Below are 58055 nucleotides of genomic sequence, written 5' to 3'. Positions count from 1 at the left end.
CACCTGCAACTTAAAATATATTCTATATTTTTAAGAAGTTTTTTTTTTAAAAAAAATCTGCAATTCTGGTTTCTGTAACTTTTACATTATTCACATTAAAAGGCAAGTTCCTCTGTTGCATCACAGAAGACAAACCAGAGGAAAAATTTGTGATGTAAGAAGACAGTCTTTTTAGCCAATACAGTCAAATGCACAAAACACTCCGTGCTAAGTCATTGTTAACAGCCTCCTGCATCACTGCTTTTACGTGAGGCTTGTTTTAACATTCAGTATCCATTTACATCCATGGAGCAACTTTTGTCTCAAACAGATGTCTTAAACAGATAAATAGCGTCCCACCAAATGTCTCTCATTCCACCATTAAAAAGGGACTAGTTACAAAAATGACGTTTTGGCTCCCTAGACCTGCTAGCATTTCCTCGTGGTGCATTGTTAAGACTGCTGGCTGCATGGCTGAAAAAGGTCCAATGGTGCTTTGCTGAGGACTGTTCCACTATCATCTGTATGTTCTTATATAAAACTGTTGATTTTTATAGTCTATGCATGCTGCATAGAGTTGTATTTATCTTAGTGGTTTGTAGTATATTTTCCTTCTTGCAAATCCAGAACAGATGGTTATATCCTCAGAACAAGCAATTCCTTTAGGTGAAGGAAGAACTCCCCATGCTATAGGCAGCATGATGTGTTTAGCTGCAGCCTTTCCCATCCGAGGAGGTCAAATAAATACTTATGCCTTTGTGCATAGTTTGGAATTGATACTCCCTAATAACTTTGTTTCCAGGCAATGAGATGGGGCCTTCCCACAACAGAAGATCACATCCTGAAAGCTGAGCTCCTTTTGAGAAAAGCAGACAGAAAAGGCTTTCTCTCCATAGAGGAGCTCTGAGTCAGTCCCGTGGCAGCTAGAATTGCACTGGGGTAGGGAGCACAGGATGTTCCCTTCCTTGGGAGGGGATTTCTTAAAGCACATGTTTCAGGAAGATCTCTTTGCACCCGATCTTCAGAAAACTCAGTATTACTGACCAGCAGAAGCTTGGATGGCATGTATTTTGTAGCAGGAAAGCTGTCCCTACAGGAGCTGCTGTTAGCCAGTAGCATGAGACATACAGTAAACTCGCACCTTACAACTTGTAAAAGGAGACTGCCCCATTTCATTTCCCTGCAGATTTGTCTTGGTCTGTGCTGCAGCTTGAAGGACTATCATGCATTTGCATATCAGCCCTCTTATTTAGAGGCTCTCGGTTTTATTTTCTCCTATATTCAGCCGCGGCCCAATACCTTTATAGATCTCAAAATTAAGAGGAGAGACTTTTTTTCTGGTTTTTTTGGAAGTCAGCTATATCAACTGTATTTTTTAACATAATTTCTTGTAATGTACAGAAGTTTGAGAGGCTCTTTCAGGATATTTTTTTACTCTCCTTAAGAAAGCTCTGCAGTCTAAGAAGTTGGCTCCAGAACCTGTATGACTCAAGTGTTGCTACATTGTTGCCTGTTCTAAAAATGACTCATGGAAACAAACAAAGTGAGATGAGTGCTTAGGGAGACCTAGCTGGCAAAAATGATTTTTTTTTTTTTTCCTCCCCCTCCAAATGAGACATTTTAAGAATCAGTGGTGAAAAGTTTAGTGCTAGAGTTAACAAAAGTTATTCTTAAATTCTATTCTATTATTAGAATTATTCTATTACAGTTAACAAAAATTAATTCTTATCTAACTACCCCTGTAGACTTCTAAATCCAGCCCACAGATTCACACACTCAGTGCCACTAATCAGACAGGGCCACTTCTTCTACCAGAAAGTTTCTCCTTGTACCCAGGATCTGCTGCAGAAGATGCTGAGATTGTTTGAGCCCTCATAGTGCCACATAACTGGCATTTATACACAGATATAAAGCATTCCCATAGTTTTGTCACAGCAAAACCCAATCTAGGAAGCATATTTAGAGGACATGTTTTAGAGCTTTTAAGGATAGTGTCCCATCCCCCATCTCTAGCAGCACAGTGGCTAAAGCTTTGACAAGGAAGCACTGTGCTTGATTCCTGCCTTTCCTGAGGGAGACTTGAACCTTAATTGCCACTTCTTTGGCAATTGCTGTAATCAGGGTGACTGGCTCAGTTCCTCCTGATGAAGTTTTTTTTACTGGAAGTTTCATCAAGCCTAGAAGATTGCAACTCTGTAGCCTCCCGAACACCAAAGGGAGGTAGGAACTGAGTTCTGGTTTCTCCTTCAAAGAGTGCTTGGATAAAACATTCATTAAAGCAGCAGCTGGAAGCAGACTCACGCACAGACTCACTCACTGGCCCACTGAATATTTATTCCATGCAAGACAGAACAGCCTCAAAGGAAGGCATGAGAGTCCTGCTCTAGAATACCCTGAACCCCCTTAGCAGAGCCTTTGTCTCTTAAGTGAGAATCAGCAACAGAATAAGGAAATACCTACATTCACAGTTTGTTTATGAATTTGACTACTACATCCAAGAACAGCCACTATCTTAAATAGGAAGTATCTGCAAACCAAGAATGCCTTCAAAAATCCTGTGGGTGGGAGCTCTAAAGCAGGTACACTGCATGTTTTATAGATACGCTGTGTAGGAAACAGACTGAGATTGATTTGCCTGACTTCTTAACCAAGGTAGTTTTGCAATACAGCGTATGACAATTGCAAGATTCTTGGCCAAATCAAGTGTGCAGAACAGACAGTATCAATCATCTCAGGTGCTTCTATTTCAAGTCAAAACAGGAAGAGAGACACATCACACCAGATGAAGCTATACAGACATCTGTGTCCAACAGGCTTTAGGCAGGCACAAGGCGAGATAGTCTCTCAGGGACAGTACAGCTATCGAAAGCAGCAGAGTCCCCAAGACAGCATCATTTGTAAAGCAGGTAAATCTAATACCCAGATCATCAGCCACAGAGCTTCTGAAGACAAGCCCGCATGTAGAAAGCCAGAGAGACACTGCTCCAGCCAAACACAAGTAAGGTATCTTATAGCAGATAAGAGGAAAGGCAAATCAGGCAGCAGAGACACACAAAATTTACCATATCCCCAGGAAAGCTTGGAGCAAAGCATCAATGTAAGTTTTTACTGCAAAACATATGAACTACCTCATTAGTCAAAATTGCTATTTAGACTTAAGAGATAGTAGAGACATTACCTAAAGCAATGAGGATTTCATGTGGTATTCCATCATGCATCTCTTTCACTATACCCCAGGCTACTTGCAGCAACTTTGTGCAATCTGGCTGAGAGACTGTAGTGAACTTGGTGAAGCCAAACAGCCATTCAAGAAAATTACAAGTAGTCTAGGAAATACAGCAAGCTGTAAGCAGGAGGCGTAGGAAGGCAGTTTGAAACAAAATGCAATAGGATGTATAAAGATAACCACACCACCACTGCAGCTTACAAAGGCTGCGAATACAAGATAAAGAGCTCCCCAACTGCAGCCAGGAGATTCCAATCTATTGAATTGTTTCCTCTAGATACATCATGCATTTGAAAGCAAGTTATATTTGTTGAAAAAAATAAGTCCATATTTTATAGCACAGTAGTGGGTAGGCATTTATCTCGCCAACGCCCTCCCCATTATCAACATGGGGACTGGGGGGGATATGCACTCCACTGACATTTGGTCAGCAGGCACGCTTTGGCAGCTCTCTGTTCCTGGATACTGGCATAAAGTTCAAGCCATCAAGTTATCAGGACTACCTAAGGCTATATGCTGTCATCACAAGAAAGGCTTGCACTCAAGCCAGAATCGATCCTCCTGCAATGTACCCTGCAGACTTTGTACAAGAGGCAAAAGAACAGCTCTGCCAACTCTTTGTTATAGGCAAGATTTCAAAGAGCATCCTATAACATGTTAATACATAAGCAAGCTGTGGCATTTACCAATATAGCGATCTTGACTGTGGGGAAAAAAAGGAATGTTACTGTAATTTTTCAGCACAGATGAGTGCATTTGAAAATATGCTTTGGGTATGTGTATATATACATATTAAATATATATACATACACCCCCACATACAGACAGACCGTAATATCCAGAAACGTGAGGAAAACTGTTTGATGGAAAACAATTGCAAATATTAATAAATAAAGCCTTCCTGTTGTGATGTCTTGATGCTCCTTTTCTTTGCAGTGAACACAGTAGCACCATAAGCTGATATTTTTCCTTTCCACTTCCCCATCTTTAGAAACATCAATTCCTGGCTTCCCAGTCAAGCTTGCATGTGTACTTTAAGTGTTTATTTAGTGTTAAGCGCTGTTATATAGGCTTTGATATACAGGATAGAAATACTGCCAACACAGTTCTTAGCAGTTTTAGTTGCTCTTTCAGTGCCCCAGGCTGTTCTAGCTGACTCCGGGCTATGTTGCTTATTCCCTCCAAAATACTTGCAGAAGAATATCCTCACAGAAGAAGTGGGGGACAAAAGATTGGGCAAGGGAGCAGAGATGGAGGAAAGAGAAAGAAAAGGCAGAGAAGGAATGGAAGAGAAGATTACAAAGAAGCCATAAGAAGCCCAAGCAAGACCCCTGGCCACCCAGTCACAGCACTGCAGCACTGCACACAATGATTTTTATGAGTGGGAGATGCTACCCCTGCGTACAGTCATTTTTACACCTGAAATCAGTCCGGTGACAATGTGGCCCCACTTCCTATGAACAGGATGAAGGTCCCCAGTTCATTCCAGGGCTAAGCACCCCCTATTTCCTCCTATTGACTCTTTAAAGCAGAACTCAGCAGTGCAAGCTGAAAACTTGGGCATAACTATCTTTCTGGCTCACTTCCTTGCAAGAAAAAGACTTTTGCAGCACTCATGAAGTGGCTCAGCACTGCCTGTGAGTATCTCAATGCATAACTGTACCCAGTTCAAAGCACTCTACATGGAAGCCATTAACCCAAGTCCCTTGCTCTCATGCAGCTCAACATCTGGGCTCCCAGCAAGCCAAGCTGCCCCAGCTGTTTGGCAGGGAGGTCCTCACACCACAGCCCAGTGTGTGTGGCGGGGGGTGGTGGTGGAGGTGGAACAGGGACTATTCTGACCAGGCCCCAACTACTTTCTGCCCTTAGGAAGAGGCCTTGCCCCTGTCCTTCACTACAGCCACAGCCTCCTGAGCAATTAGAGGGGTCTTGGGCACCTCTGGTACAAGAGGGGAACATTACTGGGCTTTTTGGTTTATTTGACTGGCAAGGGAGGAGAAGCTGCAGATGGCATTACTGCTTAGAAAACGTGCTGTATAGAAGCTTTGAAAGTGTGCTGCATGAAAGCAGCAGCCCCTGCCACGCAGAAGACAGCAGTATGTCCTTGCTGTGACCAACAGAGAAACTTCCAGAAGCTCTGCACCCTACACTCTTTGCCCATGCAGCGTGCTGGAAATCTGCACAGGTAACCTGGCACTGCCCAGAAAATACTTTGGAACAGCCAGCCACGTCACAGCTTCGCTCGCCACTGGCCTGAGAGCTTGGCATACAACTACAGCAGGCAGGGGTGCTTCCCTGCCCACCAGTACACAGCTGCACATGTGGCCTCCCCTTGCCCTCCCTGTGCAGATTGATTGACATGACACTTTGAAAATGGTGCCCTACATGCAAGAAAAATGCTCCTTCCACAAGAGAAAGTGCCCATTCTGGGAAACCATGGCCACAGCTGGCTGGAATATAGTTTACAGGCCATAGCAGTTCTCTCTGAGACACTCTTTCAATGCACCTCCCCTCTATTATTGTGTATGTGTGTCTGTGTGGGCAGAGGAAAGGATAGACTGTGTATATAACAGGATCCTCCTGGTGCTGTAATCAGCGTGAAATATGTGGGAGTGGAGTAGTGGGATTTCCAGGACACACAAACCTGTGGTGAACTTCCCTTCCTCTCACTATCCCCGTGAACTCGTAGCCCACTAACTGGGAGGAGTTTGGGTTTACCAGACTTCGCAGGCAAGGCAACCCTCTTGAGAAGGGGTTTGAGAATTTGGCATGCTGTGGCTGAGGTTCCTTGCTAGCAGCTAAGGCCCCCAAAAGGCTGACCAGTCATTCAGAAGTTTCTCAAGCAGCTTTTGACAGAGAGAACCAGTAGAGGCCCCTATCCTCTACAGACCTAAGACTAGCTGCTCCAAGACAGAAAAATCCATACACCACGAATGGGTTTACTGTTAGACAAGGTGGATGCAGGAGAAACAGCACAGCTCAGAACATGTTTTTGCAATTAACCTGAGCAGTTGGCAGTCACAGGACATATCACCCTTCTGCCACTTGCACTTGCAGTCACTCACTGCACAAAGACCAACCAGCGAGGCCTGTGTGTGAGAGGGGGGCAAGGATTTGGGGAACAGATAGGAACACTGGTGAAATGCTATGGAACCGGACTACTGCAAAGCATGCTAATAGGTGTGCGACAGTCCACATCAATTGCTCCCAAGTTGCTTTCTCATGCTAATCAGAGACAAGATGGACAGATGCTTAAAGTCCCCAGTAACAAGCCCATAAGAACACCATCTCTGTTTATCGCCCTTCATATTTGTGCCCTCTGTGTCTGGGCACAACGAGAGCTAATACGTGCTGTGGACAGCAATACATAAACATTAACATACTGCCACATTTAGGTGTCACAGAAGTAGCTGGATTTTCTTAGACTGATAGATATATTTACGAATAATAGCAAGAGACTAGAAAGAACGTTTCTACTGAAAATTAAGGCTATAGGCATACAAGCATAGTATGGCTACACACTATGTTATATATCCTTTTCCATGTTGCCTTCTCGATAATTGCCTCAAGCAAATTAACACCATCTTGCAGGGCACTACTTTGCCTTGAAAGGAAAAAGTTAACTTGGATGTAATTAGGATAAAACTCCAAATTAGGGCAGATTTACAAGTGCTCATTCCAAGTGGTTGCAAGGTTTTCTTCAAGGCAGCTTATTTATTCTTGATATCTGCATCTATGACCACAGTGCATCTGTTAGCTGATATTCTATATTATAATGTATGTTTGCTTTTTGGTATAGTTTGAACACAATATTGGTACTGGCATACAATGTAAGTCTGATAACAGCAATTATTTATCAGTTGTATACATAGTCCAAAAGAAATCAACTGAGTGTGGGAGGAAGCAAATGTGTCATAGTCCTTAGTAGAGCAACTTGAATTCCATGTAAAAGATGAATACAATTTAAATAAATCCATATTTACTACATTAGTAATATAAGAACTCCTAAAGTACAAACTGAAGGAAATCTTTAGTTTAAGTTTATTTATTGTGGTAACATTGTTCTGAACATCAATAAACATTGCACCAAAGCATGGGTTACTGCACCCAGGATAGTCCAGTATCAACAGAAAAGACTGTATTGGTATGGTCACAGATCTGACAATTTTAAACACGCTATATTATTAGTGATTGGGTTGTCTAACAATCAAATATTCCACATGTTCAACATAAAATTGAAATAGAAACTGTTGAAGAGAGTTTTCCCACCCTCAAAGAAATCCAAAATGTAACTTTCATTTGGAAATAATTAACACTGAAAAAAAAAATCTATTCAGCAGGATTTAATTTTGGAAACTAAGACTTCTTTAGGTAAAAGTGACACTTTAAAGGCATCTCAACTTCACTATGTATTTTTGATGTTTTCATTATGAATTTGCACTACAGTCATCTAAACAACTCTCATTCATCTGAGAGCATTTTCTACAAGACTTGCATGAAATATTAACATGAGATCTCTTCATCCCTTTTGGCGTTACCATAAGCTGATTCAGAGTTTGCTTCAGAAGTTCCATAATTGAGTTGACACAAGTGTTAAAACTTTTCCAGTTGAAAAAAAAAAAAAAGTTTTAAAAGGAGTATTCTGATGACAGGAAGCTAAAGATACATGAGCCAAGATTGCACATGCAACTGTACACTGTTAAGGATGAAAGCCCAACCTTTTTTAAAGTACAAGAGTAGAGTACAAGAGTAGAAAAAAAAAAAAAAGAAATCTAGGAATGTTTACCACTTGTATACAAATGATTACCAGTCCTTAATTACAGAAATGGGCAATGTCTAAGTAACTAACGAGACTCGAATTGCAATGTTCCTTATCTACCCCTAGATACATATCACTGACTCAACTTTTGACACGGTTCCAATGCTAAGAGGATCTGCATCTTCAACAACACAGTCTTAACAGGGATGTGTATGTGCCCACAGACATATACACGTAGAAGTTCCTCTTTCATAGAAAGAATGATTTAGCTTGTGCCAATTCTAAATAAGTATAGCACAACTTGTTTTTAAACATTAGTTTCAGGCCACCTCTCTTGACTAAGGTAACAAAGAACAAGCTAATGCATATTTCTTATGTACCCCACTTCCTATTAATATTGCAGCATAAACCTACAGTTTTATAGTAATAAGATGTCTTTTCTAGAGTCAATAAAGTGCCCAGTAATCCAAATTAAGTAGGTATGCAATTGACAGGAACAGTGCCCCCCAAATTCTGTCCCTAAACAGGGTTAAACAATCTGAACAAAGCTTCAAATAAAAGATGTTTCCAAATTAAAAAAAGGCAAAAAACCTCACCATACGTGTATCAGAAATACTCTAGAAAACTTTTACATTTCATCAAAAACCAAATATCAAAGTTAGAACTGTCACAGAGAGATTGAAAAAACAAAATTTTTTAACGAAGCAGCTTTTTGGAGATCCCTATAATGCAAAATAATAGGTTAGCAGAATGAGGAGCTCTCTACAATCACCCAGCTCTGTAATTCATACCAGCTTAAGCTATACGCATTTGGAGATACACATGATATTAGCTTTCACACTGTTCATATACCCAAGTCCCCACTGTAAAATCCACAGCTTATCTACGACAATCTGAAAGGACAAACAGAATTCAAGTGAAGAAAAAAAATTAACCAAGTTAAAAAAAAAAAAAAGAAAAAAATCAAGATACAGCCAAAACTTAGTAATAATCTGTCCAATTTGGAATGATAATTTATGTTTTTCATGAAGAGCTTTCATTTTTAGAAAACCTGCCTAATACCAAGGCCATCAAGAATCAATTAAACATGATAAAGAAAATTTTGACATCCACAAAAGACTGTTTTAAGAGAGGCAGCTTCACTCCCTTCATGTAAAACAGAATATTTAGATAGAATCTTTAATCTTGTTAAATAAAATATTTTATTACATTGGGTTTTTTTTTAAAGTATTTAAGCCACTTAAAAGCCCAAATCTCATTGGTTTTCAAAGCTCTTAATGATCATGAAAATTTCAGTTTCTTCTAATAAGAATATCTATGGAACAAAAGGTAAGAAAAGAAAGGAAAAAAAATACATGGAATGACATTTGTAAGCTTCTGCCAGTGCAAAAAATCTGTGCAGTAGGACAAAATATGCTTTGAATTGAATCCTGTGAAATCCACTGAAACACTGAGATCGGTGCCACAGCCAAGAGTTTGTTAAACAGTCACAGGAATTATAGTTCTCACAGTAGAAGAATGAGGATGCCTTTCAATTCACTTAAATATATGGCACACAGGAACAGACAGGTACCTTTCCTTTCCCAGTCTCTCATTCCTGCTTTGAAACAGAGACTGTAGGTTGATTCTCCTCCCCCCCGACTCCTTCCTTAATATTTTGTGGACACAGCAATACACTGAAGCCTTAAAATGGAAGAACTAAAAAGTAACTTATTTTATATAATGATCCAAAAGTTGTCTCCCAAGCAGTTCACCAATTGACTACAGCTAGCTGATGGTACATCAGAACCTTACAGTAAGACTATTCAGCCTTATAAAGAAAATGGGGTGGGGGTGGGTGGGGAAAATCCTTTAAACACACTATTTTGCAGGTAGTGAAAAAAGGAGATCATGAGCTCCTCCTTTCCTCTACTCAGCATAAGTAGACTGGAGCAGAAGGACACCCCCAAGCCCTGTTTCTGACCAAGAGAAATGCTGCTGCAGGTACCACAGCAGGCCACAGTGTAATTGCCTTCTCAGCATCACTCATGCTTCTTGGCACAGGAGTGTGCAACCACTGGAAGGTGGGGTGAGAGCTCCCTCCCCAGAGCCCGCTGGAAATTTTGGGCATTGCCCTGAAGGGACAGTCTCAGGAACTTGGTTAAGGAGTGACAAGAAAGGTTGTGGGCCACGGGAAGCCCAGGACTGAGAGGTTTAAGGGACAATAGTCCTTAAACCTTCTGGACTGGAAACAGATTCTCATCATAGATTTGTCCTAAGGAGGTTAAATGCACTAACTCAACTCCAAAAGCAGAACTACTTTTGCCTTCAAGTACTGTTGAAGAGAGGAATACTAGCTCCTTTTACAGCTGATAAATACCAGACTTGGAATGCAGTTTGTTTACAGGCTCTGATCTGAACCTGAGGAATGACCAGCCTGATGCTTATGGATTACTCAAAAGGAAAAAAAAAAAAAGTTTTATTCTGCTCTGCAGCATTTAAGCCATTCTCATACCTGGAATATCACTATTGTGCTGCACCTCCTTCCAGCTACTGAAAATCTACAGTACAGTATTCTGGAAAGACCTGCAGTAGATAATTAAAAAATTAAATACATCATTTTCTTAGTATTACAATTCCCTGAATATAATCTGTACATACTTTTTACTGGCCTACACAGCATACACACACATACGCATCTCTGTGCTGAAAAGTGAAATAAAAATGCCAGCTCCCCAACTCTTAAAGAACTCTTCAAGATTTCTCTTGATCAAAATTTAACATAAAACAATGCAGCCTGTAAACAAAAGCCATACAAGTATCTGAGGACAACTTTCATTTTAACAAGCTCAGAAAGTGGTCCAAGCACTGCATGTTTAAAAAAGCAAGCAGAGTTCGTTTGAGCATGAACTGTACACAGTCTTCTACATGTGAAAAAGGCATATTTACATTTAAAGAGGAAATTTATGTGTTCAGAGGATCAGGCTGTTAATGTTTACACATTTTCGGTATTTTATTCGAGAAAGAGCACTCTGTTCTTAGGTTCTCACTCCTTTGTAAAATGGCCTAATTATCCATCTGAACATTAGACTGTGGTTTTTATTAATAGGTCTGACATTATATTTGGCGGTTTCTATACCCTTTTTGGCTTCTTTTTTAAAAATATACTATTAAGACTAATACAAAAATCTATGCTTACAACAAGGTCTGTATTGATGAAAATGCAAAGTTATATCATAGTTTACCTCAGCATTTAATTGTCATGAAACACTTGAGTACCATTATCATTATTGACAGGCCAATCTCAAGTGCCTCAGAACAGTTAAGCAAAGACAAGCACTACAGGAAAAAAAAAACCCACAAAAACACATACAAAAATTAGACGGCAGCTTTGCATTTTCTTTGTCTCAAACCAACAGAGTTAAAGTGATTTCTTTAGTAAGACTTATGGTACCAGTATATAAATTAGCATCTTCATTAAGGAAGTTCTTCACATTTAAACTCAAGTTGAGTAGCTGAATATGAAATTCCATTTCTAGGTGAGGAGTGCTTTTCAGACTAGGTCTTCCATGTTCAGGTCAGGAAGAGGCTCTCTCCAGTAGCAAAAGGAGCTGAATTCTGGGCACAGAAAGGCGGAACTCTGTTCTTTATTAAGCAATGGGAACACATGTTCCACAAGCTCACTTAGTCTGAAATACCTATATTAAAAAAGAAGAAAGACCATTATTCCACAGTCTAGTCACTGTTCAACCGTAGCCAAAAAGAGCTTCAGAAGTCTTGTCCAGAATTCTGTAGTCAATAAGGCAGTGCTACTGCAAAAGCAATTTTCAATTTTATTTTGCTAGTTTACTTTTCTTTTTGAAAAGCTACAGTGAAGTATCCAAAGCTGAAGGTCTCTGGCAAATAAAGTATTCAAATGCTGTAATAGGAGACTAAGGAATCATCATGGTCACAGTTGCAATTATTTTCTAATCTCACTCCTAAATACTTTTTCTAACCAAAATAATAAAAAATGATCTTACGAGGATTTGTTTCCCTTAGTCTGTTCCTGGATCAGTTCACCCTTTGGGTTCACAGTAAATATTCTACAATCTGGAACTCCCACCTGTGTGTAGGCATACACATCCTGCAAAAAGCACGAACAAAAGCACAGAAGAAAGTGAACAAAAGCACAGAAGAAAATCATTACTCTGCTTTGACATTTCCTTATTGAATGTGGTATAACAATTTCTTGAAGGAGTAAGAAAATTGATATAAAAGCTGATCCAAAAGTATACAGCAAAACTGTCCCTTAAAAAGCAAAAGCAAACATTCCTTCCCTCACCCCTTCCTTCTCTCCTCCCCCATCAAATTCCTTGAGTCTTCTTCCTAAGCTTGGTACCACAAATATGCACAAAATCTATACCACACGACACTATTCCTCTCTCTAGCTCAATTACAATAGCATTCCCCTCTCACTAGCTCAATTACAATAGCATTGAGCTGCAAATAAATTACGGGAACTGTATGATATAAAACATGATTCAGGAACATTGAATAAGTAACCCTAGGTTATAATGCTGTCAAACGGGCTGAAAAAGAAGATGGAAAGGTGTCACATATTAAATAAAATCCTGAGAATACTAATATATCTTTGTAATCTTTCTCACATAAGCAGGTGCATTAGCTTTTACTTTGAGTATCTGCATGTAAGTTTTCATGACCAAACCCATAAAAGCACCAATGTCCCATTTGTGTATTCAAATTTAAAACAGACACAAAAAGAAATCCTATTTCTTTTGCTTCCTAAGTATTTCATGCATTTTAACCCTTCAGTTAGAAAGGAACAGACTTACATTGGGCCTGTTTCCAAAAGCAGCATAGAAAGGTTGTTTACTGGGAGCAAACAAATTCTTGATATCATTCAAACATTCGATTTTGAATTTTTCAGGCTTCTTTTCTATCACTTCCCTAAAATAAAATTTGAACAGTCATATTCTAAATCACAATTTGATATAGGGCATCTTCCTTCCCCTGTTTATCTGGTATTTGCATTCTCATTGCTTCCGGTTGCTAGAGTTGCTAGTTATATAGACATTGGCAAATAGTTTTCCAAGGATGATACAAGAGCCAATGAAATGTTTTTTTCCAACATCCGTAGTAAAAAATAGAATTTAGTTAGCCAATTTATTCACCTAAGTTCATGAATGTAGTTTGTGAACTGCATTATTGTAAATGACCATCTGAATCAAAAGTAGAAGACTGAATGGAGTACACATAAGCTTGTTATAACTCCATCTCAGCCAAAAGCCTGCGGAAGGATTATTAATGACCTTAATGGAAGCTGATGTCATCACTAGCCATGAATCAATTTTTATTTTATTAAAAACAAATGAACAACCCCCCCAAAACAGGCAGACTTTTACACTATTAGGTCTTCTCATCAACAACAGGCAGATTGCTGCTGGTTCAAAAAATCAATTGTCAAATCATAACTAAACTCCATATTGCTCTGTAATGTTAATTTATGTATGGAGCACTCCCAAAATTCCAAGATCATTCAGTATTCCTCAGCTTCCCTCCCCGCCACCATTTTGTGGGGTAACATTGCACTACAATCCCTGAAGTTATACTCTAAAAAGAAAAAATTGTATTGAAATGTACAGAATCTAATGGTAACTAGTCAGGGTTTGGAGGAATGATGAAAACAGGCAAAGAGCTACCCTGTGACTTCTATTTTGTAGCCACTTTCAACATGCCTATATAAACAAAAGCATACTACACGTGAAACCCAGAAGAAATGATAGCTCATAAATGATTCCCAGATGGACATCAAGTCTCAGTAGGAAATCTAGCACAGAGCAGAATGTTTGGGTACAGGTATAAAGTTTAAATCAGCATCTCAAAAAAATTTTAAACCGCTTCTCTTTTTATTCCGTCCCTGTCTTGGAGAGAAGAAATCCCACATGCTTACCTATGAAAGGCAGAAAACAAACTGCTGGGGGACAACATGAGAGGGCCCCTAGGAAGAATCGTTCCTTTGTCATTCACCCAGTGTAGGTACCCTCTGGTCATATCAGCCATTCCGATGGCACGAGCAGAGCAGTACAGAAACTTGTAGCCATTTCTAGAAAAGAATTTTCAACTTAGTTCATAGTCCTCCTGAAGATATTCTTTGCCAAGAAAAATATTCTGTTCTAGCAATGTCCAGATGCACCCGTTTAGATAATGACTCATTGTGGTGAGCTGCACAAACATATAGAAAAAGACAACCGTTCCCAATCTGAAAGGCATATAATAGTTTAAATACATGAGTTGGAATGAAGTCTGAGAAACAATAAGCAGGAAGAAGAAAAAAGAACAAGGATGACAGTACTAAGATTACAGTTTGATGGACTAGATTGTACAAAACCAGTGATTCTAAATGACTTGAAAGGCAGATATTTATCCCTTTTTTTTTGGTTTTAATAAATGTCACATTGGTTTTATCCAGCTTCTTTCAGCCTGACTGTAGATGAGAGCAATTTTTTTAATTATATTCGTCACACATAATATTGGATGCCAGATCTCCTGTCCCTATTGTTGATTTTCAGGTTACTGTCAGAATTTGCAGCTCATACTGAAGAAAGCAAAACAATGAGCATTCATCAACTCCCTAAAAATACTCCTGCAGACTCTGTAGGTTCATCTGTTTTGCAGGGTTGTACACAGCTTATAAATACACAAAAGGTCTGAAAGTTTACGTGCATTTTCAAAGACCAGATTCAATTTGGCAAATAATTCCAAGACTACCTTTTTATGCACTGAATACAGAACAAAGTTCAGGTTATCTCCCATTGACTGCAAAGGGCCACAGACCAGAACTGAGCTCTCTGTATCAGAGCTAAAGTTAACAAAAGATTCCAAGACCCCAAATATTTTTCAGGAAAGAAAGGCTTCTAAACATCAAATCAAAAACAAAATTTCATTATTTTAAGCAGATCATTTAAACAGTTGATCACCTTGTCATCCCCACCAACAAGTACTATTTCTGGCATCAATATGTTTTCAAAAGAGTTTGCTAAACAAAGGACCAAATCTGAAGGGTGAGGAAAAAACGTACATTTATTCTGCACTAAGTTACCAATGCATTAGTGTTCTAAGGCTAAATACCTCTTAGATGAACAGAACATTTATAAGGATATGGTTAACAACACTTTTAAACCAAACACGCAGCTCACCACTGCTGAAATGAGGAAGTCTTTTTCCCCTCTCCTTCCTCCCCTCTTCTAGCCTACACGGCCTGCCTCTGCTGGTTCTTCACTTAGCAGATCACAAGGTGAGCATGTTCAATTGACTAAGCCAGATCAGGGAAGGGGAAACTGCTATTTTGCTGGGTTGCTTTTCTACTGTTTTATTGAATTGTATCATCTTATCATGCCAGAACTGGTACAAAGTAAGCAACAGGAAGCTGGAGTCAGGCCACCAACCTTCCCTTTGTGGCAGAGGCAAGTCGTTAATTAGGATATGATTTCACATTCTGAAACAAGCCTAAAAAGTGTTTGCTTGAGTTTGGTAGCAAACACATTGAAACACAAAGTATCTATGTATTGGGAGGACACAGTTTGGGTCTGAATATAGATTGTACCAAATTTCTAAAAGGCTTTATGATCAACCTGAATTGTTGGCAATAAACATATCCATGGCAGTTTCAAAAACAGTTCTCTTTTGCAGTCACAACAGTATTACACACAATTTTTAAGAACTCAGGGCAGAATGAATTGTTTGAGAAGGGGACTATTAAAAGTGGTGGCTTCCATTTCTGCAAAAGCATACCTGTGAGGAAACAACTTAGCTTTGTTTGTGAATGACAGAAGTAACTCACTTTCCATCATTTAGACAGATGAACTGTAATACACTGAATAATTATTAACAACAATCCAGTTACCCACCCATTAATTCCCAAATTCCAAAAAATCCCTAGCTCCTTCATAGGTTAGATACATACTCATTTATAGAATGATAGAGTTTTGCAATGCCCTGATGAGTCCAGTCCTTGCCAAGCTGCGGGAGGATCTGCCCTAAAGCATCAGACCTAAAAGCAAAATCAGAGATAGCTGAAATGAAGTATACAAGTTTTGTTAAAGACAACTATTAATGAACATACAATTTACAGTGAATATTTACAGAAATATTACTGCAGAAGGTCCTAGGTGTTTCAACAGAGAATTAGTAACTAGTCCAGACTGAGCAATTAGCAGGGCTGTACAGCACAAGTCAGTTCCCAAGTTAACCTGTATCTGCTAAATCTAGAGAAGGCTCACCAAAAGGCAAAAAGTTGTATGGTAAACATTAAGATCTTGCATTATTCTTTTAAAACACTCCTTTTAGTTTGCTGTAAATACAAGCACAAATTGAAATCAAAGCAGTAAGTGTTTTTCAGAACTTTTAATAAACATTCTTTAGTATTTTTCTTAAATCAAGCTTCTTTACCCTCTTTCGAAAAGCAGAATAATATCAATAAAGCAAGATAAAATATCAGATACAAAGAAAAGGAAAAAATCCCACAACAATACTTACTTGGTTATCGTTCCATCAATGTCTGATATAATGATTTTGTCATTCCAGTTCCAGAGATATATTGTTCCTGCACACCGACAAGTCCCTTGATACTGAGTTGTAATACTAAACACAACATCATTAGGGCCATCTTTGAGCTTCAACTTTGCCTTTAGAATAAATCAAAATAATTAAAAATATAAATTGCCTTCACTATAGAATTTTTGAATCACAGAAGAGCTACAGAAAATGGCTCAAATGTTCTTCCTCATCTACCTTGATTAACTGGTCAAAAAGTGAACCATGGTTTAACACTAGCACAGCTTTGGTATTAAGATCTGTTTTGTAGTCTGAGTACACATATTTTTCCCTAACTCCTATGTCTGCTTAGAGCAGCACTAACTAGTAACATCGTAATAAAAGATGCTTGACTCTGCTACTTTAATTCTTACTATTAAAGCAGACAAGAGTATTAGCAAAGTGGGAGTTCTATTCAGTCAGTGTGTACACAAACCAAGCATGCAATAGTATTTTCTGCTTGGTGGGTGGTTTCTCAAAATTCTTCTTTGATGAAGGAGATAATGTATTTAGGCTGTCACAGAACTAATTTGCAAGTTAGACTGAAATGAATAAACTGCACAGCAATTCAAATGTACATTATTAGGATATCTAAATTACAGAAGGCAACAATGTCACTTTTTGACATCATCTTAATATAGAAATTTAATTATAGAAATCAGTAAGAAATTATTATTTTTTATCCAAACATAAATTATGATTCTTAAAAGCAAAAAACAAACAGAAAAAAAGAAAACTTCCCTGCAACTGCCCACATCAGCACCAAAAAATGAGAATGCTTTAAGTACACCCCATTCATTTATTCCAATGCCAAAAAATGTAACCACTAAATCACTTTTGACTTTGTGAAATGTGTTTGCCCTTAGCCTAAAAAGCAGAAAAAGCCCAACTTTTGGAATTAAACAAAGAGTAGTATTATGAAGCATTCTATGTACAAGGAAGACATCCCACTTACTATTTCGTCTGAAGATAGTCTGAGTGACTTCTTATAAGATGGAATGTTCCCATGGGTTGGATGCTCCGCTGGGACAGAATCTATTTTCAGGGATTCTTTCAATTCCTGCGACGCTTCATCACTAGAAGAATCATCTTCCGTAGGTCTAACATGACATCAATCAGAATAAGTGTAAGATGTACAAAACCCTTCTTTAATGGTTTAAGATTCGTATATTCTTATGCAAGATTAATTTCTGCTTATGTATGTAAAGGATTCAACATTAGCCTGATGGTACAGATAAATGAAGTCCATGGTCTAGCGAATGCCCAGATAAAGCTAATATGTGCCAATGAGCAAATAAGACTTGTAACACACACTACTATTGGTGGAGCTCTAGATATTACTACGCATACTCTAGCTGTATCCACGCATGATGGGTTTAGTAGAGACACAACATTAAGTGGTCACAAATACTGTGTTGCTGAATTAGGTATACTGCAGGTGAAGAGGGATACAGAACAAACAATAATGCCTTGCTTTTAAAAAAAGCTGCCACAGTTACTACATAATTTGAACTGTGGGCTGGTAAGTTAGTGGAGTAGCTCACCTTCCATGGTTATCACAGACTTATTTCTCTGCTAATTAGAGATTTCATGATTAAAAGCAGCATTTAATTTTTCTCTCAAGTAATCAAGCACAATATATTTGATTTCTTAAATCTTTAAGGCATTGACAACACTCACAAATATCTTTGTAAAATCATGGGAGAATATGAATATGCACAGTGAATTATTTAGATTAAGACAGTTTTGTGCTAGATATTTCTAGTTTTCAACTACAATCTTGGGCAACTCACCCACTGTAATTAATGCTATTTTATTGTTTCAATTATTTCATGTTACAAAAAAATGGCAGATGGTTCAAGTTATTCAAACAATATTAGGATTTTACAAAAAAAAAAAAAAGAATGACAAACAATAGCTCAGAAACAGTCCCACTATGTTTAATAAATTACAGAGTAGTGGTTCATTGCTAAAGGTTACCATATATGTCTTTATTGCTCTGTCAGTTAGATTAAGATTTAAGAAGTAAACACAATAGGATTTAAGAAATAATTGTAGTGTACTCATAGTTCCTGCACTGTTTACTGCCACATTTTTTCGCTGAATTGTTTGCCAAAGACATCTGGTTTCTGTTCAATAGCTCAGAGAAAAACGTTTCTTCCCACAGTAAATTCCTACTTGATTCTTCATTAAAAAAGAAAAAAAGAAAGAAAAAAAGAGACAGTATTCAGTCCACAAAACAGTCTTCAGACAGGAACACACCTACTATTAACTTGCTCTTTTATAGTTGCTGGCAGCTCATTTGCTCGTTGCGTCTCCGATTTCCTCTCCTTTGCCTCTGGTATCTAAAACAACATGATAATAAAGAACATACTGCCATTTTAAGGATCTTGAACTGATCCAAGAAAATTCATAGTTCACATATAAGCAAATAGCTATTAGTATACTACATAAACTATATTAAGTGCTCAGAATTGCTTATTCGGTAAATTATTTAACAAGAGTGTCCTTAGGAAGAATTGATCCATTAAAGCTTTTCATTTTTCCAGGAAACAGAACTCTGCAGGCCAGATGTTAAGAACAGCTGGCTAGTTTAAGCTGAACTTAGCATTAAGGGGGCTGTCAACCTCTAACCTTATAAATTTCAGCTGTCATGTTCTACAGAGGGTTGTTTATTTTTTAGTAAATTTCATAGGTGCATACTCAAGCTTTAGATTAAGTTCAATCTAAAATGGGGTATCTCAGCATAACATCTATTATACTGCAGAGCACCTACTTTTCTATTTTTGTATACATTCCTAAAACATACTGCAGTGATTGAAGAGTAGCTCTGACAATGCTTATGAGCTAGAAAGATTTTAAGAATATTGTGCAACAGCTAAATGGAATAAATTTTCTTGAAGCACCTAGTGACATTAGTGAATAAAGAGTGCTATTTGAGACTTTAAATATACAGAAGTAGCTAACGACAACACTAAATAACTTTCAGCTGGCAAGAAGTGACAGAAAGCTATATGAGAAGCATTTTAAGGCACTTCAGACTCAATTTCTTTTCATCTTTTAATGGCCAAGTGAACCAAAATCAAAGTAGCTTTCAATTACCTGTTTAGTCATGCTTTCTCTCTTGCGCCAGAACCACCACCTTCCAGACTTCTTTGGCATTTTTTCTTTGACCCAAGACTCGACTGTAGCCTGAAAATATTTAGTTTAATTTAGGTGAGTTTTTAATTTTGGTGGAAAATAAAGACAGAATCACATGTTATTACATGAAAAATGTTCAAAAAAGTATACATATGTCTATTTACCTTGGGTAAACTTTTCTGAAACACCTGCAAACTCAGAATCATTGGAGCAGCCAATGCCCAGTTATAATACCTGTTTTAAAACACGTTATTGATAAGATATTACAAAATTTGAATAGATGTAAATAAGCAGTGTGTAAAATGCCCTTTCTTGATGAAAATACATCTATTTGATGCCAACAACTAATATTAAAGCTTGCTGCAAGCAGTTATTTTAATATGCACTATTCAACATCAGTGGCAATTGCTGCAAAATCTTGCTTCAGTCAAAGCTAAATTTAATGCAAATCTTCACTTCAAAAATCATTCTCTGTAAGATCAAAAAGCTGATCCATCAAAACCACAAATCACAATGAGACCTGAGAAATGCATTCTCTTTAAAGAGTAGTTTTTATAGGAAATCTATAAAATAATTACATTATGTAGAGAATTTACCTGTTATAAATCCTTATTACCAGATTAGGATTGTCTATGAGTCCCGGATTTTCAGCAAATTCATGATAAGTAATAATATGTTCCATGAATTTTTCTGCAATAGAAGTACTTTTTATTAATTAAAAATAATAACAACTGCCCCCAAGAAGTCTGATTAGTTTGTATCAAGGAACACATCTTCTGGCATTTCAGAGTCTTTGCTGATCTTGCAGCATTAGTCAAGATATGCTAATATGGCCTACCTGTTATCTCATGATTGCCTCCTCTGTAACAAGGAACACCTCATACCACTTATTCACTTCAATGAACACAGTAATGAGACGTAAGGAATTAGGAGGAGGTAGGAATTAATTTAGTGCCCAGGCTGCACAAAGAGAGCCATGCTTGTCTAAGCAAGTTTTCTTTAAAAATTATTACAGCAAGTAAGGGGTCTACACACTACACTAAAATTAATGGGTGGGACAGGGGATGTTGTTAGTTTGGGTTTTTTTGTTGTTTTTAAACACCTGTTGCTAATAGCATTTTCATGATTAGCAACTACGTGGATTTGCAGAAAGTCACGATTTAGTACAATTCCCAAGCATGTATGATGTACCAGCTTTTGTTTTAAATCAAGTCCAATCATATTACTACCATGTTACCAAGAGACCTGTTCTGGGCCTTCATTAATAAAAGCATTTACATTTCATTTGACATATTAGAGACTAGATGAAAAATAGTACTAGAAGTGTTGCACTACATGGTCATGAAAATTATGTGCTCCCAGAAGATGCTTCAAAGACACATAGATTTAACTTCCATATTAAAATAAACAGGAGCATTAAGAAAGAAAAGTCAAAGGGTAAGAAAGCTGTGGGTTAACAAATATTTGGGATGGGAGAAGAGCAGGACATAAGAGAGTCTAAGACAATGGTATTTTTTACTCTTCTAATTGCTTAAAACAATAAAAAGAAGAAGAAAATTTATTAAGCAATGGGATAAAATATCATTTATAAAGACTTATATAGGGCAAAGGAAGCAATAGCAGTCAGAAGCAAGTGTGATTGGTCATATATGCATATATATATATTGTTGGTATATATATATACACACATATACATATATATAGGTCATATATATGCATATATGCAACATAATATGCAGTGCAAAAAAGGAGATAAAAAGCTTTAAGACTTTAGCTCTCTTGACCAATTTGAAGCTAAATTCCACAATCACTCTGCTTTGCAAATACTTGTGAATTTTACACTGTAAGCAATTCTATTCTATTCTACCTAGTGGATACAGAAAAAATAAAGTTCCCTAATTCTCTTTTCTCACCAGGAGCATAACTACAAGTCAAATCTTCATTAGGTGGAACTCAAGAGTATTTAAGTCACCTCATTTGTCTGAGCTTTATTACCATTTATGCTTAGTCTTTTACATACCTTTAGAAATCTCTCCATTTTCATTGAGACCTCCACAGAGTGACAGCGTGACATCAGGCAAGTCCATAGCAGAATCAGACATGCACTCTGTGCCACTATCAGCAGCAGCACTTCCTACGGATTGTGGTGACTGGGAACCAGAAAGGGTATCTGACTCTGCCCACTGCCTGAAGCCTGGGTCAGAATCACTAAAGAAAGAAGATCCACATTTTCCATATGTATTTCACTTGAGAACAAATGTATACATTTTATGTTATAGAACACAGTGTACAATGAATTATTCAAAAAATCATCTTGCTACTGGATTTCTTTCAAGTACTATATGATTTTATGACTTAAGTGAAAGAAAAAAGAAAAATAAATAAATAAATAAAAAGCCCAAACCTTTCATAAAACTAGAAGACTGAAAGTTTCCAGTTCTCCTCCTCCTAACATTCATCTAAATTAGGAAATAATTACATTACTCTTGCCTGCAACAAAACTGGATTTAAGTGGAGAAAAGACTCTCCACATTCTGTTGTCCCAGAACAATACTGTGCTCCTCAATCTTAACCAGAAAGTTGTACAATAAGACTGAAGAAAAGAAGACATTGCTTGATGTTTTTAGAACACAGTGTATTTAGAAAAGTACAATGTGAGAGACAGGTGGTCTTTTAGATGACAACATGGTACTTTTACTTAAGATTACAATTATTTGATCCTGAATAATATAATTAGTAAGAAATTTGTTACTTTAATCAATAAATATCATCAATTTATATAGCATTAAACTCAGTAAGAGAACAAAATACATTTTTTTAATATTTAATTTTTCCTGTTGCTATCAGTTCCCCCTCCAATCCACACATACTGAAAAAGTTTATAATTTTAGTTTTAACTAAGCCAATACAATTTAGACACTTCCTTTTCATTAAACTGTATTTTTACAAAGATCTTCCTAGACAGTTATTCTTCTGGGGAGTATTTTCAGAGTATAAAATGCTTTAATTTCATAAAAAATAAAACAGAAGTGAAATCTGAGACTTGGTTGCCTTGCACAAAGATCTTGAAGACTTTTTTGTCTGCCTGTTTTGATGTTAAAAAATGAATGAGTTGGAAGTGATGTACCAGGCATGCAAAAATAAACTGCTGCATGCTTGTCTAGAGCTAGCAATATGGCAAAAAAGGATTATATAATTTAATAGAAGGATTATTTAATTTAAACCTTCCCCTCTGTATTTCCAGAGCATATGAGTTCTACAAAGACAGAAGTCTCTCAGTAATGACCTCCCGTGTGATATTTTAGTATATTTCTTGCCAAATCAGAAACAGCTTTCCACAACAAGATCAATACTCGTTATTCCACAAAAGCACAGAAACCTGGAGTTCAATACTACACGAGTCATTTGTAGCGACTCATGAACACCTAAATCATACATGTAATAATTCATGTAGTTCAACAGCAACACAAGTCTAAATCCATAGAACCTTAATTCAGAATTACCTTTTGGGAAAGTAGAGTGCTGCAACTTCAGGTTCCAAAGCCTTTAGGTCATCCAAGTAGATATCATCAGGCCCCTGATGATGACTTCGCTTGTGCACCCCTGTTAATTTTACAATTAAGATTACTGGGAAGAACCTATCCAAACGCATTAGATAGAAATATAATCATGGAAAACTCAGATTTACTCATAGCATTTATAAATTTCAGAGTTTAATTACAGTTTTAGTCAGGTAATACTTTAAATAGGAAAAATTGAAAAGACATTTCTACTTTTTCTAGCATTGCTTCAATTGATGCTTGATAGCATCAAAGGAACAGATGAACAGTTTTATTATATACCTTTCTTTTTTGAAGGGGAGTCAAATTTTGCTGGTGGCTTTGTTTCTGGTGATGGATCCACCAACAGTCTGGAATGATGATCAGCATCTACTGGTAATGAATCTTGTGGTTCTATGATTGCAGAAGCAAGGGAATCTTTAACATCCATCTGCTTAAGCAGAGGATGAGTTCTTGGCTCAGGTTTCAGTACTGTACAGACTGAATCTTTCACGACATCATCATCATCAACTTCATCAGAGTGGAGAATGACCCTAAAATGAGTCTTCTCTGATGGTGTAATGGTAGCTGTTCTTGGATGTTCCAGTTTTTCTTTCTTGCTTATCTGAAAAATAAAACTCTAGTCAATCCTTTCATTTCACATATCGTTTATTTTATTCCATTCTAAACATTAAACTTGTGCTTATGGTAATTTTGTCAGTAAGCTTGGACTCCCGGTCTGGAATAAACTGGATAAGCACTTAAAAATGTATTTTAGCAACATAAAATACAGCTCATTTAATTAGCAGTTTCCTTCAACAGAAGCTACATACTAACTTACTTACAAGTTTAGTAAACAAACTGGACTAAGAAAATTTTGACTTGACCAAACCAGGGCAAGAAAAGGCATAATATGAATGCACCAGAGGCTTACGCCATCACTTGTCCTGTTAGATACCAACTCTACTCAATCAAGGCTCCTATTTCTCTGGAATGAACTACAGCTTTGCTTAAAAGAAATAAAAGGAACTAATTTCTACAGTTGCTTTCTTTAGTATCTAACTAAAATTTCAAAAATTACAGATTTTCACTGCTAGGTTTTCTGGAATAACTGCTGACTAGCTTTTGAAATCAACAAAGCTAACTATCAGCCAGCCACAAGGGGGTGCTCCTTTCCTATTTCGGTTGAACTGTTCTGAATAACAGCAGCAGATTTCCTATACCGTTTAGGTCACAGTTTTAGACAAGCAAAAATTCAGTTCACAGAGTTCCAGGCAATAAATAACTTTACCTTGGTTGATTCTGGGAATCCTCCCCATGTCCATTCCATGTGAGATTCAGATCTAAGCAAGCTCTCAGCTGGTTTAACTTCTAGTTCTGAATCACTTTTAGGGCAGACTGGCTCAGAGAAAGGGCTAGCAAAACAAAAACAAAAAGAAAGCTACAGTGTTTAAAATGCATTTGTTGTGCAGCTAGTGTTGGTGGAGTTTTTCTGTGGCTTAACAGAGCTTCAATTATCCAGCAACAGGGCAAGATGCCCAGCTGGGTTTTTAGACAGTGAGAAATTAGGTTAAAACTAAAATCACATTAAAGGACTTACATACTGATCACCCTATATAGATTTCTCCACTGTATCCGCAGTGTAGGTATAAATCTCTCTCCTCACTCCACCTTCCATTTTTCAAAATAAAACATAGCAAAACAATAAAAGTTTAGCTACTATCAAAAATTAAGAGAGAAATTAGCTGTAAATTCCTTTTCTCACTACAAGATACAGCACTTTGGCTTGCTACGCCAAGACTTCAGTAACAAAAGTCTTGCAAACCTAACTCACAAATGTATGAAGCAACACCAATTCCTGGCCTACAGGCAGGGGAAAATGACATTAACAAAATATGTTAGAAAAGCCAAGAGAGATTACTTTACTTGAAAACTTCCTTCAGACATGTTTGTACTACATGACCTTTTAAGGTTCCATCCTACCTTTCTTTCCATAGTAATTATGGATTATATTGTATCCATAAATCAGAGAGGGATGTCCGAAACCTGCTTCAGCTGGGACCACTCTTAGGCCAGAAAAATTCACTCTACATAATGCTAGAAAGGTGTTACTTTGAAATCATTCTGCTCTTACAATCTTAGGCAGTTAAAGGAAAAACAAAAGGTTGTTGCTTAGAAGCAACATTTAGTGTTGGGAAAGGTCCCAGCCTATTCTTTCTGGAACAGGGCATTTATATTTCATATTATAGAAATACTGTCCTTTTTTGTACTTTAACATTCATAGTGCATTTATATATAAACTCCACATAATACTAAAAATCTTACAGTAACCCTGAGAATTAATTCTTCTGTGGATTTTTTTTCTTTTCAAAATTCCTGAAAGAAATAGCTATTTAATGCAATATCATATCTGAACCTCTCTGGAGGTTTGCAAGGCCACAGTTTTGCAACTAGAAACAGATCTCTGAAGTAGGCAAATCCAATCATACAAGATTAAATTGATCAGACTCCAGAGCTACAGCTTTTCCAGCCAAAAATGGTAAGAATAGAACAGTAAATGCACCACTAGTCTATTTTTCATATGAACCTGAGAGATACCAGAAAATCCAAGATAGCAGGAAATTTAAACAGATCTACAAGATGTGATTTGCCACCTTACTGCTGAGTTCCAGCTTTCATTGTTTGGGGATATGAAAGGAATCCATTTAGAGATTTTTTTTCCCATTTCTCCTTTAACAATTTTCTTACAAAAATTACATTTTCTATATTGCTAGAAGAGCTTATTTACAATAACATGTCAATTAAAATACATTTGCAGATTTATTTTCAGGAAAAATATGAACTTACTTTTCCTACGTGCAAAACAATGTGTTCTGCCTAAATCACAACTGGAAGCCATGCAGACATATTAACCTGTGTCTAAATCTAATTCTTAATAATCAGCTGTACCTGCAAAGGACTGAATAAAACTCAGGGCTTTAAGAACCAAGGTCCCATATGTTTAAAGAAATGGAACAGTTTTCCATTAACATTTTCAGAGATAAGTGTTAAGTCAAAAGGCCCATACCTGCAATACTGATCTAATCATACTAACATTGCTTATTAGAACAGGAAGAACATTGATGGTATCAGATAACAAATGGTTAATAGTCATTCTTTCGGTTTTATTCTAGCAAGTAGGGCAGTGTTTTGAAACAAACAGAACTGCCCTCAAGGAAGAGACTTAGGTTATCATCTTTGCTTGGCTCCCTGCAGGGGTTCTGAATACTGAGATGACCAACCTCAAAGGCAAAAAACAAAACCAAAAAAACAAGACCAAACCATCCCCTCCTCCCCCCATCCAGCACACTTTCCCATTTTGAGTAAGTCATGACTATCTCCCATGATGGTTAAGATGGAAGCTTTGGAAGAGATGTGGATTTGAACATGCATATACAGTATATATGCACAGAGGAATCTTCTGTCCCTTTATGAGGGGCAGTGGCTAAGGTAGATGGGAGACTAGTGAGCCAAGACACCTGTGGCTGCCTTCTGCTTTTTTCATTGAACCCAACATGGTTCAGCAAAACTAGATAACCTCCAAAGAGTTAAAATGAGCCAAGATGCTGCTTGGCATGCTTCATGCTATGAACTTATAATATACACATGGCATAGGGAAAGGCATAGTATGAAATCTAGCTATAGCTTTCCAAAGATAGTGCAAAGGCTCAAGTACTAGGTCACACGGACAGAATACTTCCTCATACAGACAGGGATTGATGCTAGAGTGGTGAAAGCCAAGCTCCTGTAGTGCAAGCCTTGAAAAACCTAGAAAGAGAATGCAAGGAGAATATAGGAGCTTGAAGAGCATAAATTGAAGAGCTTGAATGTATGAACAGAAGTGCCCCAGTCACTTTAACTGAAAATTCTTTGGGGGGCTGTATTATGCAGTTTGTCAGAATCTGCAATCAACTGCTACTTTTGTTGGTATCTGGGTTGGTATCCTGGTAATCAGCAAATCCTCTGTTCTGAACCGGAATATGACTCAAGGTCACGGCCTAGCTTTATCTAGAGTAACTTGAAGTTATTTTGCCTGGCAAATTCTAATTTACATACTCAACACTTTTGCTTTATAGCATGCCAATCATTGTTTATGCTAGGCTGAATCACAGGGAGTATATCTGCTTTCCCATACATTTCTCAACCTAAGCAAATCTTATCAACTGTATTTTGTTTATTTGACAGTGAATTTGATTAAGAAAAGTTTCGTTCATCTGTTAAAAAAGACACAGATTTTGTTTAGTATATACAGTGTAAACAGAGAGGAACGTTCACAAAGTTCCAAGTAGCAAATCCAGCTATTGATACGACAAAAGTTAGACATGTCTGATAGTTTTACAGATCAGGAAGAAAAACTGAACAAAAATGCACATCAGTTTCACTATAATTCTTCATCTTTGCATGCACAGTGTCATTACAAAGCAACTTACTTCTCCAGAGGGGACCATTCTCCATCAGATAAGGGGTAATGATCTTTTGAGTGATAAATCAAAGCTTCTTTCTGTTCTTCATCCTTTGGTGATGAATTCGAGGATCCTCTGTGGAGATACATGAGACATTAAGCCAGGTATAAGAATATCCACATTGCTAATTCAGTTAGAAAAATCATTTATATGTTATTAAAAATCCAAGATCAGAAGTGTATAAAGAATTCATTGCTTGTGAAGCATCTTTATACAACTTAAAATGTGCAATAAAACTACTGTTAATAACTAAAATATCACAAAAGCTTAAAAATCTACTACTCTGACACATAGTAAGTTAATATTGAACTAAGAAATCACACTAGCATAAGTGATATCATCCTCGGCAGCCAGTTAATACTACCAAAACTGAAGTTGAACACAAAAATATGCACACAATGTAAACTTTAGAACTTCCAAAAAAGTGAAATAGAAAAAATAGTTTTGACAATGCATTTAACAAATATACACTATTCACAAATAGAAATTTCCATAGAAAAGTGATGAGTAGGCTTTTCTTGGATTTTGTTTGAAGCATTTAAGTGTTTGATAGCTTTCTTTTATTGTTATAATCCTCCTATTACTCACATAGGAATGTAATCATTCAATGTGATTTGGGAGATCTAACTTAAAGCATAGATTAAATGACTATGAAGAATTCCATGTGGTAATTTCCAAATGTTAAACAAGTATACAGCTCAAGTTAGGACATCTATAGTACCAACATAAAACATGCTAACAGGATTTCTTGTTTCACATTTCATTTGAAATACTCTTTAAATAACAATTTTATTTTAAGATAAAGTTACCAGAACTGCAATTCAATTATATTAAACAAAGGTCCTGCAGCTTATTACTATATGTTACTTTACTGCAAGCTCCACTATGCTGATAGTTTATTCACTTCAAAATACAGGACTGATTTTTTTCTATACGACTACATATATGTAAAGAATTGTCCTTACAAATGTGAGTGTTCATTTCTGTAGTTTTCAGTTACCAAAATAAGCTTCTTGTTACAGAGAAGTCAAAGTCAGACATGGTGCACTACAGGTATTTCATACTGCAGTTTACATAGAGTTTTCCAACCACACTATGACACTACTCTGCTTAATCAGAAAAGTTACATTATGAAGTTTTTAATGGTCAGTCATGCAGCAGACCATGACATCACTTCTTTAGCAGAATGGACTTAATTCGATTTCACCTTCATACCAATATGGCCTAACTTGAAAGATTGTATAGAAATATGGAAGATAATTTTTGGGGTGGGGGGGGATGGGGGGAGTATTGTTTGTGGGTTGGTTTTTTTTTGTAAATGAAAAAGTCTACCTGCAGCCCTTTGGAATTTATGCATTATTTGCACAGAGGAGAGGTACAACTCACTCTTTAAAGGTTCGATGGTACCAGTGAAAGCAGTCAGCAAATATTTGATAGTTTACCTTAGCGGTTGAACACCTTTCTCATCATCTGAGCTTATTTCCATTTCAAAAACCTCTTCTATCCCAGCAGAAGAGATTTGATCTTCCTTCCTGCTATCTTGTTTGTATTTCTTTCTTCTTCTTTTCTTCTTTTTCACAGAACCTGGGGTGAATACAGTCTCTGCTTCCACAGAGTGTGGAACTTCTGAGTTTGGACACGTCCTCTCATTTTCACCTGATTTCAAATGATTGTCAGTCTCTTTAAAGAACTGGTCTTCAGTGGGTATTGGAGAAGTTGCCAAATACGCAGGCACTTTTTCCTAAACAAACAAAAAAAAACAAATAAAAAAATAGATAAATTTAATTTGTTATGTACATACAGGGTGGTCTACAGATTAAACTTTTCATCTATATTTAGGTATGAGACCGTACCATGGCCCAGTCCTATAAAAGACTGATATCCAGAAAGGAACCAAGTCCAACAGGGGAAACAGAAAAACTCCAGAGAAAATAATGTGTTTACATTAATACAGTTTCAAGCAGATATACACAACCGATCATGGCAGCAAAGCTTAAATACCCATCCAGTGGAGCGGTTTTGAAACTATCTGTCCTTGAGCACACCAGGCTAAATCCATTGCTTATTATTTATTTTGAAACATAGACTCACATAAAAGTCTAGGTTGAAAGGGACATCTGGAGAGCATCTGGTCCAACCTTCTGTTGAAAGCAGGGCTTTAGATTAGATTACCCAGAGCCCTGCCAAGCTTAGTCTTGAATTTTTACAGTAAGCAAGATTCTACCACTGATCTGAGCAACCTATTCCAGTGTTTAATTGTTCTCATGGTGAAAATTTTTTCTTATAACCAGACGGAATTTTCTCCTTGTGCCCATTGCCTCTTGTCCCGTTATGGTGCACCCTTGGGAAGAGACTGCCTCCATCTTCTCTATAACTACCTTTTAGGTATTGCAAGACTGCAGTTAGATCACTCTGAGCCTTCTCTTCTCTGAACAAACCCAATTCCAGCAACCTTTCTTCGTATGTTGACTTCTCCAACACTCTGATCATCTTGGTGGCACTCCACTGGACTCCCTCCAATTTTCCTTCCATGCCTTTCTGGAACTGGGGGGACCAGAACTGGGTACAGTGTTCCAGGTTTGGCCTACCAAGTGATGGGTAGACGGGGATAATCACGTCCCTTGGTCTGCTGGCTGCGCTCTTGCTGATACAGCCCAGGACATGTTTGCCTGCATTGCTGCAAGGGTGCACTGCTGGCTCATGTTTAGCTTGCTGTGCACCAGGACCCCCAGGGCCTTTTCCACAGAGCTGCAGTTCCCCCAGACCACAGTCTGTACTGCTGCATGGGATTATTCCATTCCAGGTGCAGAACTTCACATTTATCTTGGTTAAATCTCATGCAATTCCAGGTGGCCCAATCTTCCAGTCTGTTGAGCTGTCTCTGTATGGTGGTTCTTTCTTCTGTCCTATCTTCCTCTCCTCCCAGTTTCATGTTAACTGCTAACTTGGTCAAGGTGCACTCAGTCTTGTCATCTATGTCAGACACTACTCAAAGTATCTTTCAAAAAGAAAAAATTGACATAACTATAATTTATTCAGGTTAAAAAAGAAAAAAGCCCCTTCAATTAAGTACAATTCACTGCCCTTTGAAGCAGTGATCCACATCAAGGAAGAGCTCTACTGATCAACAGCCCGTGTTTATAACACTATTTTCACATTAGAGGAAGCATAGTTAAGAACACTGTCTATCCTCCCATGGTATCCATACTTCTAAGTCACCAAGTGTTCATAAAACACTTTTACATCATACAAGAAATTAAACAGTATTGACACTTGGACTGAACGAAAAACACTGTGTAAAGAAGCAAAGGAGTAAGACAAAGTGGAACAAAATGAGTAGAGAATGGAATTTGCATAATGGAGAAAAAAAGGAAGGAGGTAAAGTTAAGGGCTCTATTTCAGGATAAGTAGTAAATACAGGATGCCTCTTACTTTGCAGGCACTATTGTCAGGAAGATTTGTTAATGCTGCAGTCTGGAATGACACAGTGATCAGGAATGGCCAGAGGATTGATACTACTTTTGATGTGTTCAAATCCTGAATTGGTATTAGTTTAATATTAAATTCAGTTTTTCAATGAAGTTAACAGTTATGAACCAAGTTTTGCTTCACTCTCTAGGAGATGGAGAAAATTGGAGAAAGGAGAGCAAAATACAGCCATATATAGCACTAAAGACAAAGATTTTGCACAGTGAAAAGATTTCAAATAAAATGATAGCACATAAGTTCCTACAAAGTGGACATTCTATAAAATTGTGGTAAATAATCTAGAAAAATAAGACAAAATTCAAAAAATACAAGCAAAACCAACATAAAAGTTAAGGAAAGTTTACTGAAAAATGATGCCTGAAAGTCACATAATAGCCCTGAAAGAATAATGCAAAGTATCCATATGAAATGAAAATATACAAAGAAGTATCATATACATTTTTCAGCACAACATATCACACCAAAAGGGAAAGCTTCTTGCTACTAGCCTCCTATTTGCGTAACTGAGGTGTGTGGGTGTTACCTCTGGATGTCAAGACCTGAAAACAGCAAAGACAGCTTTCTGAACAACTCAGGGCCATGATGACAGCTTTAGTATCTACAATTTAAGCATAATTTCAAGAACTGAGCACAAGGATATATGTGATCAGCAGCAGAAATACACAGTGAAAATCTCTAGTGGGGACTAAATACCAACTCAATCTTCAGCTCTGTAGCTAATTCATTCTATACTTTCAGCATGAACTACCAGCTTTCTAGAACACATTATACACAGATAAGGCATTCTTGTCAGAAATTAAAATATACAAAGCAAGTGCAATAGCCTCTTTAAAACTTTGTACCAGGGACAAAGGTAATGCTTATCACCTATGCTTTCTAAAAAGCAAAATAATAATAATAAAAAAGACCAAACCATAATCTTAAGACTGATCAGTTCTCACCAGTGACTGACAGGGCCTGCATCTATAAAGAACTGCTTTCAGTTTTGATTTTACTCATAGTGTATGCTAAAGCAGAACCCAAGTTTTCTTTCTCTTAAGTATTATGATTTCTTTCCCCAAGGTCATTATCATTTACAGTACTAGTCAATGCTTTTTCTTCCCATTTCAGTTTAAATGAAAACTTAACTGCTTATAAAATGAGTGCTTCCTCCCTTCCCCCACAGTAAACAAGTAGTGCCATAACCAAAAAAAGCTGATCAAGCTGATTTTCTGTAATGAAAAATTTTACCTCTCCTCTAACTATTTTCATTGAGCCTTTTGGAACTTTCTGTTTAAACCTTCTTTATTTCTATCTTCCTGAAAAATGCCAACAGATTCAAAAGTTATCAAAAACAAAGCCCAGGACTGACAAATATTGCAATTACATGGGTCCTGTATCCTTAAGAAACCAGACTAAAAAGGAATCAATATTCCCCTCTTTCCAAGTCTCATTAGCTTCTAGTCACAAAAGGTCTTGAAAAATTAATTTTGATATTACAAGAAGAATTCTCAAGTTTGAGAAGCTGTTGTTAACTGGTGAAAGTTTCATTGATAAATAGCGAAAAATTGTGCCAAAAATTATTAAAAAAATAATTGTGTCAAATTAAACAGACTTTATTAGTACAGAGGTCAGTAACACCAGTTGTAAGAACTTATGATAAAAAATTATTATAAGGCATTGCAATATGTATAACTGCAGTCAACAGGAATGAGTATACTAAAACAAAGTAAATAAAAGTTTAGCAAGTCTTTAAAATAAAGTTCTAATGAGGTACTTTATTATCACTAATAACAAAATTGTATAGAATACCAAGCACCTTGGCAGGGTATGAAAGTGATGTAGAATTCTGTCACAGAAAACCTAGATTTCAAAAAATTATAATATTGACAACATTATATTAAGCATTTTTAACGCATTGCTCTGTTAACATAGCATTGCAGTTATCATGAAGCACAAAATCCTTACATTTTCCTCCTCAGTTTCTTGTACAAAGAAAGCTTCTCCATTGTCACCCAGTTTCATATGAAGATCAACAGCATCGCCATTAATTTCTATATCAATCTGCAGAAAGAAACAATTTAATGTAAATAACTCATCTTAGGGGAAAGTACTGACTGTGAGCCCCAGTTATGTCCCATAATAAACTTTATTCCACTGTAGGATCATCACTCCTTCTTCCCCCTCTGCTTTTTGAAAGAAGTCTGTTATCACAGTCTTTATTTTGTGACCCCCAAAACAAGTCAGACTCTAAGGAGAGATCCTGGGCCTAACACACCTATGAGAAAAATTGAAGGAAAATTTAAAAACAGCTGAAGACTGAATCTTGCTCAACTATTTGGCGAGCTAAAAGTCTAAATAATAATCACTGATCTAGTCTGTCTTTCTTTGGAAGAAAGCTGAATGAATGAGACTGCCCACGTTCATGTGCTTAAAGCTCAACCTGAATTGGGGCCTGGTACAAATCTGAGTCCAAAATACTAAAAGTTCAAGATGACAAACTGGAATCTTCTTGAAGGCTGGTTTTGTGTCTTTTTCTGTCTGTCTCTATATATGTATTTATGCCTATAATATATATGCATATATATACACACACACAAATAAACACACACGCGTGCATGCACACACACATATATACACATAATAAATAACTTTAACTCTATGGCTTCAATGGGACAGAGATTTGTCATAGTTATTTCTGCATTTCAGTTAATGTTGTTTCAGATCTTCCTGCTCATGAGCTTATGGGGGTATGAAACAGGACCCTTCTACAACAATAGTGTTTTTTCTAGATGAAAAAAATGTTTTTAGTCTCATAAAAAGGTACTCCACCTTAAAATAACTGTGCAGGAGGGAGAAATGATCCTTCCCTATATGGATGAAATAAAACAAAACCCAAAGATAGTTTTAACTTGGTGTTAAAAATATTTTACTACTTCTTAGCAAGATCTTGGACCTCCAGTTAAGCCTCATTCCAAAAATTTTCAAGCAGAACATGTTCAATATTCAAATAAAATTACTTATTTTTCAATGGATCTTATCTGATATTACTTGTATATCTGCATTTAGCCTAGCTAATTCAAAATAATTTAATATTTGTCAGATAGAAGCTTGTCTTGCTGTAGAAAACGCCATTGTCATGGCAGGTTATGCATAGTTTAGGCACTATTGTCAAAAGGAGACCAAGTGAAATTTTGAATGTATAGGGCACTCAGGCTGTAATTCCTATGAGTTATCTGATATGTACATTACTCAAGTTGTAGTTCCCTGCCAATGTAAAAGAAAGAATTGCACCCCAAGCCCTAGAGATTAACATCTGGAATGCTCACCAGTTAGTATTATGATATGAAATAGTCAGTTAGAAAAGGAAAGAGGACTAATTTTAAGATTAGCACATGGACTGCCAAGAAACAAAAATGCCAGAACGCTAGAGAAAGACACTACCTACACAGTCTCATTCACTCTGATAAAAATAAAACCATTAGCCAAGGAAACCCAATCAGAGGAGATGATAAATTACAGATAGATATCCAAACATGGATGTGGACAATACCCAAATCCTCAAGACATTTTTTCCCCCAAAATTCCAAACTAATGGTATTGATGTGAATTTCATACTCATTTCGCTACCAAACAGTTTATTCTTAAAATATTTTCTTACATGTCCAGTTGAGTAACATGAGTTTTCCAAAAAATATTACCTCAGTGTTTCTTTCTTCAAACTTTATACCGATTTAGACAGACAAAAATCCCTAATTTTAGCAGCTATACCTCACGTTGATTTCTGGAGACTTCAGTACATGTCTTAAGTTGAAACAAATATGTGTATTTTGCTTTCCCATGCATCTTGAGTCTGCCAATTAACCCTAGCCTCTTCACGTGCCAGAGAAAAACACATACAGAACACAATAATAAACATTCACTTGACTATTGAGAGAATACTTGAAAGCAGAATGGAAAATCCAAGAATGAAGAGGACAAGGACTTTACATTCAAGAAAAAGCTGAGAATTAGGCTGAAAACATCAGGTACGAAGAGTACGTTTCTACTATTCGACAACATTTCAGAGGTATCCAGAAGCTGAAGTCCTCTCATATTTGATTCAGCTTCTCAGAAAGGTAATTAGATTACTGAAGACATTTATCAGTCTCAAGGTTCAGAACACTCCTGTTCTAAGTGTATCTTGCTCATTACATAATCATTAGACATTCAAACCACAACTATGCTACTTCTCATGGACCTTCCTGAAAAACTACTAATGTAATCTGTTGCAGAACTGGTCTGGAAAACAAAAACAAAATGATCAGTTTTTTCTGATCAGTGTGCTCATTAAGAGAATACTAGCAAGTGGGAACCAAAACAAGGACAGGAACACTGCTGTTTGCTAAGCCTACAACCTTAATGCATGTATTTCCCAGTACCTAAGTTGACCCTTAACAAAGAAATGCCCTAAGCATAACTGCTCTTCAAGTTGCATTTTCTTCTTCTTTTACAAAAAGAATATGAAGATGTGGATAGTTTCCTGCATCATTTTTTCACTTCTTAGAAGAAGATTAATCCTGAGATTTTATGACCTACTTAAATCAATGCATCTTTTGGCAGTGCCCCCACCGGCAGTCCTGCCATACACAGTACTTCCCACTGAGAGTAATGTCAACCCTCTCCCCAATAGGTTCATTTTCAGTCAAATGTACAAGCCAATCCAATTTGCCCCATGAACACAGGACTACTAAGGCCAATGCAAAGGGGATGCCAGGACAATCCCTTTGGGTAGCACCACAGTCTTAGACTGGCCTGAACTGGACAAGGAATTTTATCATGTTAGCTTTCAAACAAGCCCTCAAGTGAATGAAGTTTAATCCAAGTTTGGGTTTTTTTTTCGCTCGTGGATATTAACAACTGCATTTTCTAGTGCATATCAGCATTAAACAGAGTTAATAAGGAGTAATACTTATGATAGGTCACCAACTCTTAAGACATGTTCTATTGGTCCCCCAAACATGCCAAAAATAGTTGCTTGCGATATCAGGGGTCAGTTACATGGCATGAAGCATTTCCTTCCCAGCATATTTGAACTAGGTAAAATAAATAAATAATCATGCAAATATTTTAAGACTGTGGAGTCTATACACTTGTGTTACTCTTTTTTCACAGCTCAAGAGCTAGTAAAGCTTTTCTTTCGCAGTACTTTTTTGCAGAGTCCTTACATTACCACAGGAAATTCTGTTTTGGTCTCCAAAATTATTACTCTTCACAGCTTATATGAGAAACTGCTCCGTACTTAATCAGTCTGCTAACTGGACATGTGGGGAGTGCAGAAGGAAGGAAAGAGGTGGGGGAGGGGAAGAAAAAAGAGGAACGTGCTGACATTCAAAACTTTGTTTCAGCCCACTTTCTGAACTTACCACTTTTTCCTTAGAGCGCAAGACCCCAAGCTTCCCAAATCGGACATGAAAAGGAGAACACTGGTATGTACCATCCTGCTGCCGGACCACAATGACATCAATGCATCCTGAAAGAGTAGCCTGATTGATGCCTTTGTACAGCTCCTTCACAGTAACCAGGACTTGACCTGCAAGTTGTCCCACGTAGTTCATAGTCTGAGACTATGGGAGAGGAAGAAAAAAAGTAAGAAAAAAATGCAAGCTTTTTTTTTTTTTTTTTAATCAAAATAGATGTACATCATCATTTATCAGTGAGTTTCTTACTGTAACAGGCTTAACATAAACATCTTCAAAATTTAACAGCATTTTAAGCCAATTCTTACATTAGTACAGACTTCAGAGTTATAAAATGTTCTCAATCATAGTAAGTTATTATTTTAATATTTTAAAGTAAATCTTAAAGTATGTAAAGTATGCAATTTTTAAATCCCAAAGGCCTATTATCAAGTGATGCTTAATTCCTCAGGTAAGCTGAAAAGACCAATTCATTTTCTGAACACTGCCTATTATTTAGTACAACTCATCTTCTGTTGAAAATGAAGGTACCTGTACATCAGTATAAAAAAAAATTCTAAGCATCAGAAAATGTTTCTGTAGAATTCCTTTATATATAACTCTTCCTTTGGAGCTCTGTATTTTAAAAACAGCTAAGTCCCCTTAAATAAATTATCAAAAGATTTAATGGGAGACAGAAGCTGCCCAGAAGAGTGAGGGAGCGAATGTGCAGAAAAAAAATAGATGGAAGAAATCCATTTTTTCCCCCTATGCAAGTAATGTACACCACCAGTGAATGTATTTCATCAACAAACAAGTACTGAAAACCTCTTGCAACATAAAATTATGAACTTGTCAAAGCCTTCTTGAAAAGCACTGCCACCTGTCTTCGGTAGGTAAAACTGAGACAAGCAAGACTTCTACCTGCAGTAGAAGATGCCCGATAATCAAAGTTACTGAGACTCTTCCATTAGCTTTAGATTAAAGTAAAATTACAATAGGTATCATCTATAGTTACAATGTATACAGCTTCAAGAAGCTTGTACATATATTTCAAATAGGTGTTGAAGGACAGTTTACTCAGAAAAAACACAGTGAACCTAGCAGTATCAGGACCTCACAGAACCTAGCAGTTCAGGACCTTGTCCTGGACTGTGACCTAGTAGCTAACAACCACCACTATTTCTACAGAAATTATATCTAAAAAATAAACACTAAGTTCTAAGTACCACATTTTCATCTGTGAAAAGTAAGTCCTAGTCAAGCTTACTCACTCATGTGATACTTTATTTAAAATGTAAGGAGTTATCTTACCCACTAGTTACTTTCCACAGCTTTCACAAAGTTTCAGTCAAGCGGAAACAAATTTTTACAGTTTCTGCTGTTGTTCATACGCTCTGGCAACCAGAAGATTGACAAGAACAACATGTAGTCCAGGTGAAGAAGTCCATATTAGATGAGAGTGGAGAGTTTAGTAGAGAATTCAAGAGAAGGAAGACACACACAGAAAGATTATGCTATAATCAAACACTGGAAAGAAAAGAGAAATGTAAAGTCAAAGAACATACACAATCACTTACTGAATACTCTAATCGATTAAAATACTTAAGTAGTATTCTGAAGGACTTAGTCATTTCAGACTAAGAATACAGTGTGAACTATGACTGTCGAGAAGAAATGAAGACCAAAGATTTCTCAAAACATCTGAGCTTTAAAAGAAAGAGGAAGGAAAATAATGAAGGTGTTCTAATGGGATGTACCCAGGGAGACTGCAAGTGCAACCCTTCCTCATTCTATCCTCCTGCCAAGACTGCTACAACCTCATTTCCAAAATATTCAAGCAATTAAGGGCATTTTCTGGAAGAACAACAAGCCACTGCAGATGAGAAAAATATGTAACACTGAACATAACTGGGCTTAAATTGTAAATATTTAATTTTAGTATAGTATTTCTACAAATAAGCTTACAGTGGGTTTTTCTGTCTAAAAACTAGTTTCTGTTAGACTCTGAACAGGGTTTCAAATTTGATTCAAGACTGGGATTAGGATTTTTCTTAGTGGCTCTATAGAAGACTGTGTATTGCACTACAAGAGTTCTTCCTTCTCATACCATTTTCATTATCTAGGTAATTACACAATTTTTTCAGTTCTGAGCCTTTAAAGTCTTCCTTATAGTAGCACAGAGTGTACTGCATTCATGCAGGAGTTTTGGTTTTCATAGCATCTAATGGTGCTAATATAACTGTAAACATGCAGGAGATTGAAAGAAGTTTTTAGAGATATGGATCAGCTCCAGAAGTATTTCTTCCCCCTCAGGCTTCTCAAGGCTAACATATACTACCTAATCATATTTAGATTTTGGAAAAAAATGTTCCTACCTCTCCTCAAGATTTTAAAGAGGAGATGGGGGCTTGCCTATCCAGATTTAAAACTCTTTTGAAATTATCTGCAGAATTACTATGCTAGTAAACATGCAAGAGAATTTTTCTGTAGTAGCTTTTCTACTGGTTGATGAAGACAAAAAGAATAGGCTATCAGAGCGTGACAAATGACATCAGCTGAATGGACTCACTATCAACACTGCTTAGTAAGTAATAAAATTCAGTTTAATCTCTAAGCAGTTTCATACAGAACTACAAAGTTGACTGCTTGCTAACAGAGATGTTTTGAGTTGAAATAGCAGCTCATTCTTGCCAAAAAGGGGAGGTCCCACTTCATTCTTTCCTCATCATACCCTTTTAATGAACTGACTTTAGCTCACTGACACAGCTGGCAGAAGACCACCCATGTTTTTCTTACACTGGGTTAGTAAATTAGATCAGCTCACAAAGATGAGCATGTTGAACACCAGATAGTTGTGAGGCATGCTGCAGCACCAGAAAGCTGGAAGAAAAGGCCGCAGCAGGGAACTGAACATCTTCCTTTTGACAAGTGAGCTATTATTTTCTGCATCACATGGAACTGTAACCCAAGACAGGAAAGCAGCAATATCGCTGTTTTACTGTTTAAACAATTATTCCTCCTGTACACTGACAGCCAAATCATATTCTAAGTTAAGGGGAAAATTCTCTGATGCACAGTCTGTTCTGATTCATGGCTACCCTTTGGCCACTTCCAGTGAGGCTCTCATTGTATTGCTTTACATAGAAAAGTTGATTTCAAAATGCCAAAAAGATTGAAATTGTTAGAAATGTTTGGCACAATCAGGAACAGGAGTTCTTAACAGAATCTCCAATCTTTATATTTCATTTCAGTGAACAGGACTTGAAAAATGAACATTAGCAAGACATTTCTATCATTTGAGTAGCAAGTATTTAAAGGATCAGAGTATCATACCAGCAGCTAAGAACTGAGTTCAATTGATAAATATTCTAGATTTCCTCACAGATATGGTAACTGACCTTACCTGACCACAGCAAACCACCCAAAAAACTCACAGGACTGAAAACATTCACCTGGCATATATATACTCTCCTCTTCCAGGAAGAAAAGTTATTTCTTTAATAGCTCTCAGTTACATTTGTCTAGCTCACAGAAAGCCACTTTTATGATCACATGAAAATAATACAATCTCTGTGTATGAAAAAGTTATGAACCTTTGAACCTATTAAGTATTAAAAACAAGATTATAAAGAAAGTAGCTCTTTACGACCTATGTTTTACAGCAAATGTTGTCTTGTACATTGTCAGTAAATAAAATTCTAAATCAGACATTAATTTATATTATTGCCTATCAGGTTGTAGTTTTATTTTTTGTTGTACTATTAATTCATAGAGAAGGATTTAGATATTATCTAAATATCTATTATCCAGACCACAGTCAGAAGGAGTTCCCACTTTTGTACAGTGAAGGCACTACCAGAAAAAAGGCGCGGGGGAAAAAAGGACCAAACATGTGCTGCATACATTGGAAGTGGCGGTACTTTAGTAGATTTGTGTAAAATAAGGCTTACAAAGCATCTTCCAGAAATAAGTAGCTTGCTAGCCCTACATAACATCTAGCCACAGAGCAGTTAAAACTGAAAAGCGCTACCTGCAAAGGCAGAGCCATGCATTGGGGGGGGGAGGGGTAAGCTATATCAGAACTTAGAAGGTTTTATTCAGCTTTATTGATGCATATTTTCCTTTTCAAAAACAACAACAAAAAATTGCAAGAACATAACCGCATAATAAAAGTTCAGCTCTTAATGTAATGGTTCAATTTGTGTGATAAAATATTTGCTACTGAAGAAGGTCAAAACTGTTGCAAGCAAATGTTCAATTAGAAATAAAATGTCAATATATACTTGAGAAAGATGAGATGTTACATTTAGCTCAAATGCAAGGGAAAACCAGCTAGGAGATTTTAAAGTTTAGTTTTTTGCTTTAAGTTTTATTGTATACTTTTTGAAAGCTTGAAGTGAGTGGTGCTGAATTTGACTAAAAATAGCAGCAATGTGAACTATCATTGTGTTAATTCTTGCAAATGTGATAGAAATACCTCGGATCACAGATTAAGAGGCAAGGCAAAGAACTTCCTAGATAACACTCCCTTAGTTATTTCGGAGCAATGACATTTTTAACAAATTTTTTTTTAAGCCTGAAAGCAGAGAGAAGCTGACAGCAATTTACCTTCATAACCTGCTACAAGAACCTAAAAAGCATGCCAATTTCCCATTCTGCAATTCAAGATAGAAGTCTGATGGAAAAGACAAGTTAAGCCAATGTTATTTGGCTTCTAAATTTTATTTATTTTGATATTCAGAGTATACACATTACCTGATGCAGTCAAATTCCAGAACTCTGGGTAAAAGCTAAAACTGAGTTAGCTCAGTACTACTTATTCTTCTTGGATAGCAAACCAAAAGCCCAAGGAATAGCCAAGCGCCCACAGCAAAAAAAAAGTTTTTGTGACTTTAAGGGCACCAGAGAGATTGATTTTTGAATGTTTAAGCAATACTTACCAGTTTACAAGATAAAAATATTAATATGACTAAAATAAGTGCAACTGTAAGTGGGAAGGAGGAAGGCACTATCTTATATCATAAAGAAAGATTTTTTTCTGGCAAGAAGCCATCATAGAGCAAAAAACAGAAACTGAAGCTTTTTTTTTCTTGAGAAGATAAAAGTAAATACAAAATAAGGAAAGAAAATATTTACTTTGGAAGTTCAAAAGCAAAAAATAAAATTGTGTGTCTGTATCTCTAAAATACTGGAATCAGTCTAATTAAAATTAACCCTGCATATGTTAGCTGATTCCTCATGCTGTAAGATGAGGAACAGACTAGCTCTCAGAAATAATGATTACACAGCACTACAGCTCAGATTAAGTGTCTAACACATTCTACACAACAGATATCCAAATTAAATTTTCAAAATCAATCACCAGAAAATGCTCATATTTATATAACTTGAGATGGACCTTTTGTGGAGAGATTTTATCCATGTAATATTAAGCAAAGACATTACTTTTGGCTACTACAAAACCAGTGTGTTTTCCTGAATAATTTCTTTTACATTCTTTGGGAATACCCATATGCCAGCACAGAACAGTCAAAAGACTGTCCACAAACTTGTGTTTTCTGTGCATTTGGAGCACTGCTTTAGCAAAGGTAAGCTGTTTTCTTTTTTTCATTCTGAAAGCCAGCATGCTTGATACAGGTCTACCCTTCTAACTTAATCCAGTCTCCAATAGTTGACTGCAGTGCCTTGTACTGATCACTACAAATGCCTGGCTCAACAACATTAGAAAAATAGTGCATGTTACTCAGAGGCAAGCTATCAGATGTTTTTGCTCTACAGCAAAACAGTTTTAGCAGGCATGAATTTCAACTGTCACTGTAAAAAAGTTACTTAAATGTAGATCTTAGCTTACAACAGAGTATTAATATATCCAATTTATTTTGAGTTACATTTAGATTAAAAGGTAGTCTAATACTACATGATGTAAACAGTGAAGTTGCATTTGTTTTAAGAGATCAGGCAGAAAGGCAAAACACAAATCAAGTATAGCCTTGATTTTCCTCAATTTATCTTTTCTTGCCTATATTTTCAAGTATATGCATTTATGAAGAAAGAGCTTTGATTAACCAGATTTTATGTCAAGCATTTTACTAATTTTTGTTTTGTATCCTAAAAGTACCAGAGGAAAAAAATGAATGTATAAAACAGGACCACTGTCACACCAGGACTACTTGTCCAAAAAAAAAAAAAAAAAAAAAAAGACATCTTTGCTCTTAAGTAAACATTTTAAGTGTGGTTTAGGATTGTTCCTAGCACCGCACACAGCAGTTACAGAACAAAAATGGGAAACAAAGCAAGTCTGCTAAACACCTAATTAAAGTTTTCCATGTAGTATTAAGCACAGGCAGTAGATTGCTAAATATTTTAATTATGTTATAGGGAATGATAAACCCATACTTTGCAATAAATACGTCAAACTCACCAAGATTCCAGAAGGAACCCTCTCATGGGCAGCAATAACACTTCCACTGAAGTTATCTTCAAAATGATGCTTCTCTGAGAAATGCATCTCAAACCCCAGCAAACTAACTCTCCATAGTCCAGGTAAATACACAGCTTACAGTCATAATGTAATGTTGTATCAGCATTTCTTCTCTTTTCATAGAGGCAGAAGAATTATGTAAATCTTCTTGTCTGTAGTCTCTTAGAGAGAAATGTTTGGTATGCTTTCCCACACAAGGTTATGATCAAAAAGGAAGTGCTTCTTTAAGAAAACTCACATAGAAACTCCCTCACCAATAGGCTTTGCTTGAAATGTCACAGCCCCTTTGCACTCTCTGAGATAAGCAATAACATGGACAGACTTTACCATATGTTTGCACTGATAGGTAATGATCTTGTATATACGCTAAGTCACATGACTTTCAGCGAAGCTTCCACAGAAAGAAACAGGGATTTAGTTAATGATTCTTAAGTCTCCGAGTGAGCTAATGTGGACATGGCTTTTCACACCACTGCTACAACTCCACCACCTGTAGCAACATTGGAAGTTCTTGTTCAGCCAGCAGCACACAGAATTAACAAATGCCAGCTGCCACTCTGTGCTCCCTGCTGCCTCTGCTGACAGTTTCACCAGGCTAGCTTTGCAAATTTTACAGGACAAATCTGATGACGGTTCAAGGTTTGCTATTTGTGAAAATTGGGGCCAATTTTTTTTTTCCCCCAGACTGTTACAATGCTATTTTGAAAGGGGAAAGTGATAACTATTCTGGTGCAAAGTTTATACTAAAAACATACAAAAATAAGGTACATCAAAATAACCACTTTTTCCTCTTGGAAATTCCTATGGAAATTTTCCTATTTTATTTAAATCAAATTGTTAATGCAGTATAATTTGGCTGTGCAGACAATGCATATGAGTTTACTGTATACCTAGTTCCATGACTGAGAATAAAAAATAATTTTTAATCTGATGAATTTTAAAATAGCATTTCTTTTCTAAATAATATCATGGCTATGTGATATAACTGAGGAAGCACAGTATTATAAAGAAATAGTTCTACCCTTGAAATCTAGAAATGGGAGACATATTGGCTGAGAACCATTTGCTAAGGAAATATTATATTTCCTTAACATAGACACGTTCTTCCACAGTTCTTTCATTAGCTTAAACACAGGCATTTTCTCTCCCTGCCCCCCATGTTACTTTGTGTCTGCTACGTAAGACTGTGCAGGTCTACTCCTTGAATTAGGAAAGAAAACAGACAGACTAGGATTCTTCAACCACCTTCACTCAGTCCTCCTCTAAGAAGTTTTCTTAATTGATACTTTAAACTCTGATGCAGGGACAGAGAATCACCTATTGGATGCAACCAAATGGCTTCTGGATTTCTAAAATAATACAAGGACTACACCCAAGGCCAAAATTAAATCAGTCTTGATGACAAACTCCTAAACCGAGTGTTGGAATTGCTACATCTGCAGTGAGGTTACAATAAACTGTTACTGGGAGCTTCCTTTACATACTGAACAAGTTTACATTTAATGTGGCTCTTCACAGGAAAAGTTACTGGTTTCATTAGCACAGATGTGACATTTGTTGATAAGATATTAAGAATAACAACTACGACACAAATTTCCTCTTCTTGTTCACCATTCTTGTCCGTATCATGTGTATTCCATTAAAATATGGGAAGAAGGGAAGTTTATAAGCAGAGTGCTAATCAGCTTTCTAAGATACTGATTCTTTTCAAACACTTTTGACTTAGCTTTATGTTATTTTTTGTGTACAGTTTTCTGTCATATCTGTTATACTTTAAAATTGTTCAGTATTTCAGTATGTCGATATTCATTGACATTAATTTCTTCAGTTTCTAAAAATGCTTTTGAAGACAGTCTTTCTGGAATAGACAAAATCGCAATAACAGCATTAATTTCTCAGCACCAGCAGTAAGATAGGATTTAGACAGGTAATAAGTTTCACACACTTAATAAACCTCCTTGGCTTTTATTTCTCAGTATTAATAAGCTAAATAAAATGTAATTGCCCCCAAGTAAGTTTGTTTGTAAGTACAATGTTATTTACTTACAAGTCACACAGGAAAATTAGCTTCAGTTTTCAAAAGCAAATACCCCAAATTTAGAAAGTATTAGAAGTGATGTTTTCCATGCAACCGTAGTCCAGCTCTTTGGTGCGAGCAGAATTTACTGTGGTTTAGCCCCAGAAAGCACACGAGTTTCTTCATTAGCCTCACGGAAGGGAACACTGCTGACAGACATCAGTCAACGTCCTATATTCTCTTCACTACTCTGTGTGGGGCTACACATCTTTCTCCTTGCACATTAGTCAAAAACCCAATACAAAGTATGACTTCATTTTAAAGTGGTATTTTTCTACAGTAACCTTCATAACATACTGGAGCACATCCATTTCTTTTTACAGCATGCCAGAGAAATGCAGTACCATTTTTTTCACCTAGACAATAGAGAGCTCTAGCCAAGAGATTAAGAATTAAAAATACATATTTTATTTTAGCACAGTTAAAACTTGACCTTCCAGAGTTTTCTTGCATTCTTTACCTCTTTATATATTCAAAACATTGTTTCCATAGGCTTTATTTGTAGCTGCAAATCAGATTTACATACCCTAGTTGATTACAAAAAAAAAAAAAAAAAAAAAAAAAAAAAAAAAATCTGATTGCCTATGAAAACTTCATTTAAGTGATTTGATTGTACTGTATAGGAACTGCTGAAGAAGCGTGGCTACAGGACTTCTTTCTCCAGCTTTCACCTCTATATGTCCTTCTAAGTTCTGGTAGGAAGGAAGCAGAAATCCTACAGACATCAGCTTCTATCAGTACACAGTCACAATTCACTCACAGATTGGGGTAAATTTGCTGTGAATGAGATACATCTATCATTCTGTAATTAACAAATCATAATACATAAACAAACATGGGACATCCTTCATCCAACTTTTCACTAAACTACTGTCCAAATGAATGTTCTAAAGTGGGGATTCCCCCCCTTCCTTCTTTGAAGCCTAGGAATTTTCTCAAAGAGAGAGGATAATGATTTCAATACTACCTACATCTTCAAGAGGCCTGGAATCTGTGGGTGTACCGCAATGACCCCTACCACGTCGGTTAAAACAGACAACTGGCACAGGTTGTCTCCACACAGCTCAGAGACATTCACTTGATTTCTGCTAGCAAAAGGAGCAAGTCAGAATCTCAGTATGCTAAGATTCATTATAGACAGGCAAACGAGCACACATACCATCTCTTCCATTGCACTAACTCCTCAAGCTTGATGACACCAACCTGTCTCCTCTTCACCCTTGGCTCCTTGTCTTATTTTACCCCTCAATGCCAGGTTTCATTGCTCAGAAGATCCTAGTTCACTTTGACAGGCCCTATATCCCATTTGTCTTCTTCACTCCATTCTGTCCAAAACCCTTTTCCTTTCCACATCAACTAACTCTTAAATATGACAGTTCAGTCCCACACCTCATACTTTCACTGGAAAAGGACTTTTCCCCCCAAGCCTCGATTTTGAACCCTAAATTCCGTGACCCTTGTTTTCAGTCAGTCTGATTTTCAAAATATATAAAGAAGAATCAGGCACTTTACCACTTTTCACCCTAAAGACAAATGTAACTAGTGCATGAAAATAAATAAATTCCTGCATCCAAGTTCTTGATGCTAGCCCTGGCCTGAAGCATCCACCTACTGAAACTGGAAATAAACCTCTGGTCTGTCCATCTGGGGATAAAACACATTCAGTACAGCATCAGCGACCCTGTCACAGCTAACTGCAAAGGTCTATCCGTACCCATCATGGACTTTTAAGCCTATTTCAAAGGCTAATCACTTTGCTGAATTCAAATAAATTTACAAATGAATAACAGAAGACATCCTGAATAAAGACCATCTGTCTCAGATCCCTATGGAGGGGAATACCAGGAGTTTTCTAGGAGAAAACAGCTAGAGTTTTTCCTCTAGTACAGAGAAAACATATCATGAAGTTTCAACTCTTATTAAAAAAAAAAAAAGAAAGAAAAAAAAAAGAATATATTTGCTAAAATTCTCCCTATAAAGGGTGAAGATGCCCAATATATAATTATATGGGATGAAATTTTCCATTTTAGCAAAGTTACATGCTACTAAAAATCAAGTTCTACTTAAAAATGCTGAACAAAATGAATAGGCAGTGTTACCTGCTTCCATTATCATTACCAGCTGTTCAAAAAAATATATAAAAATAAAGAAAAAACCCTATCACAAGCAATTATAGCATGGTACAACAATCCAAGCAGTTAACAGATATTAGAGAAACACTACTGATACAAAAGCAATGCACTGACCTCTAAACTGGTGTGATTAAAACAGAATAAAATCAAATGTCTAGTTTTCCATCTGCAAAGCAAGATGCTAAATTTGATCCCTGCAGGATCTCTCATCAAATAAAATCAAGAGGCATTCAACTACGAATATTTTTCAGTTCAACTGAAATATTTTCAGATCAGTAAGAAAAAAATATAATAGCAGGAAAAGAAAAATCCACAGTTTGCTCGGGCTTGTCACTTTTGTAATGTCTCACCAGATACATCTGTAGGATCTATTCTGAATCCTCTGATTTCAGTATTAGCACACCCTTGCTTGTTTTTAAACATAAGCCTTTTCTTCAGTCTTTTTAAGTAACTTTTTTGTTTATAAAGGAACTGCAGTGAGAACAAATAATACTTTAGTAAGAGTCAAAACAATGAGTTTATCAATAAAATGATCAGTTCAATCTAAAAAAACCTTAAGTTATATGCACACACAAGTTCTTAGGCGCACATAAACCTCAATGTCCTTCAAGTTACTGAGAAGTAGTAACTGGCTACATCAAGACTGCACTTCTTCAGAACCTGCATGGGCATATCCCACAGAAGTCATCTGCCATGCCTTGACAGATATTTATTTCCAGCTGCACAGACTCTTCTACAGCCATATCATCCTTGGTTGAACTTCCTTCCAGAAACATATAACAGAAACCAAAGTTTCCAAATACAAATTCCATCTGTCTCATTTTTACATGAGCTGGAAGAAGCAGATGAAGCTTTACTTGTATATTTCTAAAAATCACAAAGCACCTCCCTAATGAGCAATCCCTTACCTATCTGCATTTTCCATAAAACTAAAGTTTCTTGCCATGGACCTCAGGTCAATTTACACTTTCTTTCATGCTTCTAGCATTAAACAAAAAGGCGGGGGGGGGGGGGGGGGCGCAAAAGAACACATCCATTCATATTTAAGTATGAAAAACATCCTGAATTCTTAGCAGTGAATAATGTGATTACCTTCAGCATGGATACATGACTATAAGATACAGGACTAGGACATATCTTCAGGTTGACAAGAAATTCCCCAAAAATATACTTATTCTGAGAAACAGATATAAGGCATACCCCAAAAGTTCTAAATCCTTAATTTTAATATCGTGTATATAAACAGGAGAACTTCCTTATTTGGTACATTCTCATTATTGTTATTTGAACTGCTGCACAGGTACCAAGTAGAAAAAAATCCACAAATTTAATCTGCATATAAGACTTTGCTATTTTATCAGAAAATGAAGTAAAAATGCTAGGCGTCCAGAATTCCCACGCAAAGGTATTGATAGCATTGAGATATTGGAATGCGGAAAATTAGATATAGCTGAGCAAAGTAGCATATGCTTACTCATTCATAAAACAAAAGCTATTTGTATTACTGATCAAGTTTTAATGAATGCAAAGTCATGTCTGTCTGAAAGATATGCCTGTTCACCCTTAGCATACGGTAGCATGTCTGCACCATCTATATGGGACACTACAAACCTGTCAAAAGCAGCTTCACAGATTCCTTATTTCTGCTAACACACACACTTCTTGTCTGGGGAATGAAAGGCATTAAGTGATGACCAAGATAATTTTTTAAAAAATCACTATGCTTCAGTTCGCATATCAAACTAAACTCTATCATTAGTCAAGTGAGAGAGAATTTATCTCATTTATAATGGAATCCAAGCTACGATTCATTATTTGAGAAGTTTCTTTGCAAGAACCTTGCAAAGAGTCCTTTACATATTTCCTTCAAAAGGCCTTTGATAACCATCAACCCAGAACAAGTACATTTCCTGAGAAGACAGTTATACAGTCTGAAAAGACTAGTAAGTCTAAAGACACAGCCTAAGATTGGCTTAGCATGTGCTGACTTTAATAATAGAAAAGTCTCCAGTGCACCACATTACTTACAATACTTTAAATCTCTGATCTTGAACTTAAGAATTTTGGATAAAGAAAGGGACTAATTTTTCCACTAAAATTCTTATGCCTTCACTCAGTACAGCTGGTAGCAATAAGGAGGTCTCCCTTAGCTTTGGAAAAAGCACTGAATGACTCAAGACAACTTCTGGTGGTTATTGCAGGTTGTCAGCTGACATTACTACAAAGCTGAAAAACTGATAACAATAAAATATTTTACTAGGAAGGAGAAGCTTGAAGTTTACTTCAAAATTCCCTTGAAGTACAAACACAAGAAAATATTAAATTTCTGTGTTTCCCTTTAAGATTTTTTTAAAGAAACATTAATCCTTTCCCACCACCACCCTCCATCCCTCCACAAAAACAGGGTCCTCAAATACTGAGATATTCTGACTTGACATGACAGTTTCAGATCAAAATATCCTGGTTGCACAAACAGAAACGTAAGCGCTAATGGTACTAAGTACAAGAACGTTTGTAACAACCAAGATGAGTTTTTATTTCGCCTAGCTACCCTCTCATTTTTAAACGAAACAATTTTTGCAATGGCGGATACATTTTTACTATGCTTGAAGTGGATAATTCTAGTTACAATTTTTTAATTCTGTGCATACCTACTTAACTAAGATATTTACAGAGGTGATCTTTGTATTGTTGTAGAATCTTGAAATACAACTTAAATCACATCAAAAGTTCATAGAGTAAGTACTCCTGACTAACACTGCCAGATATAAGAATCATTGGGACACAGCATGTTACACGCAGTACTTTTGAGTATGAATACATTTGGAGAATGAATACATTCTGAGAATTTGCCTAATACTGTATGAACACATCTAACACATATGGCTTAAACTAGCATCTGATCATAAACATATCACCCACTATTTTGTATAAATTCAGCAGCTTTTCAATGTAGATGGCCTTACTATGCGGTACTGAACCTGACACCATAAGTGTCCTTTTATGCCTTTCAGACTGTTACATATAATGTATTTGCAATTCATGATATAAGCAATGAGTAAAAGTTATTTTTATATAAGCCAAAGTTATTTTACCAAAAAAAGGAAAAAGAAAAGAATAGAAGTGTTCTAATTCAGCACAGATATTCTATGATCACATCAAGAGCTGTCTCTCCATTTTCCCCACATGCTGTGATCCTGCACTTAAAACTTAGAAGATGGAAAAAGAAGAAAATTCCAACCTGCAGTATTAACCAAGTGAACATCTTTCAGGAAAAGAAATTCAACTAATTTAATTTCTAGCTTTGACAGAGGTTCCCTGTGTGGCTTTGAACAAAATACTTATTTCCACTACCAGCAACTTGATCTGATCTAATTAGATTGCCAGTTCTCTGGGGCAGAGACAGAGTCAAAAATCATGTAATGCAAAGAAGGGCCACTGTTTGGTGTCTCTGGCCCTTAAGATAAATAAGGATATGTCAAGTGCAATAAGTGCAGTTTACATATCACCATACTTCATCATGACTTCACAGGAATGAAAAAAAAAAAGCTGGAAGTAGAAAGAGAGGACAAGAAGTTCTCTACACTATGATCCTAGAATGTTTCAAATGTACTTTTTTCCAGTTTATGAAAACAAAAAAGTTAACTTTGCAACAATCTGAAATATTAAGTACTATGAATAAGAAAGATCCAAGTTCATACACCACTGTTTTGGAGGCCATCGAAAAACATATTTTAATACATTTAACGAAAGAGCTATGCTATAAGCTTAATAATTTATACTGCAGTTGCTTACCACAGCCTTTCAGCACTGTTCAGTGAAAAATACCAGATAATGTAGCATTTTACTCAAACTCCCTGACATCCTGAGTGACCATGATCATTTAGAGACAGCTTACCAGTTCTAATATTCTACTCCATAGTAGTAATATGTTTTTAAAGAGCACCTCACAGATCGTTCCTTCACCCCACTCAAAAGAGTTCCTCCTCCTTGATTTCTTTTTTTGTAGGAAGTGGGAAATTGTCCACATTCATGTATATTCTTCCTAGTGTACATATAAACTATGATTACGTATGCATGTAAACAGAGTAACATCAGAATGAGCCTTGGCTATACTGACTGCCTTGCCCTCACTTTCTGTAATACAAAATGAAAGAGTTTGGGGGCTTCTGATTTTTCATTTTGACTAATGAGCACCTGTACCTTCTTAAAATGCATATAACAACACATTTTATCTCTTCCAGTGTATTTTGTAAACATTAAAAATACAGTATTCAAAACTGTCCTGAGAAACACTGTTATAAAGTTTTCAAAAATTACTGAGTTCTGCAGGATTGTGTATTACCTTCTTCCCCTTAGAATGGATCCTAAAATAGTACCCATTATGGGATATGGCTAATAAATGCATTCTCAGAAGAGCAATGAATTTTTGTTTGCAAAAGCAGACAGTGTGTAGATCACCTTTTGAACAACTAGCCCAACTGCACCTGTGAGAACACATTAACTACAGGCAAAGCACAGGTAAATTTATTGCATCATTTTGCTGGATGAAAATGCACATGTTTGAACAGCATATTGCCTAGCTCTGTTACAAACCATTGACGTCTCCGACATGCACTCAGTAACCACGAGTGGAAAAATGCACTTCACACAAAATAACTTAGACGGGCACTTGGCAAAAACTTAAATGCATACACAAAGAGCGCAGGCAGTGTACTTCGAGTGATTAACACTTCACACTCCCTCTACTAGGACGGATACACAGAAAAAACAAGCCCCAAACCAATGCCCTGCAGCTAAGCAAGTTAACAGAAGCAACCTAAGAAATTCATATCCGTGAAATGGAAGGAGCCAGGGCAGCGAGGCACGTATCACGGCTTTTAAAATCGAGAGCTGCAACGTTAAGCAGACCCAATAAAATCGGCGCTTCAAAACGGTACACCGCCCTCATGTCACCACGGGGGCTGGGAGGCACTTCCAGAGATCACCCGGCTCTTGCCAGCAGGGCAGGCAGAGTCCTCCCCGCTGTGCCAGATCCTTCTGGCAGCGAGAGGAAGGGAGGACTGCCTCCCCCTTCCCTCCAAACGCGCACAGCAGCAAAGCACCGAGGGCAGCCTGGCTCCTCTGCGCCCGGCCGGGGCTGCGGGGAGCGCAGGGCTGGCGGCGGCGGAGCGGGCACAACCGCCGGCCTCGGCTCCAACCGCCAGCGCTACCCGGCCACGCGCTCTCGAGCGGCCGTTGGGGGGGTGAGGGGGCGGGGGAGGGGCCCAACGGCCGTTGCTCTGGGGCGCGCGCGGGCACCCGCCCCAGAGCCCCGCACGGGGATGGCGCGGAGGGAGGGAGGGGGGCAGCGCCAGCCCGACACCCGGGGCAGGGGACGCCGCCCCGCGGGCTCGCTCACTGCCCCCGCTTCGCACCTTCACACACACCGCCGCCGTGCGCGCCCCCTCCCCGAGCCGACTTGGCGGCAGCGGCCCTTCTCGCTTACCTCGGGCGAGGCCAGGCAGGGCCGGCGCCAGCCTGGGGAAGGAGGGAGGGAGGGAGGATGGATGGATGGATGGATGGATGGATGGATGGATGGATGGGCGGGTGAATGGACGGAGACAGGCAGGGAAAAGAAAAGGGCGAGGGGGGAGCGGGGAGAGGACGGGGAAGGAGGAGAAGGGGAAGCACCGCCCGGCTGGATGCGAACTGCGCCAAGCGGCTGCCGTTGGTGCAGCTCGCTCGCGCGTGCACGCCAGCCCGCGTGCGCGCTGCAACCGGCGGCGGGGCCGAGGCGACGGGCGGGCACGCGCGCGCCAAGCCCCGCCGAGCGGCCTCGCTCCCTCCCGCCCCCCCCGCGCCACGTGACCGCTGGAGGGGGCGGGGCGGGAGCGCGTGGCCGGCGCACGGCGGGGCGCCGGCGCGCGTGCGCGGCCGTTGCGCGACCGTTGCCCGGAGGGGCCGCCCGGCGCTGCGTGGGGGTGGCGTTCGCCGCGGGGTGCCCGCGGCAGCAGCAGCAGTTATGTTCTGAGTTGTGCGGGGATGAAGGGGGTCGATGTGGCAGCTGTGGTGAGCCGCCTCACCGGGACCCAGTGCTGTTGTGATTCATGCCACTGTTCAGTGAAGTTTGCTTGATTACGTATTATTATTTACTCGAGTAATTATTATTATTTACTTGAATCACGCTATTGTCTGGAGGCCTCAGCTGATATTGAGACATAGTATGTCTCAAATACAGGATTATCCGAAATAATTTAGAATATAAACAGGAAAGAAAAAGAGAGGAAAGGTGAAATAGCATAACTGGAAATACAGCCTAGCTCCCTTGAATCTGAATTCAGTGCTTAATCACTAGACCATGTTGCTACTTTATTTTAATATACTTTTTGTTTGCCTACCAATTATTTTTTTATCAATCTGTCTCCTGGATTTTTGTGAAAAGTGGGTTTTGTGCCCCTTGGTATTAGAGCCATTTTGGGCTTTCACATAGGTTTTATACTTAAATGATTGCCACTTAAGAAAACAGGCTAGTTAACATAGATTCAATGCAGCTGACAAAAATGACATATTAGCACACAAAGATGTGTGCAAACAGTTTACTCTGATAGTCCATGTACCTCAGAAGGCTCTCTTGAAACTCCTTTGTACCAATCCTGCAAATGGATAAGAAAATGTGTGTATTCATCTCTACGTCCTGGTACAAGCTGCATAAAAGATTATAGTCATTGAGTTTGCTTATTTGCAAATAATACATTTAAATCCCGTTGAGCATGGAACTAAAATCTATCCTTGCATAACATGCAGGCTGCATTTGTGAAGGAAGTGGTTCATGAAGACACAAGCACAGAATTACATGGATACTGCAAGTACATTATATATATGTAAAAAGAATAAAAGGTCAAATTTCACACCTGCTCATTTTGATAATGTTACTGTCCCGTCATACATTTAGAATCAATTTTGAACACCTTCTAGGGCCCCAGATACATAGATGCAACACAAACTCATGGGGCAATTTTTCTCCCTTCAATGAAACCTTGTTTCAGCTGCTGCAGTTTTCGAAGGAGGCCTCCCGTTTGAATATAATATCATAATAATAATAACCCAGCTATGTTAGTATAATATCTGTCCCAAACACAGTCCATCCCTCAGCTTTATAAAAGCAAAGCATTCATAATAGATCACTTCCCTTCTTTACTGAGTTCCTTATCTGGCATCTGAGTTCCTTAGTTTGTGAGGGTAACCAAAGCAGCAGTTGCTCGGACAGACTATGTTTTATTTGTGTTCCTATTATCTTGTCTTTGCTAGTCATAACAGTGAGTGATTTCCAGTTGAGGAGAATCTCTTTCCAGTACCAGACAGGCCTTGCAGCGAGAAAAGAGATAGGGGCTAAATCTATCATATGTCTGCAAATATCAATTCTAAGCTAGATTCTATTATAAAATTAATCCAAAAGCAGATGAGCTTCTTAGGTGACAGAAAAATCTTTACTTGAAGAGGAGTAACTAATTGTTAAGTCATACCTTTTCTATTTATTTCAGGCCTCTGATTAAAAGGGTATCTGTTTGAAAACACAATGTCTTGCAATTAGGTAACCTTCTCCATTCCAGAATTATCACTTCCAGACAATCAGAAGGCTACAGATGTAGACAGTCTTCAATATTTTCTTTTCATATTCTCTACTCCTCTTTTCCACTTACACATAAAAGATTAAAATCAAGCTATAAAAATGTCTTGTATTTTCCACAACTATGTAAGTGAGGTTTGTTTCCATTCTGATCATGTGGAGTTGTACACCCACAGGTGTTGATAGGGTCTCTCTTTCTATATCTATGTGTGATTTGCAATCCTTGTTGAACTGTAACTCACTGGTAGCTAAACCATGGCCTCCAGGCTTCCAGAAGCATGCCATCTCATTTATGCCAATTTTTTTTCTTCACATATGTTAGTTTTATTTGTGCCCCCCAGGGACCAGGGAAGGCGCGATGAGAGCAACTGCTTACAATTTTTTTGTGTGTGTGAGGGAGGAGGGAAAGTAATTTGAAAGCTTGTTACTTAATGCTATATGTAAATTAGTGGCTGTTCAGCTGTGAGATGGTGTCTAGCAGCAGTAATGTTTGAGGGGTAGCCTGCTTGTGGCTAGGCAAGAAAGGATAAAGGGTCCTCAGCAGGCTAGTGGCAGGGGTAGATCACTGGTCTAGAAGGATATAGGATGCTAAGCATGGGTTGGGTGGAGTCTCAGAGAAACCTGTGGTTCTGCAGCCATTAAAATAAAGAGCCGTAAGTGTAGGGACACAGATACCATCCAGCCCCCAGCTTGGCTTGGCTCCTGTGCGCTCTGTGTGTTGCTGACTCTGGTAGGTGAAAGGAAAATTGGCATCTTGATCAGTTCTTGCAGCAATTAAAAAAAAAACGTCTTGGTCCACATAAGGCAAAAAGGCTGGCACCAATGATGACACTATTTTGATGTCATTTTGCTTTTTTTATATGCACACAACACCCAAAGAGCATTGGAGCAATGCACTTATTTCATAACCACAACCAGCACAGCTCATATTACAACAATCAGGGTATCCCTTATGTCAATACTTACACTATTTTTTTATTGTTGTTTAGACTATGTACTTTATATCTTACAGGGAGTAAATCTCAGAGATTCCTCTGTGTCTCCACCATGACTACCAGGTCTCCTCTCAGTAGTGCTTCACTAACTTCTCTGAGACAAGCAGAAGAATGGCTTATTTTAAAAAATGACATTATGAATGCATGGAGCATTTTTTTTTAATCCTATTTAGTAGCTGGAAACAATGAGGGAATTTAGTAGCAAGGATTCAGGGCTGTAAGGAGCTCTACCCTGAGCCAACAAAATATTTAAGCATGCCAACAGTCCCACTGAAGACGATGGGCCTAGCCACAGGTTTAGGGTATTTGACTAAGACACAACACTTCAGATCAAGTCTCACATGAGCAACATTTCTCCATTCTTCATCAATCATTAGCAAGTGTTTCACAAACCACCTTTCGCTCATAGCTATGATAGGCTTCCAGGCCTCCTGTTAAGAGGATGGGATCATCAGCCTTGCCAAAATCACAGCCTGAGTAGGAGTTTTTATTCTGCTAATGTTAGTGTGAGTGATGAAACAGTATATGAAAATGACTGTATCCAATAGGACTGTTAGAAGGTGACGAGTGGAGAAGGAGGGGAGGAAAGCACAGCATATGAAAACCTGCAGAAGGAGAAAGATTGCAGAAAGGACATCTCCCACAATGAAAGGAGAAGTGAGACTACAAGGCAGCAAGGACAAGGAAAAAGCCAGCAAAAGATTGCAGTCAGATCTGGCATCTTCCTTCCTCTCCTCGCTGTCTGTTCCCCTCCCATCCTGTGCACTGTACTTGTTCTCTTCACCTCCTCCACCGTGCGTGGAACAGAGCAGTTTCTCTCCACTATGTTTGCCTTTACAACTTTTGTTGCACTGTGCTCTTTTTCCCAGCCAACATTTTGCTCCAGTTCTTAAAACTTACTGTCCTTTCAGCAACACAAGAGAACTTGTTGTGTGGAAAGATCTCTTTCAGACATCCAGTCAATGTAAGTGCAGCTTAAATGGGCAATTGTTCGCACATTCACTTCATGGTTATTGTTCAGGAGTACAGAGCAGAGGTCCACCCTACGCTAATTAGTTTAAGGACTATGTCTTGCTTTGCAACTAGCTGCTGCAAAGAATAGGGCTTTATGTATTCTCAAATTAGGGTTTTTCAGTCTCGCCACAGACAGATCTTTCTCACTAACTGGCTAACAAATCCAGAACTGATTCTCAGAGGAACTCAAGGACCCTAATAATCACAATGCCTTTACTACAGTGAAAGGCAAAGCCTATTTTTCGCATCTTCTCTCATCTTTAAATACAGACTTTATAATTTTTGCAGGTGATCAGATAAGATAGCTTGTGTACCATAGTTTTTTCACATTTGTAAACTCAGTTGTTATACCACAGGCAGACAAATTTATAATAGGATTATAAATTTGAATATAAAGTGTAATGTGTGGAGTGGAATATGTAGGTGACAAAAGAAGATATTATCCGGAAGTGGCGCTTCAGATAAACATTACACTCAGTATCCAATTCTAAATATAGTCAAACAGTTCTGTGTGCTTGATAAGAGGTTCTGTTGCTTCAGAAATAATTTGCATTCTATCATTATGTAATGGACAGAGGTTGAAGCAAATTTTCATACTTTATCAGGGAGAATGGAATACAAATTATACATCTAGGTTGTAAGAAAAAATTTATTCAAATATGGTAACATGATCAACTTCAACATACTCAACAATTCTGTTAATATTATTTTTCAAAATTTTTGTTGTACATTTGTGAACAACTCCAGCTTAGATAACCAAACTGAGAATTTTGAAGTTTTATTTTTTATCTTTCCTATGCTTACTTGTGTATTTCATTTACCATGCATAGCACTGTATATTTCTTCCTAGCAAATAGTGCCCAGGAGAACAATACTGTTAACGCTTTATTTTCAGCCTTTTGAGGAACCATCCTAATTTAACAGAAAAAAAGATAGTGCATTTTAATTTAAATTAAAAAGAGTATTCACAGCAGGTTTTAATAGAAATATCAGGAAAATAGTGATTTTTTTTTTCAACAAAATCCTCAAATCCAATTCTGCTACAATGACCAGCAAAAAGAAATCCACCATTAGCTTCAATGGTAACAGAGTGGGCTTTGCAATCTGAGGTTTTGGAC

The 58055-nt window shown here is 37.5% G+C and overlaps 1 protein-coding gene across 6 annotated transcripts; it reads right to left on the bottom strand.

Moving 5' to 3' along the window:
* Positions 1 to 7228: 7228 nt before the first annotated feature.
* LPIN2 (lipin 2) lies at positions 7229 to 52923 on the bottom strand. Of its 6 annotated transcripts, none has more exons than XM_026122841.2 (21): positions 52808 to 52824; positions 37941 to 38023; positions 36594 to 36794; positions 33157 to 33252; positions 29163 to 29461; positions 27688 to 27795; positions 24510 to 24633; positions 23522 to 23843; positions 23183 to 23282; positions 21700 to 21887; positions 20276 to 20369; positions 19844 to 19913; positions 19641 to 19730; positions 18801 to 18883; positions 17494 to 17638; positions 16482 to 16630; positions 15910 to 15996; positions 13897 to 14049; positions 12779 to 12893; positions 11966 to 12069; positions 7229 to 11641 (listed from the first exon to the last, which is right to left on the bottom strand). In XM_026122841.2, exons 3-21 carry the CDS (start codon positions 36783 to 36785, stop codon positions 11497 to 11499), a joined length of 2664 nt encoding a protein of 887 aa, XP_025978626.1. In that variant the 5' UTR covers positions 36786 to 36794; positions 37941 to 38023; positions 52808 to 52824; the 3' UTR covers positions 7229 to 11496. The 6 variants fall into 6 exon arrangements, with proteins under 6 accessions (XP_025978626.1, XP_064363324.1, XP_025978625.1 ...); XM_064507254.1 differs by lacking the exon at positions 52808 to 52824 and adding an exon at positions 43051 to 43627 and having other exon boundaries at positions 37941 to 38156; XM_026122840.2 differs by lacking the exon at positions 52808 to 52824 and adding an exon at positions 43051 to 43627.
* Between the last annotated feature and the right edge of the window lie 5132 nt (positions 52924 to 58055).

This window comes from Dromaius novaehollandiae, chromosome 2 (assembly GCF_036370855.1).
Source record: "Dromaius novaehollandiae isolate bDroNov1 chromosome 2, bDroNov1.hap1, whole genome shotgun sequence".
Taxonomy (NCBI): Eukaryota; Metazoa; Chordata; class Aves; order Casuariiformes; family Dromaiidae; genus Dromaius; species Dromaius novaehollandiae.
This window is presented reverse-complemented; position numbering and strand designations above follow the sequence as displayed.

Bases quoted from the DNA above. Each gene is read 5' to 3' on its own strand.
- LPIN2 (XM_026122837.2), bottom strand. From the start codon at position 43,137: ATGCATTTCTCAGAGAAGCATCATTTTGAAGATAACTTCAGTGGAAGT. The intron at 33,253-36,593 runs GTAAGTTCAGAA...TTCTTTCTGCAG, and splicing joins TGCGCTCTAAGGAAAAAGTG to ATTGATATAGAAATTAATGG. The intron at 12,070-12,778 runs GTAAGTCTGTTC...TGCTTTTTGCAG, and splicing joins CTTTTGGAAACAGGCCCAAT to GATGTGTATGCCTACACACA.